The sequence below is a fragment of the Thalassophryne amazonica genome, chromosome 1 (genome assembly GCF_902500255.1).
Source record: "Thalassophryne amazonica chromosome 1, fThaAma1.1, whole genome shotgun sequence".
In the NCBI taxonomy this organism is placed as follows: domain Eukaryota; kingdom Metazoa; phylum Chordata; class Actinopteri; order Batrachoidiformes; family Batrachoididae; genus Thalassophryne; species Thalassophryne amazonica.
In genome coordinates, this window is record NC_047103.1 from 75747918 (window position 1) to 75820006 (window position 72089).

The window sequence follows — 72089 nt, forward strand, 5'->3', positions numbered from 1 at the left end:
TACCAGTATACTAGCCATATGAAAGGGAAAATAAGTGCATCTTAAGTCTGGACTTGAAAGTCTCCACAGAATCTGACTTTTATTGACGCAGGGAGATCATTCCACAGAGCAGGGGCATGATAAGAGAAAGCTCTGTGACCCGCATACTTCTTATTCACCTTAGGGACACAAAGTAGTCCTGCACCCTGAGAACGTAAAGCCCGGGCCGGTACGTAAGGTTTAATTAGGTCAGCTAGGCAGGGAGGTGCCAGTCCATGAATAATTTTATAGGTTAGTGGCAGAACCTTAAAATCTGATCTCACTGGGACAGGAAGCCAGTGAAGGGATGCCAAAATGGGTGTAATGTGGTCGAACTTTCTGCTTCATGTCAAAAGTCTGGCTGCAACATTTTGAACCAATTGGAGAGCCCTAATGCTAGACTGCTTTTAAAGACTGATGCAAGACTTGCTTGTTGTGCTCTCCTCTTATGGGAATTGAATGATGAGCACACATTTGTGCTATAGTTACAATCCCTGTATGGACATGCCACTGTTTCATGATTTTGTTTTTGTTTTTTTATGCTTCCTGAGATGAGTAAGATAATGGATTCAGAAAAGGGTGGCTGAAATGTTCATAAAGGACATTTAAATAATACAGGCACTTGACTCTGCTCTGCACTACTGCTAATTTGTGCAGTATGATATCTTGACAAATGTGTAGGAAGTGCATTAATGGTCTGAAATGTACACATGCAGTCAGTATAGAGGCATGGAAAATGTATAATTCTGGAAAAGTGGCTGTGGTGCAGTCTGTAGTGTTTAAATAACTGCGCTCTGAAAATGAAAGAAGCTGCACACAACTTACACTGCCAGATTATACTGGAACCAACAGCTTGAAAGAAAGAGATAAGATTTAGACCACCATCAAAAATATTCAAACCAGAATTCCTTATACTTACAATTCAATACAAGCTCATTACACACTTCTGTCTACATTTGTTATTTGTATTTATTAATACCATTATTGTAGGGTTTAACTACGCTATTATACTTTATACGCAGTTACCGGTTTTGTTTATCTTGTTAGCTAGCTAAGTACAGTTGGCTTATTAATGGCTAATTTAACGTTAGCGCCTCTAACTATAGTTAGCTTATTTTCGTTATTTACATTTTTTTTTTTTACATGGTGTAGATTTTTAATTATTTTTCAGGTTATGGGTTCTTTAATAGATATCAACATATATGAGGTCTGTTAGAAAAGTATGGAACCTTTTTATTTTTTGCAAAAACCTGATGGATTTGAATCACATGTGCTTGCATGAGCAAACCTTGAACCTTCGTGCGCATGCGTGAACTTTCTCACGCCTGTCGATTACATCATTTTCTGGTAAGCAGCCTTTGTGTAAGGACGTGTAGTGCGCTTGGCGGATTTTCATTTCAAGGAAAAAGACGGAACGACTGGAGCAGTGCCGCATCAAATTTTGCCAGAAACTGGGCGACAGCCAGATGGAAACCATTCGGATGATTCAGACGGCTTTTGGTGACGATGCTATGGGCATCACACAGATTAAGGAGCGATACAACCGGTTTAAAGATGTCCGCACAACGGTGGAGAGCGAGCCACGCTCTGGTGGCCATCAACATGCTGAAATGACCAGATCATTTCCAAAGTGAACGCTGTGGTGATGCGGGACCGTCGTGTGACTATCTGAGAAATTGCGCAAGAGGTGGACATCAGCACTTTTTCGGTACATTCCACTGTGACAGAAGATTTGGCCATGAAAAGAGTGGCGGTGAAATTCATGCTGCTGCTAACGGCGGAGCAAACGCAACTTCGTGTTGAAGTCTCACAGGACATGCTGTGACATGCCCACCTCCTCCACAATTTCTCGGATAGTCACACGACTGAAAAGCCACCAAAAGCCGTCTGAATCTTCCAAATGGTTTCCACCTGGCTGTCACCCAGTTTCTGGCAAAATTTGATGTGGCGCTGCTCCAGTCGTTCCTTCTTTTTCCTTGAAATGAAAATCCGCCGAGCGCACTACACGTCCTCACACAAAGGCTGCTTACCAGAAAATGATGCAATCGACAGGTGTGAAAAAGTTCACGCATGCGCACGAACATTCAAGGTTTGCTCATGCAAGCACACGTGATTCAAATCCATCAGGTTTTTGCAAAAAATAAGAAGGTCCGATACTTTTCTAACAGACCTCGTAGTACTCGGTTTTAGGTTTCCATTTTATAGCATATAGATTATGTATTTTGTCTTCCTATAGTAAGCTATCAGTTTTTACTTTAGACAGATACCTAACATATTACATCATATCTTCTGTTTCTATAATAATATAACCATATTTAAAGCTTAGCCTACTAGCTATAATTTAATTTTACTACTAGTCTACAAACTAAGTATACGTATACTACAATCTTCTCCTGTATTAATATTTTCGTATTAATATTTAGGTTTTAGAAGCTTACTCCTATAATATTATATAACAACCATATTTCTTGTATATGCTGTTTATTATCCTTATTATGTAAATATCACATATACATGAATTCTATTTTCTTATTATATGTCTTAAGATATATTATTATGATGTGTCCATTTTCTTGAGCCACTTGGGTGGGTAGGGAGAGTTCCCATGCGATAAAAAAGCTTTCCACCTACCATCTCTGGTTCTGAAGACCAGGCACCTAAGCGGCTCTACTTTTTTAGATATTTAGATATACCTTAATATACACTAGTAGAGTTCTACCTTAGAAATGGAATATATTCTAGAAGACTTACCTTACTGAATTTTCATGAGCATGGAATAAAGCTAACACCATTTCAAAATGTCAACATTTCTCCAACTTGTTTAACCCTCTGGGGTCCAAGGGCATTTTTTGGACAGTTCACTTGCCTGGCATAAATGTTTTATTATTGGTGTTAACAGCTCTCCCTGAATCCCATAATCAAGTTTTATTTCTTTTTTTTTTTCAGGACAACCCGTGCTTTCAGAATATATATGTTTTTGTTGTGTTTTCTAAGTGTAATAAAGGTTTACAATCAAAAATAGACAAGGAAAAAATAAAGCAAAAAATAATCATTCAAAACACACAGCAAACTATAATAAACAACTGTTTTGACAATTTATAAAGGTACTTTGAGGTCTTGTGTGAAAGACTGTACAACAAAAAGGTTCAAACAAACACAAATGCACATTTTGAACAATATACAGGGATGAGATTGGAAAATTCGATTTTCAGAGGAAAATAAGCCAGGGTCCAGGGGCCACAGGCCCCAGCGGGTCCAGGGCAGAGCCCTGGCCAGGGGGACAAAGTCCCCCTGAAGGCAAAGCATTTTTGCTGTTTTAAAACATGTAAATTGCACTAAAATGATATTAAAAACTACTATAAATGCCAGGTGTTCATATCTATAATTCAAACTGTAAACCCTTACTAAGACCATCTACTGTACATGTGTATTTTTGTGACCAAAAATAGACTTAATTGATTTTCAGAATTCTCCGCTTTCAACATGGCACACTTGTTAACAAACATACATGTAAGAGCGGGAGAAAGGAAAGGGCGGGAGAAACGCATATATAACCTTTGCGCTGATTGGTTATAAGCTTTGTAATAACCAATGAAAACGTGCGTAAGTAATAGCTTCGACTGCGCTTCGATACCGCCTCGGTTTTTATGATTTGTTGGAGGGAAAACTACCGAATATTGGAAGTTGAAAGACTACCCAGTTACCTCCCTTACACTACATGCTCATTGTGCACCTACTTCGTACTGGTCACTGATCAGCACAGTGTTACTTCTGCGTTCGGCTGACTGACGGACTGATCAAACTTGCTGCGTCGGCGATAACAAACAAAGACCACTCAGTGTTCTGAATAGACGACAGTTTGGCTCATTTCACAGCTTTGAAAAATGACCACATTGCATGCATTTGTCCTGAGATTGGCAATGTTTTCACCGCGTGAAATCGATCACCAGGGGGCGCTTCTGAACGACCGACTTCGACAATATTTAGTATATTTCTCAATAGGCTCATATTCGGAATATAATAGGAACATATTTGGTTCAATACTAACAATATCATACATGTTTACTTGATAAAATGGGTTTATCAGGGTTTTTACTGACACCAGTTATGATGTTGGCTCTTTCAGAAAAAGACAACCAATTGAGAAAATTTCGGACCCGCCATTTACCATATGCCGCCAAAATACCAATAAACATTACATTCTCCATGTTCGACCAGCTATTTTTACTTACCTGACAATAAATGATGTGGTGCTTCTGCTGCTCCCAAGTTTGAGCAGTTGCATTGCAGATAAAAGTACAACGTTCTGTTTTAACGTGTCTCCACAATAAGTTTGAATTGATGTAGTGCTCATTTTGCAGGGCTAAATGCAGCTAGGCTGAGGGCGCTAACACCTGTAGAGTTACAGGGCGGAGGCTTTAAAGTATGCATTCACCGTGCCCAACACATTATCACATGTCTAAAATCAGGATAAGTGAATAAATATCAACATCCAACACTTACAGTGTACCCAACGATTCCACCTTGCTGAAAATGATTTGTGGCGCTGTCCTGAGCGTGTGTCGCGCGTTCAAACTTCTCTTCTTCTCTGTTTTTTTTTTTCAAACAGCTGTATGCAACCAGTGCATTAGCGCCACCTTCTGCTTCGGAATGTGAATCAGATTTCAGAACAAGAGCATGAAAAAAGCGTGAGACTGGGCTGGTATTTTAACATGTGCTATTAAAAAAACCGTATATTGTCAAATATTACCCATTAATCCTTTTATCTAAACTAAATAAAAGCTCTGCAGCTCCACCCACTTGGCAGGCTCACCTAAGTTTTAATCTGAGCTCCTGAAATACTACGGTGGCCCGGAAGTGCAAAATACAGCAGCAAATCGCACAGTACAACAGCAAATCAAAAAAACACAACAGCAAATCGCACAGCACAACAGCAAATCACACAACACAACAGCAAATTGCACAACACAACAGCAAATTGCACAAAACGTATGTGCTCTTATTAAAGAATATTTTGATGCAGGACATGAATATGACGTTATATTGGATATGCTGTCGACAATTCATAACATAAACATTAGTCTTTGCATGCTGAAGACACGTTTAAAAGAAGCAGGGCTGAACAGAAGACTAAATTATTCCCCACTCCCGGAGGTGAGGCGTGCAATTCTGATTGAGCTGGAAGGATCGGGACAACTCTTTGGTTATCGGGCTATGTGGCAGGCTCTCCAACAAAAACACAGGATTCGCGTTAAACGTGATGGTTTCAGTTTATCATACCCATCTATATGCCATATGTAGTTTGGACCCATTGAGGCTTTTCAGGTTTCAAATCCCTCAAAACCTTGGAGAGGTCGCCGCGCTGCGAGATCTCAGTAACATTGAGAACTGCATTGATACGCTCTGATCACGCTAAACTTTAACCGCTGCACACGGACAACACAATTAACATCGCAACATAAAAATATTTTATATTGTGCCTAAAACTCTCGTGAATATATTCTCTGGATTTATAGATGTTGTTATTGCGTTTATTTTATGTAAACATGTGAGAATCACAGGCTGTCTCTCCTTTATTTTCAATGGGAGCTGCTGTGAGCTCCACTCACTTCCTGATCATGTCGTTCTGGGGAAAGTTAAGTTTGCTCTTTAGTTTGCTCTTTAATGTCTTGATTATTGTTCTTTACAACAATGTTTGTCCTCTTTGTTCCAGACTAATATACATAATATGTCTGAAATTCGGCTTGCGTTTATTAAATTCCATGCAGATTAAACGTAGCAGACATGGATTTTTTTGTTATAATTGTTTTAGCAAGTTTTCAGGATATCATGCAGCAGTCTCTTATTAACGTGATGAAAAGCATTTAAAAAATGACATTTTTGTAGTATACGAGGTCTGTTATAAAAGTATCTGACCTTATTATTTTTTTCAAAAACCATATGGATTTGAATCACGTGTGATTGCATCAGCCAAGCTTGAACCCTCGTGCGCATGTGTAAGTTTTTTCATGCCTGTCGGTTGCTTAATTCGCCTGTGAGCAGGCTTTGATTGAGGTGTGGTCTACCCCTCTCATCTATTTTTTATTGCGAATAAACGTCTGAACGATTTGGATCTTTGCTGCATCAATTTTTTTCCAGAAACTGTAAGAGACCTCCAGGTGGACACCGTTCGAAAAAATTAATATGGCTTTCAGGGACAATTTTATGGGGATTAAACAGATTAAGGGGTGTTACTGCCCCTTTAAGGACGGCCCACAACTGCTGAGAGCACAGCGCACTCCCAGCGCCGATGGACAGGCTGACACCCCGCACAAACAACCAGATCATTTCCAACGTGAAAGCTTTGTTGATCCGGGACCTCGTCTGACTTTCACAAAAAGGCAGAAGATGTGGACATCAGCACTTTTTCCGGCACATTCCACCATTACAGGAGTTTTTTTTCATGGAAAAAGAAGCCGAGGGACGCGCCACCGTGCCGCTCTTGATGCGGCACAAAACCACCTCGGTGTTGGTCTCTCAGGACGGCTTTCAGGTGGCTTTCAGACGGATTACTGTTGCTTTTCTGTCGTGTGAATATCCGAGAAATTGAGCTTGAGCTGGACAAGCCCCAACATGTCCTGTGAGGCTTCGCCACGGCATTTCTTTGCGCCGAGCGGGCTGCACCACGACGTGCCGAACTCCTCCGCACATCTGTCGTAATGTGCTGGAAAAAGTGCTGATGTCCACGTCTTTTCACAATTCCTGTGCTAGTCAGAGGACATACCGGATCAAGACAGCGTCCAGTTTAGAAATGAACGGCACATTTCACTGTTACAGGAGTTTTTGTCATGGAAAGAGGAACAAAGGTGGAGGAATTCCGCACATCGCGGCGGAGCTGCATGGCGAAAAGAAACGCCGTGATGAAGCCTCACAGGACATGCTCTGGCATGTTCAGCTCATGCACAATCACAATCGGATATTCACACGACTGGAAAGCAGCCGGAATCCGTCTGAAAACCACCTTTAAGCCGTCCTGTGAGACCAACACCGAGGTGGTTTTGTCCCGCGTAATGAACGGCTCCGTGGCGCGTCCCTCGGCTTCTTTTTCCATGAAAAAAAACCTTGTGTAACGGTGGAATGTGCCGGAAAAAGTGCTGATGTCCACATCTTCTGCCTTTTTGTGAAAGTCAGACGAGGTCCCGGATCAACAAAGCTTTCACGTTGGAAATGATCTGGTTGTTTGTGCGGGGTGTCAGCCTGTCCATCGGTGCTGGGAGTGCGCTGCGCTCTCAGTAGTTGTGGGCCGTCCTTAAAGGGGCAGTAACACCCCGTAATCTGTTTAATCCCCATAAAATCGTCCCTGAAAGCCATATTAAATTTTCGAACGGTGTCCACCTGGAGGTCTCTCACAGTTTCTGGAAAAAAATTGATGCAGCAAAGCTCCAAATCGTTCAGACATTTATTCGCAATAAAAAATAGACGAGAGGGGTGGACCACACCTCAATCAAAGCCTGCTCACAGGCGAATGAAGCAACCGACAGGCATGAAAAAACCCACGCATGCGCACAAGGGTTCAAGCTTGGCTGACGCAATCACACGTGATTCAAATCCATATGGTTTTTGAAAAAAATAATAAGGTTGGATACTTTTCTAACAGACCTCGTAATATTCATTTACAATTGTCATCATGTGGATTCTCTATGTTGTTTTGACTGCAGCGACTCTCTGGCATGCAAGGGATTATGGGATATGTGAAAACCCCGAATGGAGTGATAGGTACGTCTTGTAAACCTCCTACATGTTGTCAAAGCCGTCCCTCGTGGATTCAGTTATAATTTAGTCTTCTGTTCAGCTCTGCTTCTTTTAAACGTGTCTTCAGCGTACGAAGACTAATGTTTATGTTATGAATTGTCGACAGCATATCCAATATAACGTCATATTCATGTCCTACATCAAAATATTCTTTAATAAGAGCACATACATTTTCACTAGTGGTGCTCATATTTTGAAACTATGTAAACCTTCCAATTCACAGGACAGGACGGACCACCGTCCAATCAGTGACGATTCGTGTCGCCCAAAGGTACCTACCTTTTCCGTTTTGGTTAATGTTGTCATTTCTCTTTTGCTGTTGTGCTGTGCGATTTGCTGTTGTGTTGTGCGATTTCCTGTTGTGCTATGCGATTTGCTGTTGTGCTGTGCGATTTGCTGTTGTGTTGTGCGATTTGCTGTTGTGCTGTGCGATTTGCTGTTGTGCTGTGCGATTTGGTGTTGTGTTGTGCGATTTGCTGTTGTGTTTTGCACTTCAGGGCCACCGTTGTCCAATCTACTAAGTTCTTCCTTCATATATTGTTTTTCTTGAACATTCTTTGTACAATCTATGATTGCACAATCATCTCCTCATCCTGATAGTGCTCACAAAAACAGGTAGTGTGCTTTCATATCAGCCCCAACTACACCCGCCATATGTTGCTGACATCAGACACATTCTGTAATGCTGAAACAATATAAGACTGAAATTATGGTTCTTGGTCCGGCATAAATTTGATCAGCTAGCACTTAGCTTAGGTTCTTGTGTTATACATCATACGGATAAAATGAGGAATCCTGAGGTAATTTTTGATCCTGGGTGATTCTTTAACTACGGGCACTATTGGCCTTGTAAATGTAATTTCCACCACACCATTGCCTTACAACATAAAGCGCCTTGGGGCAACTGTTTGTTGTGATTTGGCGCTATATACATGTGCTCTGATGTCACTGTTTATCTCCATAGAAACTACCCAAACAATCTTTCATACAAACTGTTTAAAGGGACATTACAGTGTTGTGGTGGAAATTACGGCAATAGTGTGGGACAACTACATTTTGTTTAATAAAATCACAACAGTTGTATGACATTGAATACCCCAATTATGTTTTAATTATTTTACTGATATTTTATTCAGAGATATTTTAAAACATTAGAAAAAACGTTTCTTTACCATTCATTTTTATCATTGAAGATCAAAAGTCTGGGTGTGGGACAAGCACAAAACGGCAATATTTGCATATAATGATGCTGAAGTCATCATAGACTACTAGAACAAATTTCTTAACACACTTTCATTGTAAAGATAACTATAAAAGTGTGAAATTTCCCCTTTTTTCTTTTTTTCATACAATATGATCAAAGAACATAATAAGTGCCCGTAGTCTAAAAATCACCCTCCTATGTTGTCCTTTGATCTCCACATTAGAGATATTACGAGGACTGCTTTCTTCCACCTGCGAAATATAGTGAAGATTTGTCCCATCCTGTCTGTGGCTGATGCTGAGACTTTGATTCATGCATTTGTCTCTTCTAGATTGGACTACTGTAATGCTCTATTTTCTGGTTTACCACAGTCCAGCATTAGAGGTCTTCAACTGGTTCAAAATGTTGCTACCAGACTTCTGACACAAAGCAGAAAGTTTGAACACATTACGCCCGTTTTGGCGTCCCTACACTGGCTTCCAGTCGCTGCAAGGTCGGATTTTAAAGTACTGTTATTAGTTTATAACATTGTACATGGACTTGCACCTCCATATCTGGCTGACCTGGTAAGGCCCTATGTACCAGCTCGGGCCCTGCATTCTCAGGGTGCAGGACTTTTATGTGTTCCCAGGGTGAATAGGTGGAGGCGGTTCATCCAGGCGGAGGCATCGGTGGAGGCGGTTCATCCAGGCGGAGGCATCGGTGGAGGCGGTTCATCCAGGCCCGAGGCGTCGGCTACGTCCGAGGCTAGCAGTGGCTACATCCGAGGCTAGCAGCGGCTACATCCGAGGCTAGCAGCGGCTACATCCGTGGCTGGCGGCGGAGGCATCGGTGCGAGGCGGTTCATGCAGGCTGAGGCATCGGTGGCGGCGATACATCCAGGCCCGAGGCGTCGGCTACATCCGAGGCTAACAGCGGCTACGTCTGAGGCTAGCAGCGGAGGCATTGGTGGAGGCGGTTCATTCAGGCCCGAGGCATCGGTGGCGGCGATACATCCAGGCCCGAGGCGTCGGCTACATCCGAGGCTAACAGCGGCTACATCCGCGGCTAGCAGCGGCTACATCCGGGGCTGGCGGCGGCTACGACCGTGGCTGGGGCGGCTGTGAACGAGGTTAGCAACGGGGAGGGTTGGGGTGCGGCTACCGGACCTGTGGTGGTGGAGGCTACTGGTGAGAATTGTTTTTGTAATCAATAGTGGCCATACTGAGCCACGACAGTCGGCATGGCACCACCCAGGAAAACATAAACTCGAGGAAGATATAGAGGAGATAAAGACCTCATTAAACCATATATCAAAAGACATGTCTAATCTAGACAAACTGATGGTGGAAATTAAAGAACTCCAAAATCTGGTTAAAGAGAAGGACAAGATCATTAAGAAACTTGAGCAACGTGTAGATGAACTTGAACAATTTACTAGAAAAGATGATGTTATAATATCTGGACTAGAAACAAGGCATCGGACATATGCAAGGGTGGTGGATTCTGGTGTAGCCAGTGGGGAGGATGCACCACCTGAAGAAAGACAATCATTGGAACAACAAGTTACAAACTTTTTATATCAAAAAGGTGTTGTCATCCATCAAGACACAATATCAGACTGTTATACTATTCCAACTAAAGATAGAAAAAATAAACTAACATTGTTATACGATTTACAAGCAGAAAATATAAAAATGAGTTATTAAGACAGGCAAAGAATTTGAAAGGAACGAGTGTCTATATAAATGAGCATCTAACAAAAAAAAAATGCAGATATTGCTAGGGAAACAAGACTACTAAGAAAACAGAAACATATTGTTGCTACATGGGTCTGGAATTGTAGGGTGTGGATTAGAGTGAAAGAAGGAACAAACGGTATACAAATCAAAAACATGGAGGACCTTACGAAATACAGACCTGAATAGACAATCAAATATGACGTCTGTTGGTAATTGGACCAACAAAAAATCAGATCAAACATGGAAACAGAGGATAAAATATATGACATAGACACTAATATTGATGAAAGTATATTTGACTTAAAAACGATTGGTTGTGAGTATTATACAGTAGAACAGCTGAATAGTGAAAAAATTGCAGAAGATACCCTGTCACTCTTACATATAAACAGTCGAAGCTTGTATTGTAAAATGTTACAAATAAAAGATTATTTAAATCAGTTTAAAAATAGATTTAGTACTGTTGCAATCACTGAATCTTGGCTTAAAGATGATCTCATGGATGAAGTTCAAATGGAGGGATATGAGCTGTATTTTGTAAACAGAAGATATAAAAAAGGCGGTGGTATTGCTCTGTATATAAAAACAGATCTGATGTGTACAATTGTTGAAGAAATGACAATTATGAATGATGTCATAGAAATTGTAACAGTGGAACTTGTACATGAAACATCTAAGAATATTTAATCAGTTGTGTATACAGAGCACCAGATTCTTGTGTTGTGAAATTTACAGATAAAATAATTGAATTATTCCATCAAATTAAAAACAAAACGCTTTTTATGTGTGGGGACTTTAATATTAACATAGAAAGCTCCAGCTGCCAAAGATTAAGTGATTTTGTGAATTCAATGTATAGTTTGGGGTTATTCCCCTTGATAACAAAACCAACCAGAATTACATCGCAAAGTGCAACGGTAATTGATAATATATTTACAAACAGAACAGATGAAATTATCAAGAATGGGATCTTCATGACAGATATTAGCGACCATTTACCAATTTTTTCAATATTTAAATATAAAAATAGGTACAACAAAAAAACTGATATAAACTTTAAAAGAGATAAGTCAGTAAAAGCCTTAGAGGCATTAAAATATGACCTTAAAAATCAAAACTGGGAAGAAGTTTATGTCAGTGATGTTAATGTAGCATATAACTCATTTATGAAAATATTGATGAAATCATACAATAAAAATTGTAAATTAATTGAAATTAGTAAGAAAAGAGTGAATAAACCATGGCTGACAAAGGGAATAAAAAATGCTTGTGCAAAGAAAAACTATTTATACAGGTGCTTTTTAAAATTGCAAACAAAGGAATCAGAACATAAATACAAAAAATATAAAAATAAACTATTAACAATAATTAGGAAACAAAAAAAAAGATTATTACAGTGAAAAACTAAATAAGAGTAAAGATAATATGAGGGTAACATGGGGAATTATAAAAAGTGTGATTGATAGTGATGGAACGAAAGAAACTATTCCAAATTACTTTGTTAAGGAAAATAAAGAGATATATGATATACGAGGTCTGTCAATAAAGCAACGGTCCTTTTTATTTTTTTCAAAAACTATATGGATTTCATTCATATGTTTTTACGTCAGACATGCTTGAACCCTCGTGCGCATGCGTGAGTTTTTCCACGCCTGTCGGTGACGTCATTCGCCTGTGAGCACTCCTTGTGGGAGGAGTCGTCCAGCCCCTCGTCGGAATTCCTTTGTCTGAGAAGTTGCTGAGAGACTGGCGCTTTGTTTGATCAAAATTTTTTCTAAACCTGTGAGACACATCGAAGTGGACACGGTTCGAAAAATTAAGCTGGTTTTCAGTGAAAATTTTAACGGCTGATGAGAGATTTTGAGGTGATTCTGTCGCTTTAAGGACTTCCCATGGTGCGAGATGTCGCGCAGCGCTCTCAGCCACCGTCGTCAGCCTGTTCAAGCTGAAAACCTCCACATTTCAGGCTCTATTGATCCAGGACGTCGTGAGAGAACAGAGAAGTTTCAGAAGAAGTCGGTTTCAGCATTTTATCCGGATATTCCACTGTTAAAGGAGATTTTTTTGATGAAAGACGTGCGGACGGGTCCGCGCGTCGGGACGCAGCCGACGCGGTGCGGCGGCACAGGAAAAACACCTCCGTGTTGATAACCATTTGTAAAATCCAGGCGGCTTTTGATGGCTTTCAGTGGAGTGAGTATATGAGAAATTGTTTAACAGCAGGACATGTTCCAACTTGTCCTTAAGGCTTTCAACAGAGGTGTTTTTCCTGTGGCGGAGCGTCGCGTCGGCTGCGTCCGGACGCGCGGACTTGTTCTTCTTTCTGCTCCTTTTCATTCTGGTATTGTGGTGCTTTTGTTTTTTGCTTTTCTGTTTTTCTTTTAAAAACACTGTGGAGACTTTTAAATCACGTTTAAAGACTTATTTGTTTTCCTTGTTTTATTATTAGTTTTATTGTGTTATGATGCATTTTTATTCTTGTGTTCTTTTATGGTGTTGTCCTTTTATTGTGTTTTTAAGTTTTTAATTCAGTTTTCTGTTGTGTGGGCCGCTGAAGAGGAGGTACTGCTGGCCCACCATTCAGAGGGCGCCCTGCCTGGAGTGCGGGCTTCAGGCACGAGAGGGCACTGCCGCCTCACAGGACAGCCGAGAGTGACAGCTGTCACTCATTAACTCCTGACAGCTGTCACCAATCATCAACTCATCAACCACTCCATATAATCTGGAAGACATCTCCACCCCGCTGCCGAGATATCTTTTGCCTTTGGAGGTATATTCTCAGCCGTATTCAGTAGGTGCTACTGTACTCGTTATTGTGTTCCTGTTTTGGAGGTGGAGGTGTCTTACCCACCATTAAGGAACTGTCGCTGCTTGTATTTGCTGGGTGTACACACACCCACACATAACTGTTTCTGCTTCCTGCCACCAGTACCAGATCCGACAGTCGGAGACGGTGGTCACCTGGGGACTCGGAACTTGGCAGCTGCAGTATTCTCCGGGTTCGGTGGCAGTGGAAATCGTGTGGGATCCGGCTCTTCTCTGGACGGACGTCTTCTATCCTGGAGCCTGCCCACACGTCACCTTAGTACATTTGACTCTGTCCAAATTCTGTATTTGTCTGTATTTCGTTGTGCACGCTTCACAACAGTAAAGTGTTGTATTTTTGGCTCATCTATTGTCCGTTCATTTACGCCCCCTGTTGTGGGTCCGTGTCATTACACTTTCACAACATTTTCGATGTGAATTGGCACTATATAAATTAATAAATTTGAATTTGAAGTAAAATATAATCACTTAATTTGTTTAAGTTGAGCTTAAGCTATGCTTTGAAGTTTTGCTTACTTAATATATAATTAGTTCAAGTCAATCAAAAATTCTGAGTTTAATTAATTTACTCAAAAAGCAGAACCACATTATACAAACTTGAAATATTTAAGTAAGTAGAACTTTAAAAAAAATTTTAGTTTACAATACTTACTTTATTTAGTTTTTTTAACATTCAGATTTACAGTGCACCTGGAGGCATTCCAAAGGTGTTTTTTTATTTTTATTTCTGTTGTGGTGGCTTGGCCATGCCTTATATGCCATGATGGGTGTATCACAGCTGTCACATCCCTGTCATCTGTGTTGTGTGGCAGCACGCTGGGCCTGTGACATGCATCGACTCACCGTGGGCTAGCACCGCGCTGTGTGCACCTGCACTTCATGTTGCAGCTGTGATGATCATAATGTCTGACATGCATTATGTCACCCATGGGAGGGGATGACAATGTATCTGTTAAATTAGGTCCATCATGGACATAACAGCACTTCCAAATGTGCACGCTGTGCTGGACAGTGATCGCACTGCACACCCAATGCCGTTTGAGCGTTTGTTTCCTTGTCAGCACCTCGACTATGGTGTCATGTGCACTACATTTGGGCTGGCCATGCAAATGAGCCTGGCTGTTGTGAGTGCACTTTAACTGCTGTTGGAAGTCTTTGGATTGCAGCTCAACTTCAGCCAAGTGTGGGTCAAATAACCATTCGGTTGTCATTCGCCCTCATCCAACCTGTAGTGTGAAAGACGGCTCAGTTGGAATATGGCCAGGATTCGACGTGGCCGAACATTTCATACGGACTCAACTGACAGTCCAAATGGTCTGACTTGCCATACATCTTGCCATACAACTTGCCGTACGAATGTTGTGACTGCAGTCAGATCATGGTACGACTGCATCCCGACCACCATTCGATTGTGTTTTCCAATGTGAATGTGCTGTGCATGTGCTGTAGCCAAACTGATGTGCCAACTGCCATGAGACTGCTGTACGAGGCGTGTGAGTGCAGCTCGTATTTGCACTCTTCGTGTGCCAATTGGCCTCATTCATGCTATGTGTGAAAGGGCCTTAAGGAATGACTTTGAACCACTTTGAACTATGTAATTAGCTGCACACATGTATGTTGATAATGGAATCATCACAGGTACATTTTGCTTCTTGCACTTGCAATTTGTGAAAATCTTCAACTTTTCTACATGCAGGGCTGACCTGTCACTTAGGTGGCATAGGCAAATGTTGGGGGAGACAATGAGTCATAGGGAGATCCAAAGGGAGATTTCTTTTTTCACATAATATGAGTATATTGTCCTTAAAAAGACATTAAACAAATACAGTATCAATTTAAAATGACAGACTAAGCATTGATGTGTTACATTCATCCACAACACTGGTGGTGAAAATAAGTCCTTAATTTTTGTTCTCAACCATTCCTGATAACTAACACAAGAAGTGAAAGTCTGTGAGATACAATTTACACTCACTGAGCCAAATGTTGCTTCTTCATTTTTACATTCCAAACACATATCAACATAACTTTAGGGCCCTGTCCCACTGGCGTTTAGGAGGATTTGCGTATGGATTGCGCACAAAATTGGCCCATATTCGCCAAACATCCGCAATATCGGTGTAACATGCCTGTATGAGTCGCCCGTCATCCGAACACGTCCCTAATCATCCACAGATGCATGCATGTCCGCAGCCAGGATTTTTGAGCTGTTCAAAAATCTGGATGCAGATGACATCCGCCTTACATACTCCATATATACTCAATTCATCAATTCATACACTGTTTAGCCACAACTCACGCTGAAGTCTGTTTTCTGTGACACTCTCAAAAAAAAAAAAAAACACTGTCTCACACCCGAGCGGCTTACCCCCTCCCGCTCCCAAAACTCATGAACAGTTAACCCTCGCATGGCAAAATGAACATTAACTCTGTGATCAACTTGTCCAAGTCCAGCAAATGCTCCAGAGGCTGTATTGTTGGTGTCAATAGTGATGCTGATGGCCCGAGTGCGCTTCTTTTATGACTGCAATGTAGATACCGTGCACGCGCAACACATGCGCGATGCATTCATAATACACCCGTAATACTGCTGTGATAATCTCAATGTGTCGGATCAGTTTCCTCACTACATGCGTTATATAACCGTGATTGTTCATCATATATTTGCTATATATTATTAATATATCCGTAATTCATACTGCGACATTTGTCATTTTTGGCCATTTTTGTTGCGGACAACAACGCCCACAATTTGTGTACTCAATTCATGCGCAATTGATCCTCTCCCCAGTGGGACAGGGCCCTTAACAAGATCACCACAAGAACCAGAATAAAACATTCATAAATAACAGAATAATTTTAAAAAATCATTTGTAATTACAGTTCTCCCGGGATCTTTCTAAGTGTATCAACCTAGTATTTGGTGGTTAATTAGCTGTGATGTAGGCTGCACCAGATAAAAATCTTGCCTAGGGCACCACATTTGTCTGTCTACATGTGTGCCTTAATGCATCTTTCATATCTGGAATGAGAGCAGAGGAGGTGAGAATCATGTTAACTTTCAACTCCCCAACTTGATGTTTTATGTGTAATGCTGGTGGATGCCTCAAGTAGTTTTGGCACTTCGTTGTTATCCTGCAATTGTGTGCACATGTATGATCTCTGCAAAAAAGCCCTGTTGTTGATGAAATGCAATTTATTTATGCACATCTGCTTTCTGTGTTTTCACCTCATATTTTACTCTACTGTAGCCCCAATAAAAGCTTCCTGCTTACCATGACATCACTATGTGATGTTTTAATCCCTCCATACTTCTCTGGGTTTTCATCATCAGAGGTGGGCGATACGGGGAATTTTGGTATTGATCCGATACCAAGTAAATACAGGCCCAGTATCGCCGATCTTGATACCGATACCAAGACTCTTTCATATTTAAGCTTCATAGATCCAAAGGATCCAAAAGACCTAGGATAGAATTTTGCCAAACATTGTACATGACAACAAAATACTTTATTTATCGTAATCAACATTTTTGTTTAAAAAATATCACTCAACACAAGACAAAATCTCCTGAGGTAGAGGGCTGACTTGAGGAGAGTGCTGAGTGGGTGGGCCAGGCTGAGCCTACCTGCATGGCTGTTGGCTGGCGCCGCTGAGCCACGTGACAGCGCAACAACAAAACACCAGAGGGGGGAGGGTGCGCTACTCCATGTTGTGTGACACAGCGCAGCGCTGCTCTTACAGACAGAGAGTAACTTTGATGAATCTGCGTGCGCAGCAGTCAGTGTTTGGGGTTTCTTGGAACTCTTCTCATTTTAAAATGAAAGTTACATATTTGGGTTTGGTCGACACTGCCATTTCCCAACTTGATATTGATCTTGAAGGCCACAATGAAATCAAAGACATCACCTTTTTAACAGTTACATATTGCTATTATCCTCTGCCTCGCCTGAACAAAGAATCAGCAAAGGATACAGTTCAGAGCACTGCATGTACATCCATCCTTCCGGCAAAACATTTGCCACTATCTCTCCAAAGAGCTTGTGCCAAATTTGTTTAGTTTGGGTCCATCAGTAGTCCGAGCCAGTGAGCAAATGAGAGTGGGGACGTGGAGGAATAAATGTCATTATAACAATGTCATGATTTGAATATTAATCAAGTCTTGGGTCAGTGAATGAATACAAAATCATGATTTCATTCAAAGAGATTTTATTCCTATCGATTGATTTTTCAATCAGTCGATGAGGGAATGTGTTCTGTATGATCAATAAGGGATCCTGTCTGATGTCTGTGGCCTGTTTGAGAAAATGGCTTGATTAGGTGTCACTCAGCTTCAGGAGGAGAAAGCCGACAATCCTCTTGGACATCTTCACGACCCACAGTAGGTCTTTTTTGTCCGTGGCAGTGCAGCTGGAGTACCACACAGTACAGCACTAGGTCAGTGTGCTATCTGCTATGTAGTGGAAGAAACTGATCAGCAGTCTCTGGGGAAGTCTGTTGTGTTTCAGTGTCCATAGGAAGAATAGTTTTGATGGGATTTCTTGATGGATGCAGGTGGTGTTTTGGTTCCAGGTCAGGTCCTCAGTGATGTGCACGATCAGGAACTTAAAACTGAAGACCATCTCCACCTCCTCCCTGCTGATGCACAAATCATAGTGGTATGTTTTTTGTTCTTCCTGAAGTCTGCTATGATTTCTTTTGTTTTCTTTGTGTTGAGGATGAGGTCATTGTCCGTGCACCAGGCTGTCAGTGTCTAAACCTCCTCTCTGTAGGCAGTTTCATTATTGTTGGTTATGAGTCCCACTGTTGTTGTGTAGTCAGCAAATTTGATGAGAGTGTTGGAGTTGTGGGAGGGAGTGCAGTCATGTGTCAAGACTGGACTGAGAACACAACCGGGGCTGAGAGTGATGGTGGAGGAGTGGTGACCAATGTTGATGTGCTGGGGTCTGTTGATAAAGAAAATCTTTGATCCATGCATAAAATGGGTCCCAAATGCAGTATTTGCAATTTGTTAGATTGATGGAATTGAATGCAGAATGGTAGTCCACAAACAGCATGCTGACATAGCTTAACAATTCATTCTTAAACTTTCTGTTCGCAAACCGGATGATGATAACTGGTTTCGACTTTTTGTCTTTTCTTGAAACTGAATGGCAATCAGTAATATCAGTACTATTTATGTAGATATCCTTGGAGGAAAAAAATTGAACAACCTGTTGCTCCAGGGAGTGAGTTTCTTCTTGCGTGTCCTCTATATCACTGGCACCGCTGCCCACAGCAGTGGCCCGAGCGTATGTTCGATGATTAATGTTCAGTCCTGAAACAATTACTTCCTCCATCCTCATTTGTTGCTCAAGGTCATCAACAAGGTCATTCACGGCTGCCGCTCCTGGGAACCACGCCATCGGTGCTTGTCAGCCTATTGTCGAGGGCCGCCCACCCTGTGGCTGCTGCTGGAAACTCCGTGCACCATCGCTCGTCAGCCTGTTGTCGAGGCCCATCTGCTCCTTGGCTGCTGCTCCTGGAAACCCCGCCATTGGCGCCTGTCTGCCCGCCGTCGAGGCCCATCCGCTCCGCAGCTGCTGCTGCTGGAAACTCCACCATCAGCGCTCGTCAGCGCTCGTCAGCTCCGCCGCCGAAGCTCAATAATGCTGCTGGACTGTGTCACACACTCCGAACTGCGTCACACTGAACAGAACGAACTGCGTCACACTGAACAGAACGAACTGCGTCACCCACGTGTCACCCTCTTCTCATTCGCATTGGGATGAATTGACTGTGCAGCACGTTAATGTGTGAAATTTGTTTCTGTTTCCTTTCAAGTGGTCTTATTAGTGTGCAAGTGTAGTTAAAAAGCCTGTTAAGTTAGAATTTTGTTCTTAATTCTGCACTGTAATAGTGCACCTGGAAAGTATTCACAGTGCTTCATTTTTTCAACATTTTGTTATTAAATTCATTTTTACCTCAAAATTCTACTCACAATACCCCCCAAAGTTTTTTTTTTAATTTTTGCAAATTTATTAAAAATAAAAAACTAAGAAATCACATGTACATATGTATTAACACCCTTTGCTCAATCCTATGTTGATGCACTTTGGCAGCAATTACAGCCTCAAGTCTTCTTGAATATGATGCCACAAGCTTGGTGCACCTATCTGTGGGTAGTTTTGTCCATTCCTCTTTGCAGCATCTCTCAAGCTCCATCAGGTTGGATGGGGAGTGTCGGTGCACAGCCATTTTCAGACCTCTCCAGAGATGTTAAGGTCTAGGCTCTGGCTGGGTCACTCAAGGCCTCTGGTGCAGTTTTTCAGCCAGGATGCCTCTTGCTGCATTCATTTTTACCATCAATCCTGACTAGTCTCCCATTTCCTGCCATTGAAAAACATCCCTAGAGCATGATACTGCCACCACCATGCTTCACTGTAACAGTGGTGCCTGGTTTCCTCCAAACATGATGCCTGACATTCATGGCAAGGAATTCAAGAGATGTAAGACTATAACTACTTCTATTTATTATGTCCACTGTGAGTTTTCATGTCATATCTAAGCTTATGTATGTATGTATGTATGTGTTCTCTCTTCTAGTTGCACAACAAATTGACCCATTGGGGATCATGAAGACACCTTGATACCTTGATCTTTTTCTCGTCAGACAAGAGAATTTTGGTTCTCATGGTCTGAGCCTCCTTCAGGTGCCTTTTGGCAAACTCCATGTGCCTTTTACTAAGGAGTGGCTTCCATCTGGCCACTCTGCCATACAAGCCTAATTGGTGGCTTTATGAAGAGATGGTTGTCCTTCTGGAAGGTTCTCTTCTCTCCACAGAGGAATGCAGCAGCTCTGACAGAGTGACCATTGGGTTCTTGGTCATCTCCCTGACTAAGGCCCTTCTCCCTCAGTCACTCATTTTCGATGGTCGGCCAACTCTAGGTAGAGTCCTGTTGCACCCAAACTTCTACCATTTACGGATTATTGAGGCCACTGTGCTCATTGGGACCTTCAAAGCAGCAAAAATGTTTCTGTACCCTTCCTCAGATTTGTGCCTCGAGCCAATCCTGTCTCAGAGGTCTACAGATAATTCATTTGACTTCATGCTTAGTTTGCGCTGTGACATGCACTGTCAACTGTGAGACTTTATATGTAGACAGATGTGTGTCTTTCCAAATCACGTTCAATCAACTGAATTTACCCCAGGTGGACTCCAATTAAGCTGTAGAAACATCTCAAGGATGGTCAGTGAAAACAGGATGCACCTGAGCTCAATTGTGAGCTTCATGACAAAGACTATGCCATCATGGAACGTGGCGGCAGGACTCACTGATAAAGTAAAGTACCATCTGATTTCCGTGGAGTTGCCAGAGTATTTGAACTAACTCATTGCGCTCGCAATCAAGATTGACAAGTGGCTGTCTGACAGACATTGGGATGGGGCCGGTATCTGTGGCCACTGACTGCTGTCTTGCAGGAGCAACAGTGTTCTTCCTCGTCCTCTTCTCAGTCCTGCCATCTCCAGCAATACAGCATCTGGAGTTGGTTCGGAAGACCCCATGTGGCTGGGTTGTACTTGCCTCTCAGCAGAGGAGCGTCTTCAACATCAGCAGGAGGGACTATGCTTTTACTGCCGACAACTGGGCCACATGAACACCTGGGGTGGGGTCTTGGGGGGTCCTGCTGGCTTTGTTGGGGGAGTCTCAGGTGATGGGGGAGTCTCGTGTGCTTCCTGGCTCGGGGAGTTTTGGTCCCGCCCCTTGTCTGGGGGCCAGATCCCACCCTGGTAGGGTTCGTGGTCTCTGCCCAGGTTTTGGGTTCGGTCATGCTGGCTCCTTGGCCTCTTGTCCCTGCCGTCGCTCGCTTCTCCCTTTGGGGGCCATGGCCGGGGTGGTGTGGTTCTGGGGCGCCCCATTTTGTGGACCTACAATAGCACCCTGCACGCTTCGTCTGGTGTGTGGGGTTGCTCCCTGTGCCTCCGTGAGGGGGAAGCAGTGTGGGGTGCATTCTGGGCCACCTGCGACGTTCCCCTGGTGGTTTGTTGGGCTGCCCCAGTGGCTCTGGTGGGTTCCCTTCCTAGCCCCTATACCCTTCTACTGTTCCTTTTCTCCTTTCGTCTCCTGGGGCCCTGTGTCCTAGGCCCATTTCCATCTGTTGCATGAAATCAGCTGTATGGCTCCAGACATGCCAGAGTGGTCCGCGTCATATGGTAAGGTTCTGTACTTTTGTCTTGGCCCAACACACCAGCCACAGTAGTGATCAGATATTTAGCTGTGATCTGGGTCTCTGTGTGTAGATGGTTATGTGTTTGTGGCCATCACCACAATTTGGTTTTGGATGTTCTCAAGGGGATCAAGACTGTGGTGTCCCAGATTAGGGTATGGATGCACATGAACTAGACAACATACTATTGCTGTTATTGCTTGTTCATTTGTGGTTGTTTGTCCTGGTATGGTGTATGGTTGGGATCCCGTCTCCTTGGTGTCTCACTATTCATCACTTCACAGTTATTAGTGGAAGTAATTAAGTGGGTAGATGATTGCAAGGTGTCCTGTCACCCAGGTATTAAGAAAGCATCTTTTGAAGTTCAACAGTGGTTTTGGTGGCCTAAGATGAATGAGGATATTAATGGATATGTTAACGCCTGTCATGTTTGCGCCACCCACAAGCCCTCCAACCGGAGCCCCCAGGGGGAATTACTGCCACTACCAGTTTCTAAGCATCAATGGTCTCACATTACTATGGATTTTGTTACGGGTCTTCTGGCCTCTCAGGGCAAGACTGTTTTGTTGTCGGTCATAGATTGTCTAAAATGGTTCATATTATTCCACTGTCCAACCTTTCCTCTGCCCAAGAAATGGCTGAGGTTATGTTGTCTAATGTCTTCAGCTCCAACTCCACTGAGCAGCTTCTTAGCTCAGTGGAGTTAGATGTTACGGGCACTCCAGATGAGGTTAGTGTTGGGCCGGCTAGTGAGGCCATTAGCATCAGCTTAGAAACGCCGGCTGTGGAAGACGGCTTTCGGACTGTGGCTAGGCGGAGGAAGCCCCGTAGGGCTTGGTGCCTGGTTGTGGCACCCCGATCACACTCGCCAGTGCAAACTGTGAATCAGTTCTCCCCCTTGGATTTGCCTGATGTGAATTCTCTGAGCCCACAAGTGACTTCCACTCCTGTCTCCAGGCCGAAACACCAGCCTTTAGTGATAGGGGATTCTATCACCCGCAAAGTCAGGTTACAGATGCTGGCTGACGTTAAATGTATTCCTGGGGCCAGAGCTCCCGACATTGCATCTCATCTTAGGGTGCTGACACTGCAGAAGGGAAGACAGATGAAGGAACATGACATGAGATATAGTCACATAGTTATTCACATTGGCAGCAATGATATCAGGATGAAGCACTCACAGGTCACAAAAATGGACATAGAGAGGACTTGTGACCTTGCCAGAAAGATGTGTCAGCATCGATTAATAGTCTCTGGTCCCCTCCCCTTCCGGGGTACTGATGAGACGTTTAGCAGGCTGACATCGTTAAATAGGTGGCTGGCGCAGTTTTGTAGACAGCAAGGCTTTAGCTTTATTGATAACTGGCCTTCGTTCTGGGGCCGCCATGGCCTGCTGATGCTGGACAGCCTCCACCCTACTGGGGAAGGCGCTGCCATCTTGTCTGCGAACATAGATAGAGCTCTACAGGGAGGGTAACATTAGGAATCTACAGCAGGCCACAGAGCAGGTGATTAGAGACTCTGCAAGGCTTATGACAAATGTGGTGTTGTGTGGGCCGCTGAAGAGGAGGTACTGCTGGCCCACCACCACTAGAGGGCGCCCTGCCTGGAGTGCGGGCTCCAGGCACCGGAGGGCGCTGCCGCCTTACGGGAGCAGCCAGGATGACAGCTGTCACCCATCACTGGAGACAGCTGATCCCAATCAATAAGGAGGTATATCAGCAGGACGGCATCTCCACCTCATTTGCCGAGATATCGCCTTACCAAAGAGGTGACAAACTCAGCCTACACATACGTGTGACTTTTATTGTGTTCTTGTGATTATCTGTAGGACAGCTGACTACCAGACAGCGTTTGGATAAGTACTCACCTTCCTACATTTCTTGATTGTTGTTGACGAGAGGTGGAGGTGGACTCTCCACCCTCCGTGTTGCTGGGTGCAGCCGCATCCACACCTGACTGTTTCTGTTTCCTGCCAGCAGTACCGGATCCGACGAGCGGAGGCAGTGGCCACCTGGGAATTCGGGACTTGGCGGCTCCAGTATTCCCGGGGTTCGGTGGCAGAGGAAATCGGGTTGGTTCCGGTTCGACTTGGACAGACGTCTCCTATCGTCGAGCCTGCCCACACGACACCGTTGTAATTAGACTCGATCTCCATATTGTAATCGGTTGTATTTGTTGTGCCTTTTTCACAACAGTAAAAACAGTGTTATTTGACTCCTCCATTGTCCGTTCATTTGCGCCCCCTGTTGTGGGTCCGTGTTCCTACACTTTCACAACATGTGGGTGTGGAATCCATTAGCTTAGCGGGGAATTTAGTGCAGAAAATCCACTATGGTGATAATACAGTTTATTTGCCAGGGAGGGAATTTCAACAAGTTGAGACTGTGGCCTGCTTCCGTAGTCGTGTCCATAAAAATCATAGAGGGATATGCTTTCCAAACTTAATACCCACTACTATATTGGATGATGTTGAAATTGAGGATGGCCCAGTGGTTGTTCCAGCAATAGCAAAGATTTTGTGTCTGCTACCTACAACGCACGTGGAATGTCTCAAACCTAAACCTACTTCTAGGCATCTAATATATGCTACTCTGGAACCACCCCTAAACCCAAACAGTTCAACTGTCAACCCCACTGAGGTCCTTAGACTGGGTCTCATTAACATAAGATCACTGTCCTCAAAATCATTGTTGATCAATGATCTAATTATTGATCATCACTTAGATATGATTGGGCTATGTGAAACCTGGCTTAAACCTACAGCTGTCCTCCCATTAAATGAGGCCTGCCCACCAGCATATACATTTAGTCACGTCCCTCGTGATGCGAAGCAAGGAGGGGGGGGTTGCTCTTATTTATAAATCTAGGTTTAGCTTATTAGCTGTTGGGGGTTACAAATATCACTCGTTTGAGCATCTGATTCTCCGCTCTGCTCAGGATATTACACATTGCCAAGGTCAGAAGAATAAAAATCAGTCGTATTATTTTGTCACTGTATATAGGCCTCCTGGCCCATATTCTGAATTCTTAGATGAATTTGGTGCATTCATCTCTAACTTGTCAACTAGTGTCGATAACATTCTGATCATTGATGACTTTAACATTCATATAAATAAGCCTTCGGATCCCCTCTGCAAATCATTTATGGAAATTGTGGATGCATTAGGATTTCGGCAATGCATTCGGGATTCGACGCACATTAGTGGAAATACCCTGGATCTGGTTCTCGCATGTGGTATTGCTGTCACGAATATTGACATCATGCCTCTTACATCGGTGGTGTCTGATCACTCACTTATTAAGTTTACAGTTTCGCTGCAATGTTTAGTGGAACAACAACCTTATATATCATTACGGCGATGCATCAACTTCTCAACTAAGACTGAACTTGAAGCTAGACTGCCTGATGTCTTAGCTTCACATTTGACAAATACCCAGTCAGTAGACAGACTTGTGGATAGTTTAAACTCAGTGCTCAAAACTACACTCGACATGATTGCACCACCTGTTTTAAAACCGTGCTCCCTAAAATATCAGTCACCTTGGTTCAATGATTATCTGCGTGACCTCAAGCATAAAGCAAGAGGTCTAGAATGGAAATGGCGTCGTTCAAAATTAGAAGTATTCCACCTTGCGTGGTGTGATGCTATCTTAGACTATAAGCATGCATTATTGGCTACAAAGCGGACTAACTACACTGATTTGATCAACAAAAACAAGCATAACTCAAAGTTCTTGTTCGACACGGTGGCAACACTTATTCATGGACAACCATCTGTAGTTCGCTCTCCTTTTACAGCACAAGATTTCCTGGATTACTTTGGGAAGAAAATAGAAGACATCAGGTTAAACATATCCTGGCATGCCTTAACCCAGCCACTACACCCTGCTATTGAGGTGGGCGCCACTACTGAGGTATTAGGGGAGGTGATGGTCTAGCAGTTAAGGTGTTGGGCTTGAGTCCAGAAGATCATGGGTTCAAATCCCCGCCTGACTGGAAAATCACTCAGGGCCCTTGGGCAAGGCCTTTAATCCCCTATTGCTCCCGGTGTGGCAGCACCCTGACATCGGGGTGAATGTGAGGCATAATTGTAAAGCGCTTTGAGCGTCTGATGCAGATGGAAAAGCGCTATATAAATGCAGTCCATTTACCATTTACTTAGAGTTACAGTATTTGATAGTATCTCACTAGGCATGCTGACAAAACTGGTAATGTCAACAAAAAGCACAACCTGTTTATTTGATCCTATACCAACAAAACTGTTTAAGGACCTGTGGCCCACTCTTGGGCTGACTGTGCTGGAAATGATTAATCTGTCTTTAACTTCTGGATCTGTTCCTAAATGTTTCAAATCTGCAGTGATTAAACCATTACTTAAGAAACCTAATCTTGACTCTAGTGTATTGAAAAACTATCGTCCGATATCAAATCTATCATTTTTCTCTAAAAGTCTGGAAAAAGTGGTGTCACGGCAGCTCGTAGACTACGAGCTGCTGTGTATCTTATCTCGTATCTTACTGAGAATAATCTCTGTGAGCCATTGAAGTCTGCTTTTAGAAAATATCATTCCGCAGAGACGGCTCTCACTAAAGTGGTGAATGATCTTCTGCTTACAATGGATTCGGACACCACTACAGTTCTGTTGCTGTTAGATCTCAGTGCTGCATTTGATACAGTGGATCATCATATTCTACTTGATAGGCTGGAAAATCATTTTGGGATTACTGGGAGTGCCCTTGCATGGCTGACGTCATACTTGACCAGTCGTTCTTACTGTGTTTTGTACAGTAACACTACCTCTAACCTTAGTGACATGAAATTTGGGGTTCCACAGGGGTGTGTCTTAGGCCCCCTGCTTTACTCCCTTTATATAGCACACCTTGGGCGCATATTGCAGCATTTTGGGATTACCTTTCACTGCTATGCAGATGACACTCAGTTATACATGCCAATAACTGCTGGTAATCTCGTTCACATAAAATCCTTAGAAGATTGCCTTGCAGCAGTGAGAAGTTGGATGTCTAGAAACTTCCTACTTTTAAACTCTGATAAGACTGAAATGGTGGTTCTTGGTCCAATGAGACATTGGCATCAATTTGACCAGTTAACACTCAGCCTCGGCTCGTGTGTCATACATCACACTGATAAAGTGAGGAACTTTGGGGTAATTTTTTATCCTTCATTGTCCTTTGGCCTCCACATTAAAAATATTACTAGGACTGCTTTCTTCGACCTGCGAAATATAGCGAAGATTCGTCCCATCCTGTCTATGGCTGATGCTGAGACCCTGATCCATGCATTTATCTCTTCTAGATTGGACTACTGCAATGTTCTATTTTCTGGTTTACCGCAGTCTAGCATTAGGGGTCTCCAATTGGTTCAAAATGCTACAGCCAGACTTTTGACACGAAGCAGAAAGTACAACCACATTACACCCATTTTGGCATCCCTTCACTGGCTTCCTGTCCCAGTGAGATCAGATTTTAAGGTTCTGCCACTAACCTATAAAATTATTCATGGACTGGCACCTCCCTACCTAGCTGACCTAATTAAACCTTACGTACCGGCCCGGGCTTTATGTTCTCAGGGTACAGGACTACTTTGTGTCACTAAGGTGAATAAGAAGTCTGTGGGTCACAGAGCTGTCTCTTATCGTGCCCCTGTTCTGTGGAATGATCTCCCTGCGTCAATAAAACAATCACATTCTGTGCAGATTTTCAAGTCCAGACTTAAGATGCACTTATTTTCCCCTTCATATGGCTAGCAAACTGGTACAGTTTTGTTTTACACTTTTTACTCTTTTAATTCATTTATTAGTAATTGGAACGGGTTGCGGCCTCAACTTTACCTAAATTCTGGGTCTTTTAGTGAAGTTTAGGGCTAGTGGCTGCTGATCACCTTAGTATTTCTCTGTTTTTCTTGTTGTTTAATGCTAGCAAATTATATAGTATTTTTTGTCTTTCTGATGCCTGATTCTGTTTTTTCTCTCTGTTTAAGGTGCAGCTCCATCCAGAGATGGGAGTTGTATTCGTGTTGGTGATCCTCCTGTCCTGTGTGCCAATAGCATTTCTTGTATATTTGTCCGAGAAATGTTCTGTAAATTATGTTTGTAGCATGGCCCAAGCAGACGGTCACCCCTTTGAGTCTGGTTTGCTTGAGGTTTCTTCCTCAGAGGGAGTTTTTTCTTACCACTGTTGCTCTGGGGGTTGGTAAGGTTAGAACTTGCCTGTGTGAAGCGCTTTGAGGCAACTCTGTTGTGATTTGGCACTATATAACTGAAAATAAATTGAAATTGAAAAAATTCAGACTGCACGGCTTTCCACAGGATATCATCTTGGACTGGGGACCTCAGTTCATTTTGTATTTTTGGAAGGAGTTCTGCAGGCTTTTACTTCTGGCCAAGCCCCCTGAGCCCACCCAGTTCATCTGAGGCTGACCTGTGTTCACTGTGTGGATGCTCCTGTCTTTTCATCATCAGGTTCAGGGGTTTCAGTAACCCATGGCCTTGAAGGGCTACAGGGCAGAAGAGCGGTTCTAGGTGTGTCTCAGTTAATCTTGGACCCTGGGCTCATCCTGGACTTTCACACTTTGCATCCTGATTCTCGTGGGCTGTCAAGGGTCAGCTCTTAGGGGAGGGGTGATGTCATGGTTGAACTTGATGGTATTTTGTTCTGGGTTTTATTTTTGACTTTTGATATTATGGTTGGTTTTTTATTTTCCCTGTATTCTCTTGTCTTTTGCCTGGGGCTTTGGTGTTGGGGTGTGTCTTTTCCTGTTTGTCCTTCTGTTGCCATGCCCTGTTCCACATATTTCCTCCACATCTGTCTTTCATTTCCCCTGATCACCTCCTGTATTTCAGCCTCACGTTTCACTCTTGTCCTCGCTAGATCATTGTGCTTTTCCCTCGCCTTTCCAGCCCTGTTTCTCTGTGTCATATTCCTAGTTTATGCCTTGTCATGTACTTACTTGCTGCCTGTTTTTGACCTCACATGCTGTCTGATGTTTTGGATACCGTTACTGGATTTTGTCTGCTGCCTTGTGTACCGAATCTTGCCTGGCAACCACGTAAAGCCTTTTGTACTTCCACACCTCTGTGTGAGCCTTGCAATTGTGTCCAGTCATTTTGTGTCTCAGAACTTAACACAAAGGCTGTGAATACTTATGTACATGTGTGCCATGTAGGACTGTGTTCATGTTTGGGTTTTGAATTGCTTTGTGTTCATGTTTACTGTATGCTCTTGTCTTGTGTCTTGGGTTGGGCCTGGGTGTGTTTTTTTTATCTGTTTGCCATGCGCCATTTCTGAATGTTCCCTCATATCCTCCTTTCACCACCTGCACTATATTTAAACCCTCTTTATTCATCATGTCTCTGCCAATTATTTCCTTTGTGTCATTGCTACCAGTCTTTCACAGTCCTTGTTTGCCATTTTGCCATGCCATGTTCTTGAACCTATTGCCTGTTTTTGACCTTGATTATTGTCTTATGATTTGGATACTACTGTCTTTTGCCTGCTTTTCTGTGTACGGTGTCGCAGACCGAACAGTCCGCCCCTAAAAAATCAGTCTGCCTTTTGCATCTGCGCATGCATCATTTCGGACCACAGCAGCATGTCTCAGATGGAGTCTCTTCACCCAAAGCAATCAAATGGATTAATGGGATTATTAACCATCCGATGATAAAGGTAAACCCTCTTAAATCATTCTAAAGTCAGTTTTAAGCAGAAACAAGGCAAAATTCCGTGATGCTTTGAAATGTCCCACATGCAGTGAACACATCAGCTAGCAGCTTGTTCAGCCGCGGTGCTCTGATTGCTTCCGCCACATTTTATGATGAAATAAAGCTGAATTTATGTGGAAATGATTGTTGTACTAACGCTTCAGATATCTGTCACTGAGATAGATGATGATTGGTGTGCAGTTTGAAGTGTTAATCCGTGAACCGCGCCATCAGGGGGGACTGATTTTTAGGGGGACCATTCAGTCAGCAACACCGGCCTCCACCTGTTTTTAAATTAAACCCTTTCTCACACTACGCCTTTTTGTGCCCAAGTTCATGAAACATGTGATTTCTTAGGGTTTTTTCTCAAATAAGGTGTTGTGGGTAGCATTTTGAGGAAAAAAATGAACTTCATCCATTTTGGAATAAGGCTGTAACAACAAAACGTGGAAAAAGTGAAGTGCTGTGAATACGTTCCAGATGCACTGTATATCTTTACCTTTGGAAAATTTAAAAGTCTTGAATTGATATTGTAAAGCAGTTTCTAACAATTGTTCAGCTATACAAACACAGTTATTATTAGTGTTGTTGTTGTTGTTGTTGTGTGTTTTTACTGATGTTCAACATTTCTTACTGCAGCACTGGCAGTTCATGGAGTTTGGAGGAGAGCAGTTTGAACTCTTGTTGACCATAACAATGTAACCGGTCTGACATTAGATTTATCCCATCAAAGTGAACTCTAGCGGTCAGCAAAGCTCAAAGGGATCTGGGTGCAGTGGACAATAGGATCACTTTTAATGAGGCTCATCTCTATTCCCACTAACCAGGCAGTTCTACCTGGAGACACGCTCCCTGTCCACTTTTATCTCAGTGGACCCTTCACCCATGTTTGAACTGATGGGAGGAACAGAAGCAGATGAAATTCATTCTAACAACTCCAACTTCCTTCAGCACCTGGCTGTATCAATTTCTTTCAATTAATCAGTGGATCTTATCACATATAGTTATTCTGTACTTATGTAGTGAATATGTACTGTATATCCATGACCACAGATAAAAAGAACTATACCAGCTCCACATCAAGAGAAAATTGCCTGTTTTTAGTGAAGTAGGTTCACTGGCTGTTTTTCCAGTGGTTCTGTGTGTTCACACACAGCTGTCATAACTCCTCTGTTTGGTCTTTTACAATCACATGGTTTGTTTGATTAGTTTAGTTAATTTGGATAGACGATAGATGTCAGCATACATTCAAACAACAAATGGAACAGGGTCCACTGACAAAGATGGGACCTCCAACTCGACTGTGGTACTGTCCATTTGTGTTGAGAACAAAATGAAATGAACAGATCAAATATCTAAATCAAATGTTATGTCTGATTGTTACATACGAGGTCTGTTAGAAAAGTATCCGTCCTTTGGCCAGGGAAAAAAACTGGCATACCTGGAGCATTGGAAACCTAATCACCCTCAAAGTAGTGTCCTTGGGACTCCACACACTTCTCCCAGCGGTGTCCCCACTGTTGGAAGCATTCCAAGAAAGCCTCCTTTGAAATGGAGTTTAGCTCCGCTGTCGTTGTAGCCATAATGTCCTCTCTCGTCTCAAATCGCATTCCTTTCAATGGCCTCTTGAGTTTGGGGAACAACCAGAAGTCACAAGGGGCCATATCAGGAGAGTAAGGAGCCTGTTGAACCACAGGAGTGTGTTTTTTTTTTTTTGTCAAAAAAGTCTGAATTAAGTTCGAGGAATGTGCTGGAGCATTGTCATGAAGGAGGTGCCAATTTCCTGTGGCCCACAACTCCGGTCTCTTGCCCGCACAGCATCACATAGGCGATGGAGGACATCCCTGTAGTACTCCTCCGTGATTGTTTGACCCTGTGGTGCGTACTCGTGGTGTACCACACCGCGGAAGTCAAAGAAAACAGTCAGCATCACTTTGACGTTGCTGCGCACTTGCCGAGCCTTGTTTGGTCTTGGTGACGTGGAAAGCTTCGACTGTGACAACTGGAATTTGGTTTCTGGGTCATACCCGTACACCCAGGACTCATCACCAGTGATTATGGTGTTCATGAAGTCGGCGTCACTTTTTGTGGAGTCCAGCATGTCCTGTGAGACTTCAACATGGAGGTGTTTTTGCTCTGCCGTCAGCAGCTTCGAGATGAATTTCGCCGCCAGTCTCTTCATGCCCAAATCTTCGGTCACAATGGAATGTGCCGAAAAAGTGCTGATGTCCACCTCTTCCGCAATTTCCGTCATTTTCCTTGCAATAAAAATCCGCTGAGAGAACTACACACCTCCTCACACAAATGCTGCTTGCCAGTAAATGACGCAATCTACAGGCGGGAAAAAATTCATGCATGCGCACAAAGGTTCAAGGTTGGCTCATGCAAGTGTGCTTGATTAAAATCCATCAGGGTTTTGAAAAAAAAAAAGGTCGGATACTTTTCTAACAGACCTCGTATTTTGATTTGCTATGAAAAGTTACTGCAGAACTCTTTAGGCTCCTGGTGCTTCCTGTATGGTTGTGAGACTTGGACACTGACCAGTGACCTAAGGTGGCACTGGGTACCGCTGGAGTGACTATAAAATAAGTTATTTCGGGAGATAAAGGTGAGCATAAAGGTGAGCATCATCTGCATTGTGAGGGAATGTGAACTATGACTCTTTGCTATATTTGTGTTTTATTGGACATGATCCAGCATGCAGCTACCTCAGTGTTGAGGAGCCCAGTGGCTGGAGAAGGCCAAAGGGACGCCTGTGTTTTACCTGGTTACGGCAGGTACAATGACCCGCAGCTGCCTTGGACTCTGGAGGAAGAAGTAGAGAAGTGTGCTAACCCTCAATTGCCTCAGACTCAGAAGCAGCAATTGTAGAAGCACACTGGGTCGCCAGCCACTTCATACTCTGAAAGAGTGACTGGATAGACATGCTAGCCCTTGGAGGCCTTGGAGACAGCAGGAGGAACTTGTAAGATTTAGAGACAGGGTTAGGAATCAGAGAGGCGCACTGACCTCTGGCCACCTCAGAGACCAGAGCTGACTTTTGCAACCATATGCAAATATTCTTACCATTGCAATCATAAACATTCATATTTGTTGTGCTGCCTTTATCTGACTCTATCTGCTGTTGTCTGCCTCACTCCACCTCCCTTCTTCTGCCGTCTGGAGCCTGCAGTTGGAGCTGATTGGATTCACCTGTTCACAGTCATCACCACCTGCATAAATACCATGCCTCTTCACTCTGTCATATGCCAGAAACTCAGATTAACCTGCAGGGTATCCTGGCCTCATTTATGTTGATGAACTCTTTATCGTCTTCATTTTTGGCTTGTACTAACTCTGTGCTCTCCGTGTCCTCAGCATTCCTGGTTCCGTCAGCTCCTCTGCAGCCACCTGGTTCTGTCTGGTCTGGATTTCACTTTGCCGCCATATGGTTTGAGAACTTTCTGCACCAGCTTTTGTTCCAGCCACCTCTCCCTTCTTTAGTGCCTGGCTTCTCAGCTTTGTACATTTCTTGCTGTGTGGGCCGCTGAAGAGGAGGTACTGCTGGCCCACCACCAGATGGCGTCCTGCCATGTTTGCAGTGTTTGGGCCTCTAGAGGGGGCACTGGCCTTTTTGGTACCACCAGGTGTGCTCTGTTAGGCCATCATCAGCTGTCATTCATCACCACATCCATAAAAGCCTGGGCGAGACACCATAACTCTGCCTAGTTATCAGACTACCTAACAGGTAAACCTTCTCAGCCTTTTTGTGCCGTCTGCACATTCATTGCTACTGAAGTCTTTGCAGTTGTGATTTATATACTTGCAGCTTGTAGCTGGGTTTGTTGGAAGTTTGGAGGAGTTGGCGTCTACACTCCTCACTTCTTACTTGCTAAGTATAACAATTGACACTGCATGTTTTCCAGTTTTCCTCTGCACTCTGGGAGTTATTTGGAGTTTTCCCTCAGGATTACTGTGGTTTTGCTGACTGTTTGCTGGGTGTACACACACCCACCTCATCTGTTTTTGCTCCTGCCAGCAGTACCGGTCCGACAACCTTGAGTGGTGGCCACCTGGGGTACCAGGACTTGGCGGCTCTGGTGTATTGCAGGCCTCCGGCTGGCAGTGGAACTTCCTGGGTTCCGGCTCTTCTCTGGATAGGCATTATTGGCATATCTATTGACCGCTCATTTACGCCCCCTAACGTGGGTCCGTGCATTCACTTCCTCAGCATTTCTTATCCATTGTGCTACCATGTTAAATTGTTAATTTTTTCATTCCGGTCTGTTCTCAGCTATTTGGGTCCTAATTCTTGTCTTTGGTTTTTTTTTTTTACCGTAACAATTATTTGTATACTTACTCACTCAATCACTCATCTTCAACTGCTTATCCAAGATTGGGTTGTGGGGGCAACAGCTCTAGAAGGGGACCCAAGACTTCCCTTTCCCGTGCCACATTGACCACCTCTGACTGGGGGATCCCGAGGCATTTCCAGGCCAGTGTGGAGATATAATCTCTTCACCTAGTCCTGGGTCTTCCCCTGGGTCTCCTCCCAGGTGGATGTGCCTGGAACACCTCCCTAGGAAGGTGCCCAGGGGGCATCCTTACCAGATGCCCAAACCACCTCAGCTGGCTCCTTTCAATGCGAAGGAGCAGCGGCTCTGCTCTGAGCTCCCCACGGATGACCAAACTTCTCACCCTATCTCTAAGGGAGACACCAGCCACCCTCCTAAGGAAGCCCATTTCGGCCACTTGTACCCGCAATCTAGTTCTTTTGGTCATGATCGAACCTTCATGACCATAGGTGAGAGTAGGAATGAAGATTGACCAGTAGATCGAAAGCTTCACCTTTTGGCTCAGCTCCCTTTTCGTCACAACAGTACTGTAGAGCGAATGCAACACTGCCCCTGCTGCGTCGATTCTCCGGCCAATTTCATACTCCATTGTCCCCTCACTCATGAACAAGACCCTGAGGTACTTGAACTCCTTTACTTGGGGCAAAGCCGTGTTCCCTACCTGGAGGAAGCAATCCATCGGTTTCCTGCTGAGAACCATGGCCTCAGATTTTAGAGGTGCTGATCCTCATCCCAGCCGTTTCACACTCAGCTGTGAACCAATTCATTGAGTGTTGGAGGTCACCAGCTGATGAAGCCAACAGGACCACATCACCTGCAAAAAGCAATGATGAGACCCTGAGCCTACCAAACTGGAAATCCTCCTCCCCCCCGACTACACCTCGATATCCTGCCCATGAATATCACAAACAGGATTGGTGACAAGGTGCAGCCCTGGCGGAGGCCAACCCCCACGAGAAACGAGTTCGACTTACTGCAGAGCACCCGAACACAGCTCTCGCTTTGTGAATACAGAGACTGGATGGCCCTGAGAAGGGATCCCCTCTCTCCATACTCACGCAGCACCTCCCACAGTATCTCCCAGGGTACCTGATCATACACCTTTCCAAGTCCACAAAACACATGTAGACTGGATGGGCATACTCCCAGGCACCCTCCAGATTCCTTGTGAGATTGAAGAGCTGGTCGGTTGTTCCATGATCAGGATGGAACCAGCATTGTTCTTCTTCAATCACAGGTTTGACTATCAGCCGAACCCTCCTTTCCAGTACCCTGGAGTAGACTTTACCAGGGAGGCTGAGTAGTGTGACACCCCTGTAAATTATTGGTTGAAATAAAAGGATTAATAAATATTATAGTTTTGACAGTGTTGAATGCTTGGTCTCTAAAGTAAAGGTCAAACAAGGTCAACGTCCATTGATCCCTGTACAAACTGAAACTGAACTTTGTCACCTTTTTTGCTGTTTTACCCCATAACTCCATGGAATTCAGTCATAGATAGTCCAAACCATACCTTTTTGGAATCACTATGATCAGGCAAATAATGTGGTATATTTTCAACATGACTGGAGCATTTTAAAATTTTGACCCCGGCGTAATTCTTTATTGACCCCTGTAGCTCATTAGAGGTCAGCTTCAGGATAGCTCCATATCGGAAAATAAACAATAGTTAATTTAGAAGTGGGCAGCATGGTGGCTTAGTGGTTAGCACTGTTGCCTCACAGCAAGAAGGTCGTGGGTTCAATTCCCTTAGCCTTTCTGTGTGGAGTTTGCATGTTCTCCCCATGTTTGCGTGGGTTTCCTCCGGGTGCTCCGGTTTCCTCCCACATCCAAAGACATGCAGTTTAGGTGAATTGGAATCTTTAAATTGTCCGTAGGTGTGTGTGTGTGGGTGTGTCTGTGTTTGTTTGTCTGTTTGTGGCCCTGTGACAGACTGGCGTCCTGTCCTGGGTGTACCCGGCCTCGCGCTCTATGACTGCTGGGATAGGCTCCAGCTCCCCGTGACCCTTGAATGGACTAAGCGGTAGAAGATGAATGAATGAATAATTTAAAAGTGTGTTGTAATTTCGGCTGCTCCCATCTCCCATGCTTTGTCTAGGCAGGATTCTGACTTAGAGGCGTTCAGTCATAATCCCACAGATGGTAGCTTCGCACCATTGGCCCCTCAGCCAAGCACATACACCAAATGTCTGAATCTGCGGTTCCTCTCGTACTGAGCAGGATTACTATTGAAACAACACATCATCAGTAGGGTAAAACGCGGTCACCACAGTGGATACAGCCAGATCTGCACTGGTAACTGGCACAAGTTTTACGCCAGATGCCCTTCCTAACGCAACTCCAGTTTCACCAGGAGAAACACACACAAAGCCGCTGGTGTTCCGAAGAGGTTTCCCATCCAAGTACTAACCAGATGCTGCACTGCTTAGCTTCTGAGATCTGACGGGTTCAGGCTTGCACAGAGCAGACTGGCTGCAATAATTAATTTAGAATATGTGTGCCAAATTTCATGCTTTTATCACAATTTTTATGAACATTTTAGCTAAGGTGCACCACTATACAGCTGACATGGACATCTGCTGCTTTCTTGACAATATACTGGATTTTGAGTAGTTTGCCATCATATTTCTCCACTGTTTGTGCACACTCAAAGAGAGAGAGAGGGACAGAGTAGACAAAATGAAATCAATATTAAATGGTTAATTTTTCACGCTTGTCAGTTTGGATTTGTCTTGTGTGCATGCATGCGTGTGTGTGTGTGCAAGTGTTTGTCATTCACAGGTGCCGTCAGCTAAATCTTCAGACAAATGACATCACTGGATAAATTAACCTTTCACTGGACTTTTTATGGCAGGAAAACAACTTACCCATGAAAAATAAAAACAGATTTTTAAAAAGGAGGAGAGTGTTTCCAGAGGCGAGTCTGTACGTGGACGCGAGGTAAATGGACTGCATTTATATAGCACTTTTCCATCTGTATCAGACGCTCAAAGCGCTTTACAATTATGCCTCACATTCACCCCAATGTCAGGGTGCTGCCATACAAGGGGCTCACTACACACTGGGAGCAATAGGGGATTAAAGGCCTTGCCCAAGGGCCCTTAGTGATTTTCCAGTCAAGCGGGGATTTGAACCCATGATCTTCTGGACTCAAGCCCAACACCTTAACCACTAGACCATCACCTCCCCCGTTAGGTCTACCAGATCTAACTGTTAGCGCTCCACATAAGGCATAAGCTCTGGCTCCTTGTGCATATGCACCAAACAGCAGTTCGGTGTATTTGGCCTTCTTGGAATCCCTGGCTGGATTCCTGCATGGTGCTCCTGTGGGGGAATCCATCGTTCTGCTGGGGAACTTCAACGCACATGTGGAGAATCACAGAGACACCTGAAGAGGTTTAATTGGATGGAACGGCCTCCCTGATCTAAACCTGTGCAGTTGTTTGCTATTGGACTTCTGTACTTGTCACAGACTGGACATAAAAGCCACCATGTTCAAACATAAGAATGTTCATAAGTGTACATAGTACCAGAGCACTCAAGGCTGAAAGTCGATAATAAATTTTGTGATTGTATCATCTGATGTGAGGCCATATGTTCTGGACAATCAGGTAATGAGAGGGGCAGAGCTGTTAACTGATCACCATCTGTGGTGAGTTGGATCAGAGGACTGGGTGAGGACTTTGGACAGACCTGGTAAGGCCAAACAGATAGTGCGGATGAACTGGGAATGTCTGGAGGAGCCCACTGTCCGAGAGATCTTTAAGGCACACCTCCAGCAGAGCTTTTCTGGCGTCCCTGTGGAGGTTGGGGATATTGAACCAGAATAGACAATGTTCAAAGCTTCCATTGCTGAAGCTGCAGCAGGGAGTTGTGGAATTAAGGTCTTAGGTACCTCAAAGGGCGGTAGCACTCAAACACCGTGGTGGACAATGGTGGTCAGGGAGCCGTCCGACTGAAGAAGGAGTCTTTCCAGGATATGTTATCGCGGAGGACAGAGGCAGTTGCAAGGAACCGACAGGCCCGAAAGGCAGCAGACTCTGTTGTGGGGGAGGCAAAGCAATGGGTGTGGGAGCAACCATAGAGAAGGATTTTCTGTTTGTTTGTTCCATGTTTGCGTGAGTTCCCTCTGGGTGCTCCGGCTTCCTCCTACATCCAAAGACAAAGAAAATGAGTTTGCGTATATGTGGCCCTGCGACAGACTGGCGTCCAGTTCAGGGTGCACCCAGCCTCACAGCCTATGACTGCTCGGATAGGCTCCAGTTCCCCACGACCCTTAATTGGACTAAGCAGCTGAAGATGAGTGAGTGAGTGGTTTTTCCATGGTGACATGTTTTTAGTTAGTTAATGCTACAGGTTGTCATCATAACAGTAATCAGGGCACAAATTACTCATCTGTCATGTCTGATATGTCTGATGTGATGCGTGCTTTCCGTCACAGTCAATCTCCATGTCTGCTTGTGCTGAATTGACACTGGAGCTTTTAGAAGCCCAGAATGAACCATCAGCTGCAGGAAAAGTATAACACAAATCTCTCCGCCTGATCTCCAGACAGATTTGAACACGCACCAAACTTTCTGATGAATTCTGTGGACATCAGCTAACAAGTAACTACTTATTTACATATTAAACCATTCCACGTGAGGTGTTTTCATACAGGTGCTATCAGGTGCACGGCAGTGGAAAAAAAATCCTGCACATGCACAAAAAAAATCCAAACTAAATGAGCATTGCACTGTACAGAAATGGGGAAAAGGATTCATTTAATATTTAGTTCTGTTATTTTCCCTGGGTCTTTCTGTATCATTGCCCCAGACAAAGTACAGACTCAAACTATTCTGCTCTTTTAAACTTATTTAAATTCACGATGAAAATCAGGCCTGGTTTCTGAAGGACGTCTCTCACAGACGAGATCCGCCCTTTCAGAACCAAGAACAATGGACACAAGCAGTTTTATAAAACTCTCCATGGGTGTAACAAAGGCGGACCTTATTTTGCCAAATGCTCCCCTTATTGGTCCCTGTGGGCATTCAAGGGAGGTCCCACCCCCTGCCACTGACCTGCGCAATAACGGGACATGTATAATTTAGAACGTAATCTGAATCTCTTTGTTCTAAGTGGTAAAACTGTTTAAATCCAGTTCGACATGCCCATTCCAGCAAATGCACATTCCAACAGAGAATAGAGAAAAGGATATGAACTTAAGGATACAATCCTAAGTAAAGTAAATACTTTAATACCAAAACAAATAAAGAAAACAAATATAGAAATCAATAATTAAACACACAAATATTGTTGTGTGTTGGGGGGTGTGGCTGGATGTTTTGGTGTTCTTTTCTTTTCTTTGCTCTTCAGGTGGCATGGAAGCTGATTTGTCTGTGGAGAAGGTGCTGGCTGGGGAGTCCTCACCCTCATCAACATCATGTGTAGCACCTGTGACTGGTGCTCACATGCAACCTTAAAGACTTTCAGCTGAAGCAGATAATTGGATGGCGTTCTGCATTTAAGGCATGTGTGATTCAAGCAGAACTGCCGGGAACTCGACCTTGTGATGTTCGTTTGTGAGACGCTGAGGACCGCACCTGGGGTTGACACATCGAGCCCGTGAGGCAAGGAAGGGTGAGGACACATGCTGTCAGCACACATTAAAGGTAATTAAGTGTTTGACTAATTGTTGATAGTAACTTGGTGTTTTGTTACACAGTATACTTGAATTGTGATAAGAATTGTGCAGCTTGCTTCTCACTGCGGTGGCGTGCGGATAAGTGATCCTCCACCTGTTGTGAGAAGCTGCTCATTTGCATAAAGTTAAAAAGATACAGACCTGAATGTGTTGCTGATAGCGTGTGTCTTTTGAAAGATATTGTTGTAACTGCTGACTTACCTCACCTCTTCTTTGCTTCACAGAGAGTCAGTTTGTCGTGTCCACCTGGGGGGTGTTTGGCGGTGGTAGTGGGTCCAGGAGCGCCGGGCTTTGATCCTTACGGGCGCTGGAGAGCGTGCCAACAGTCACTCCACCAGAAAGACGCTGTTTAGTTTGTACACATTGTTATGCACCAAAGAGGGTAAAAAAATAAATTGTTTTGTTTTGGAACCGCTTTCTGGTTATTTTTAGCACTGGGTTCTGTCACACGCAGGTCCGCTCCTCAACCCGCGTCGACACATAACAAATATATCTAAAAACTCCCCCTCTTGACATGACACTGTAATGTCAATCCAACTAGTAAACCTCTTAAGGTCCTCTGGATGAGGACCATGGGCACCTGCAGCACCCTGGATCCTAGGGAAGCAATATCCACTCCACTAAACAATTCACACAACCTAATTCTATGTCAGGGTCCTCATGCCTCTCCTGGATGGCATGGGTGTCTACTGATATAGCTCCACTGGGGATGACTAACGGGTCCCCTGGACGTACCTCATGCCACGGCCAGACTACATATTTTTCATAAAAAAATCATTAATACTAGAAAGAAGGAAAGGATAGAAAGAATAAAACTACCTGATAAATTAGAGTCTTCTACTTCCTACAACTAAACATTCCGCCTAGACAGTCTAAACGCATGTATCTAACGACTCATCATTTTCTTCCTCCATCAGTCTTGAGTCTTCATCTTCCAGTCCTGCTGCCTCAGGAAAGCAGACCAATAGTTATCATTTTGTTAAGAGTGCTGTAACATTTGATAGTGGGACAGTACCCCTAATTTGGTGTCTAAGGCAGTGGTGATGCATTTGAAAGACAAATGTCTAATACAGGACCAAAACAGGTACTGCTAAGGTCAAGTCAATTTGTATGAAATAAAATCAAGGTACCAGCCCAGCCACTTGCCAAAATGTTCTACCAACTCACTCAACTATTAGGTTATTGATACCAAATTCATGGCCAATCCCTCAGCACGTCTTTAGTCTCGTCAAGGCTCTGGTTACTGGGCCGTCAAATACAATGTTGTTTAGAAGAAATTTACAACACTCTTAACCGGCAGCTCCATGGGATGAGGTGCACCACATCGCGCCACTGATGTGGAGGAAAATAAAATAAAATCCAGCTGTATAATCAGTGAATATCACTGGGTTGATATAAATAATACATAAAAGGGGACACAATACAGAACCCCGCAGTTAAATAACACTGGTTAAATTAAAAAAAAAATGCAGCTGATGGGATTTGAACCTGCATGCTCTAATTACCAGATGGAAACTTTACTACTGTACTACAATCATTATCTTGTAACAGAAATGTGAAATGGCTAAAATCTCACACACTCACCTTCAACTGCTTAGTCTAATCAAGGGTCACGGGGGCTGGAGCCTATCCCAGCAGTCATAGAGCATGAGGTGGGGTACACCCAGGACAGGACACCAGTCTGTCGCAGGGCCACAAACAGACAAACAAACACATTCGCACCCACTCGCACACCTACGGATAATTTAAAGATTCCAATCCACCTAATCCATGTCTTTGGATGTGGGAGGAAATCGGAGCACCTGGAGGAAACCCACGCAAACACAGGGAGAACATGCAAACTGTTATGTGGGCCGCCAGAAGAGGAGGTACTGTTGGCCCAACACCAGAGGGCGCAGCCGCCTTCCTGGAACCCCTACGGACAGCTGTCATTCATCACACCTCATCAACTGTCATTCATCACCAATCATTCATCACCTTCTCCATAAAAGCCTGGCAGTGACACCACATCCCTGCCGAGAAATCGTCTTACCCGACAGGTAAACTTCTCAGCTGTTACTGTGCCGTTCGCACACATTCTCTTGTTACTAAGTTGGCAGTGTTAACCCTGTATACTCGTAGCTTGGAGCTGGGTGGTGGAAGTTGGAAGGAGTCGGCGTTTCCTACTCCAAACTTATCACTTAAGTATACTATTGGTGCTGCAAGTACTTAGCGTTCCTGTTTCCTGGGAGTGGTGGATTATTCCCTCATGAAGGGACTGTGACTGTTTTGTGCTGAACTGTTTGCTGGGTGTGCACACACCCACTTGATCTGTCTGTGCTTCCTGCCAGCAGTACCCGATCCGACAGCCGGAGGCGGTGGCCACCTGGGGACTCAGGACTTGGTGGCTCCGGTGTATTGCAGGTCTCCGCTGGCAGTGGAAATCGTGTGGGGCCCGACTCTTCTCTGGACAGGCGTCTCCTATCCTCGAGCCTGCCCACACGTCACCAACTGTTTAATTGACTGTTGTCTAAAGTCGTATCTGTATACCGTTGTGCACATTTCACAACATTAAATTGTTATCTTTTGCATTTCCATTGTCCGTTCATTTACGCCGCCTGTTGTGGGTCTGTGTCACTACATTTTCCCAACACAAACTCCACACAGAAAGGCCACAGGCAGGAATTGAACCCATGACCTTCTCACTGTGAGGCAACAGTGCTAACCACTAAGACACAGTGCCACCCTGGCTAAAATCAACAAGCAGATGAACATATTTTCTAAAAAAAAGAAAAAAGCGCTGTGATAACTGACCAAATGGCATTTCGTATGGTGTATTTCTGCTGATATGTGACTTAAAGTGACGCATTTGTCACACTGTTGGGTTGTCCTGGTCCTGCGGCACGCCGCTCACAGCCCTCATGGGCCGACACACATGTCCTGTCAGATGTTACATTCAGATCTCCTGCTGTGTGTCCAAATGGACTGATGGTCCATTTTTATGTTTTATGTATTTCCACACAAGCACACACACGGGTGTCCTTCAAAATATGGGACGTGTGCTGCAGCTGTGATTTCCAGGACCAGAGATGTCTCAACAGCAGCCATGCCCCCTGTCCAAGATGTCACTCTGTGATCAGATGAGCGATGTCTGCAGGGGGGCACAGCCACACATACACATGTTTTGGGGGAAGCGTGCAAAACATACGCATATGTTTTGTGGGGGGAGCCGACACTCTGGTATGCCACGTGCACTCGGCAACCTCACAGTCGTGGGGCACTTAGACAAATTTCACTGCCAGCTTGACAATGATTGTCTGCTGACTGTTGTCCTGTTAATAGTGTGCATGGCCACACATTTTCTAAGTGCCAAATGAGCAGTGTTAGATGTTCGTGTGTGTCACCTGGAATTTGGCAAATAAAGAAAACAATAATTAAACACACAAATATATCTAACAGTTCTGTTTGTCTTCCATGGTGCTACAAGTTATCATAACAGTAATCAGGGTGCAGATTATTTGTGTGATATGGCTGGCATGAAAGTAAGTACATCCAAGTATGAGGAACATGTCTCATGAGTATGAGGATGATTTTCCACTGGAGGCATTTTAGCGTATTTTGCACGTGTAGTGGTATCTGGTCTGCAGTGATGCAGTGTGGATTTTTTGGGTGAAAAACATTACACTCTTTCATTTTGTTCTTGTCAAAATGTAACTTAATCTTATCATTTTTTTGTCATTATTTCACGAATTTGCATTTAAAACCTACTAATCCACCAGTCATCATATAAAATCACACATCCAAACCTTCTGAAGTGTGTACTTATAAAATATTATCACTGTTTACTGCAGCCAGGTAAAAATCATTTGGCAAGGTGACTGATCAGATTTTAAATGGCTTCCTCTTTTTTTATTACATTATGCAAAAAATGTGTGTAATTCCTGACACTGAAATGCCTCCCAAAAGCCCGAGTTTTCAACAGCAAATTAAACTCCATTGTAGGCGTTCCTTTGCTCATTAAATATTCATTAAAAATTGTTTTTGAAAATAGTGTTGAAAATAAATTTGCAAGTCCTCGTTACTGGTGGTAACATTACTTGTGTCTTCCATCAGTGAACAAGAGGTGAACTGGGTACCAGTGTTTCGTTTTTGTTTCTTTTTTTCTCAAGCACATATTTTTTTTTATTTCATCCAAACATTGAGAAGACATTTGTACCAGCTTGTGATTCATGTCATTACAGCAGGCTGAACTTGTCATAACATTAAGGATAACTACGACCACTCATTTGAAAGAAAGATATGATCGCTCAGACCCTCTTTAATTTTATAGCTGTAGCGTTTAGAGTTTATGCATGATAAAAATGCTATTTTGTTGAGTTTGTTCACATTTTGTTATATATACATATATCTTACAAGGCATTGTGTAAGGGCCCCATCACACACAGTGCGACTACATACTACTCAGGACGACTCACGGCAGTATAGCTCGTATGAGCGCACCACGAAACGTCGCGCCGACGGGCAGGCGTGCACGATGCCGGTGTGACGGTTCATACACGCGACGCTGTATTTCGAGCAGGAACACAGTGCGAGCTGCTGCAGCTGCTCGCACATTGTTCCATGTGACAAGTGGCACCACATCGCACCGCTGATGTAGAGGAAAATAAAATAAAAACCAGCTGTATAATTAGTAAATATGATTGGGTTGATTAAAAATAATACATAAAAGGAGATGCAATTCCCTGGTTAAATAAAAAGAAAAAAATGCCATAGGATTTGAACCCGCATGCTCTGATTACCAGAGGGAAATTTTACCACTGCACTACAATCACTGTCTTGTAACAGAAAATGGCTAAAATCAACAAACAAATAAACGTATTTTCTAAAAAAGCAATAAAGCACTGTGATAACTGACCAAACGGCTTTTGGTACGTCGTATTTCTGCTGATGTGTGACTGAAAGTGACGTATTTGTCACACTGTTGACTTGTCCTGGTCATGCGGCGCCCCGCATGCACACACAGCCCTCATGGCCCGCTGTGTGTCCAAACAGACTGACGGTCCATTTCTCCTCCCATCGCAAAAGTGATGTGTTTCCATGTATTTCCACACAAGCACACACACATGCGTGTCCGTCAAAACAAGGGACGTGTACTGCAACTGTGATGTGCAGGACTGGAGATCTCTCAACAGCAGCCAACCATGCCCCCTGTCCTGTCAGTGCACAGACCAAGATGTCACTCTGTGATCAGATGAGAGATGCCTCGCCTCCGAGGAGGGGGAACCACATGCACAGCATCTGTGCATGTGGTTCCCCCATACACACACGTATCCGTCAAAACACGGTGCATGTTCTGCAGCTCTGATGCATGTCTGTCAAAAGACGGTGGGAGTTGTCAACAGCTGTCACGCCCCAGTCCGTGCAGTGCACAGACCAAGGTGTCACTCTGTGATCAGATGAGAGGTGCGGAGGCACGCAAAACCTCATGCATGCACGTGCTTGGGGGGGGGGGGGGAGCAAGGGGGAGCGCGTGACACACGCACATGTATTGTGGGGGGAGCCGACACTTTGGCACACCCACATGTGCACTCGGCAATTTCATAGTCGTTGGGGCACTTAGACAAATTTCACATCCACCTTGACAGTGATCGTAGACCGTTTTCGTGATGAGAGTACGAATGGCCACACACTTTCTAAGTGCCAAACAAGCGGTGTTAGATGTTCATGCGTGTCAGTTGTAATTTGGTCAACACCTGCCAAGAGAGAGTTCGATGGGCTCTCACAGCGCACACTCTGTCTTTCAGCCGCTGGTGCGCGCAAATAGATGTAGCAACAGGTGTACGAAGTGTTAGAAGCAGCTACGATTCTAAATGTTTTGCATACGATTCCTGCTTCATGTTCACTTTATGCACAAATCGACCAAATGTGCACTATGTGTGAAGGGGCCTCCACTCAGTGCAGATGTCAGTGGTTAATGCAGTTAGGATACTTCACATGTACAGAGGCCAGGTGTCTGTAAATTGTGCTGAAAATGGGTTAGATGAAAAAATGATGAATTGTTAAATGAACACACAATCATATTTGACTTCTCAATCAGTCCTTTATGTTTTAGATGTATCACTGCAGTCCTTTTATACCTCTATAGATTTTAACGTGACTGCAAAAGGATTTGCATATTTTTCTTTCTCTCATATACAGTATATGTTACTCAACAGCTCCTTCTACCAAATGGTTTGTGTCAAGTTTCTGGGATGAAGTATTCCTTAAAAAGATTGTGCCCTGGTTTATTCCTATTTCTGCTCTCCCACTAAGAACCTTACAGAGAATGTATGCTGTCAGCATGCTCCATATCTTTGAGTCTTTTGCCTTTTCTGTAATGCTTACACGGGAGGAAAATAAACAAGTGGACAGACTGTGACAGCACACAAGTTTATACATTACTGAGACAACATTTCATCCATTTAAAACTTGCACATTGAAAAACTTTCTAATTGTGGATTTTGAACATCACAAAATCACCACTGAATTTCACTTGTTTCACAGTTACCCTTTATACGCCACTAACATGCCACAAGCATGCAGACACACACACGCGCACACACACACGCGCGCGCGCGCACACACACACACACGCACAGTCTGTGTGACATGCTGGAACGCACCAGGTTGTTCAGAATTTCCAAATCCATCATAAAATGGGAAATAGAAGAAAACAATAGAAACAGAGTTGATAAAATATTGTTCAGGGAGAAGCAGATGACATGCTACATTAAATGCCACTGAACGCTGTGCTGACACAGTAGTAACACAACGCGTACATGTTAGCAGTCATCGATGCTGGAGGTGAGCACAAGTGAGTATTGCACACCAATGGTTGCCTCAAACACTGCCCTGACATTGATATTGTTTTCCACTCATGCATAGGAGTGAGCAAATGGTTTCAGAACAAAATTCTTGACAGATATAATATTTCAGGCAAAAAACATACATACATACATCTTCAACTGCTTATCTGGGATTGGGTCACGGGGGAACAGCTCCAGCAGAGGACCCCAAACTTCCCTTTCCCGGGTGACATTAAATGCATCTGACAAGGGGATACTGAGGCATAACTAGGCCAGTGTGGAGATATAATCTCTCCACCTAGTCCTGGGTCTTCCCCGGGGTCTCCTCCCAGATGGACGTGCCTAGAACACCTCCCTAGGGAGGAACCCTGTGGGCATCCTTACCAGAACCACCTCAGCTGGCTCCTTTCAACATGAAGGAGCAGTGGCTCTACTCCAAGCCCCTCACAAAATCATCTTCTTAAATGGGCTGAGCAACTATTAAATCCAGGGATATACTGTGCATGGTTTTTAAACATTGCTTTAATTAGTGCTTCAGCTTGTGCCTGTCCCATCTCTGAGCAGCCTGATATGTAATGTGTGCACAAAACTTCAAATGGCAGTAATATCAAACTTATAAGAAAGCACCACAATGATGTTTTGCTTCAGTAGTTAGAATAACTGTAGAACAAATAACCATGCATTTCCATTTTAAGGAACAATATGCCTACTCAAAAAGTAGATCAAAGCTAAAGGATAGAGTTGTTTGCGTGTATTCTTTAAGTTGGGGTGACTTTGCAACATGTTTAGATGGGTTTCATTCTCCATCTAATATCATAAGTAAGCCATTGTGTGCCCAGGGAGCTCTTGGGCAGATGATGATGGTGATGCTGGATCTGCCCCCTTGTTTCATGTTGGATAATGCCCAGCAATTTGGTACTTCACTCCTCGTGTTTTCTCCTTTTCTTTCTGTCTGCAAAGTCTTTGATGCTCGTCAAATCTCTCCCTCTTCAAAGTGTTGACAGATATGGTGCAGGCTACCAAATTGGTTGTTTCCATGCACCACAGGCTGGTTATAAAGCTGTCAAAAATGTATGACATTGTGACAGAGGAGCATGCTGATTCGAGGTATGTTTTATCAGCTCTTCAAACACTGTGCATGTCTTCATTTCCACTCTGATGTGTTGCCGCTGTTTATAAATGCACAATATATTTTAACTTCAAATGGCATTTCTTAAGAGTTCAAAAACTGCCAGATGAGACTTTATCACGGCAGAATACATTTAATCTTTTCATGAAGCTATCTCGTTTCCTCTTATTGATTCGGACCATCATAAGCAGTGCTGTAGATTCTGATCAGTGTCTAATCAGCTGCGTTATCAAGATGCTTTTCCCTCTGCCAACACCTGAGGCTCTCCAAAAGCTGCTCTGATACAGTAGTGTTCAGAATAATAGTAGTGCTATGTGACTAAAAAGATTAATCCACGTTTTGAGTATTTTTCTTATTGTTACATGGGAAACAAGGCACCAGTAGATTCAGTAGATTCTCACAAATCCAACAACACCAAGCATTCATGATATGCACACACTCTTAAGGCTATGAAATTGGGCTATTAGTTTAAAAAAGTAGAAAAGGGGGTGTTCACAATAATAGTAGTGTGGCATTCAGTCAGTGAGTTTGTCAGTTTTGTGGAACAAACAGGTGTGAATCAGGTGTCCCCTATTTAAGGATGAAGCCAGCACCTGTTGAACATGCTTTTCTCTTTGAAAGCCTGAGGAAAATGGGGAATGGCAAAGGCTCACCCATTGATCAGCTCCAGGATGACCAAAGACAGTCTGGAGTTACCTGTAAGTGCTGTGACAGTTAGAAGACACATGTGTGAAGCTAATTTATTTGCAAGAATCCCCCGCAAAGGCCCTCTGTTAAATAAAAGACATGTGCAGAAGAGGTTACAATTTACCAAAGAACACATCAACTGGCCTAAAGAGAAATGGAGGAATATTTTGTGGACTGATGAGAGTAAAATTGTTATTTTTGGGTCCAAGGGCCGCAGACAGTTTGTGAGACAACCCCCAAACTCTGAATTCAAGCCACAGTTCACAGTGAAGACAGTGAAGCATGGTGATGCAAGCATCATGATATGGGCATGTTTCTCCTACTATGGTGCTGGGCCTATATATCGCATACCAGGTATCATGGATCAGTCTGGATATGTCAAAATACTTGAAGAGGTCATGTTGCCTTATACTGAAGAGGACATGCCCTTGAAATGGGTGTTTCAACAAGACAATGACCCCAAGCACACTAGTAAATGATTAAAATCTTGGTTCCAAACCAACAAAATTAATGCCTCGCAGATGTGAAGAAATCATGAAAAACTGTGGTTATACAACTAAATACTAGTTTAGTGATTCACAGGATTGCTAAAAAAGCAGTTTGAACATAATAGTTTTGAGTTTGGAGCATCAACATCAGATGCTACTATTATTGTGAACACCCCCTTTTCTACTTTTTTTTTTTTTTTTTACTAGCCCAATTTCATAGCCTTAAGAGTGTGTATATCATGAATGCTTGGTCTTGTTGGATTTGTGAGAATCTACTGAATCTACTGGTACCTTGTTTCCCATGTAACAATAAGAAATATACTCAAAACCTGGATTAATCTTTTTAGTCACATAGCACTGCTATTATTCTGAACACTACTGTACTTGACTGAATGCAGGAGGAACAACCTTGCCATGATGTGCCAAACAGCCCTGCCTACCATATTTTCCGGACTATAAGTCGCACTTTTTTACATGTTTTGGCCGGGGGTGCGACCTATACTCCGGTGCGACTTGTAAATGAAAAATATACCGGTAGGATCTCAATTAATTTACTGTAACAAAACAATTTTACGTGACAGAGTCGATCTATGTTTTAAAATGGCCACCAGAAAAGGAAATGCAATGCATCATGGACACTGTAGTATGGCGGCCGTCCTATAAGTCACGCTGGTCGCGATAACCAATCAGAGAACAGAACGTTGGACGCGTATTCCTCACCCCACCCACAGCGTGTGAAGCTGACGAATACGGTGCTTGCTGTTATTCCGGCATGGCGAACAAAACAGCTTCAACCCTTGGATATCAGTGTGAGCAGAGTGTTTAAGTTGACGCTGAGAGCTGCGTGGGAGCACCGGGTGAGCGACGGCGGAGGATTAGTGTGTGCACTTGGAAGGAGCTGGCGTCGAAGATTGTGAATAGCGTTTGAAGCAGACGAACATGGTGTTTATTCCGGGACGGCTAACAAAACAGCTTCAACCCTTGGATATCAGTGTGAGCAGAGTTGACGCTGAGAGCTGCATGGGAGCACTGAGCGACGGCGGAGGATTAGCGTCTGCACTTGGAAGGAGCTGGATCGACAACGCTGGGTGGTCATGAGCTGCGCAGGTAGGTGCTGCATGGTTTGGCTCGCAATGTGGTCCGCAAAATACAAACATATCTGTAGGTAAAATGCAGCTCACGAGAGGGCACTCAAGGCTTGTGTGACTGTTCCTGCGACTTCTGACTACCATAGAAAAATAAAAATTTCAACGTTACTGATAACTTAACAAGACAACGGAGAAGGCCCGAAAAAATGCCACCAAAAAGAAAATCATACTCTGCAGATTGTAAGTTACGACTGGTGAAATATGCATCTGAAAACGGTAGCCGTCACAATATTATCATCTGAACTTTTCATGTTAAGTTAACATACCTGTATGTCCATGGGACTTATAGTCCAGTGCAACTTATTTATGGTTTATTTTTCTTTATAATGGATAAAGTGGCTGGTGCGACTTATACTCCGGTGCGACTTATAGTCCAGAAAAAACGGTAATTGTCCTTTCTTTGTGTGCAAAGCAGTTTTCCTTCCTCATGTTAGTCTGCAAGTTTCAGTTGAGAGCATTAAAAAAAGTATTGATGAATGACAGGGGAAAAAAAAATCCTGAACTTTGTGGTTAAGGAGGTGAGACTGCAGTAGCCTTGTGTGACTGGTGAAAAACCAAAATCACAAAGAGGCATTTTTTTTTTTATTCTACAAGCTCTGAAGTGCATTCTGGTGATTATGAGTGTCATATCGTGTCACATTTCATATCAATGAAAAATGAAAGTCATCTGACGACTGTTACATACACTGCACATTCTGGAAAATGACACACATGTTTATATGATAAATTATGGATACTTACTGTCAGCTATACATGCAGGGATCTTTGAGTGACACACATAGTTGAGTGTTTTGTTAAATCATTATTTACAGTACACCGCAACTACTGCAAAATATCGGAGCTCAAAATATTTGTGAAATCATAGCCTGAGGTACACATTCTAAAATGAAACAAAATACAACCCCTGGCAAAAATGATGGAATCACCAGCCTCAGAGGATGTTCATTAATTTGTTTAATTTTGTAGAAAAAAAGCAGATCACAGACATGACACAAAACTAAAGTCATTTCAAATGGCAACTTTCTGGCTTTAAGAAACACTATAAGAAATCAGGAAAAAAATTGTGGCAGTCAGTAACGGTTACTTTTTAGACCAAGCAGAGGGAAAAAATATGGAATCACTCAATTCTGAGGAAAAAATTATGGAATCATGAAAAACAAAAGAACGCTCCAACACATCACTAGTATTTTGTTGCACCACCTCTGGCTTTTATAACAGCTTGCAGTCTCTGAGGCATGGACTTAATGAGTGACAAACAGTACTCTTCATCAATCTGGCTCCAACTTTCTCTGATTGCTGTTGCCAGATCAGCTTTGCAGGTTGGAGCCTTGTCATGGACCATTTTCTTCAACTTCCACCAAAGATTTTCAATTGGATTAAGATCCGGACTATTTGCAGGCCATGACATTGACCCTGTGTGTATTTTTGCAAGGAATGTTTTCACAGTTTTTGCTCTATGGCAAGATGCATTATCATCTTGAAAAATGATTTCATCATCCCCAAACATTCTTTCAATTGATGGGATAAGAAAAGTGTCCAAAATATCAACGTAAACTTGTGCATTTATTGATGATGTAATTTACATGTTCTCTTCAGGCAGTCATCTTTATAAATCTCATTGGAACGGCACCAAACAAAAGTTCCAGCATTATCACCTTGCCCAATGCAGATTCGAGATTCATCACTGAATATGACTTTCATCCAGTCATCCACAGTCCACGAATGCTTTTCCTTAGCCCATTCTAACTTTGTTTTTTTCTGTTTAGGTGTTAATGATGGTTTTCGTTTAGCTTTTGTGTATGTAAATCCCATTTCCTTTAGGCGGTTTCTTACAGTTCGGTCACAGACGTTGACTCCAGTTTCCTCCCATTCATTCCTCATTTGTTTTGTTGTGCATTTTTGATTTTTGAGACATATTGCTTTAAGTTTTCTGTCTTGATGCTTCCTTGGTCTACCAGTATGTTTGCCTTTAACAACTTTCCCATGTTGTTTGTATTTGGTCCAGAGTTTAGACACAGCTGACTGTGAACAACCAACATCTTTTGCAACATTGCGTGATGATTTACCCTCTTTTAAGAGTTTGATAATCCTCTCCTTTGTTTCAATTGACATCTCTCGTGTTGGAGGCATGATTCATGTCAGTCCACTTGGTGCAACAGCTCTCCAAGGTGTGATCACTCCTTTTTAGATGCAGACTAACGAGTAGATCTGATTTGATGCAGGTGTTAGTTTTGGGAATGAAAATTTACAGGGTGATTCCATAATTTATTCCTCAGAATTGAGTGAGTCCATATTTTTTTCCCTCTGCTTGGTCCAAAAAAGTAACCTTTACTGACTGCCACAATTTTTTTTCTTGATTTCTTATAGTGTTTCTTAAAGCCAGAAAGTTGCCATTTGAAATGACTTTAGTTTTGTGTCATGTCTGTGATCTGCTTTTTTTCTACAAAATTAAACAACTGAATGAACATCCTCCGGGGCCGGTGATTCCATAATTTTTGCCAGGGGTTGTATTAAAGTAAGGCCATAGTTATTGGGTTTATTGATTTATAGAGCCGTAAACTGCTCTAAATATCACAGACTCAGTGAAAAAAGTTGCTCCTGGACACTACTCTCCCCCGCTGACTGCTTGGTGTGCTACCCAAAAATTTCAACACTCAGGAGTAACTTCAAGAGTGGTGCTATGTCCTGGGTTTGTAAGCTTTAACTGACACCCTACATTATGGATTAAACTGAATTTTTATCGGAGCGCTTTCAAAAGATCACAGTGCCCATGCGTCCTGTCCAGCCACAGAGTAGCTCCACCATCTAATGGAATTAAGTTTAAACCTGCGCATTGCCCGTGGGGAACCACAGGTTCTAGATTGGGTAGTGTTTATAAAATAGGAGGCTGACATTTTTTCAAGTATGGTAATAAATTGTGTAAAGTTTCTATAATGAGTTGGAATGGTGTGTGATTCCAGAATGTTTTTAGAACCTGTTAATTATGTATTTTTTTATGTCAATTTACTGTCTTATTACATTGTTTAGGTTTTTGTTATCATATACACACTATTATTATTATTATTATTATTATTATCATTGTTATTTAATATGAATAATAATAATTTATTTTTTACTTTGTCATTTGATTTTTAAATGGACCACAATGGAAATGTCTTTTCACTTTCTTGTGTCATCCATGTATTTTTAACATATTTACAATTATATTTTCACCCGCCTGGCACCTCACATCCTGGAGAACCCCAGAGAAGAATAAGGTCCAACCCCTATCAAAGGGAGTGGTTCCGGAGCTGAGGCTGTGCGTGAAGGCAAGGCCCACCAGATCTAACTGGTATCGCTCCACCTCAAGCTCCGGCTCCTTCCCCCACAGTGAGGTGATGTTCCACACCCCCAGAACTAGCCCCTGACGCCCGGGTCTGATTCGCAGAGGCCCTCGATTTTCACTGCCATCCATGGGACAGCGCACCCAACACCAGCGGTTCCCCCTGCCTGGGGTGGGCCCATAGCGTGGAGATGGAAGGTCCATGTTGCCTTTTTGGGCTGTGGCCAACTGGGCTCCATGGCAAGCCCAGCCACCAGGCACTCGCTGACTGGCCCTCCATCCAGGCCTGGCTCCAGACTGGGGCCCGGGCTTCCTCTGGCCTGGGTCACATTTCCTCTTCCTTGTTTTGTCATGGTGTCTTGTGAACCATTGTTTGGGCCCCTTCACACATAACACAAAGTTGTGTGAAAGAAGCAGAAACTGGCTGAAAAAGGGTGGAAAAAATGAATTGGTGAACCGAGAAAAATTCCAGCCACATGGTCGGACAGATGTGAACAATCCCACAGTTTCATGCACACTCACATGCGCACGCATGAACACAGTTCAAGCACATGAGAGGTGTAATACCACATCACGCTCACACAGCAGTGGAAGAAATCATGTTGGACAGAAAAAAGTCTCACCCTGTGTCCCTTTTTTCTATGATTATTTATTTTATGTATTTGTTGTGTAAATATTTATTTATTGTAATATTTTATTTATTTGTCCTCCCTCTCTCTGTTGTCTGTGTTTTAATGTGTAGCCCGTGGGAAAAACCGGAGTGAGGAAGGAAGAAAATGTGTGTATCTTTTCCTGTTTGATGTCAGTTGTATTTTTGCATTAAGGTAAGATGTACTGGGTTAATGGTGTTTCTGCTATCAGCAATAATGTCTGAATGGAAGATTGAGATCAGGAGAGTCACTGTGAAATGAGTTGGACTTGTACCAGCTGGTGGTTTTTGACTGGCTGGTTTGAGGGTGTGTGGCATGGAGTGATTGGTGGAGTGTATGAGTGAGGCGGGTTTTGGTGCTTGGCACCGACTGAAGCGCGGGATGCAGTGGAGATGTGGAGACGACGCGTTTTCGAAGGGGGAGGATTGCCTTTACGCTCTCAGACTGAGCTGACTGAAAGTACGCTTACCCCGGACACGAACTCTGCAGTGGTCGCCACACTGTTGGTGGACGAACAGATGGAGGAGATGCTGAGTCACCGCAGCTGAGAGTGGGTAGTAAGTAAGTAAGTAAGTAAGTAAGCTTTATTTATATAGCACTTTTCACAGACCAAGGTCACAAAGTGCTTCACACGATATAAATAGACAATAAAAACAACACATACAAATATAGAACAATAAAATAAATTGACACTAAAATGCCAGTTTAAAAAAATGTGTCTTTAGTTGCTGTCTAAAAACATCTACAGAATCTAGTGAGCGAAGAGAACAGGGAAGCTCATTCCAGAGGCGAGGTGCCACAGCTTTAAAAGATCTGTCCCCTCGAGTTTTAAAACAAGTTCAGGGAACCATCAGCAGGTTCTGATTGGAAGACCTCAAACTCCTGCTGGAAACATAAGGCTGGATCAGGTCCTTAATGTATTCCGGTGCCTGCCCATGTAGAGCTCTAAAGGTCAGCACAAGGATTTTGTAATTTATCCTGTAAAAAACAGGGAGCCAATGTAAAGACTTGAGGACAGGAGTAATATGCATTCTCCTGTGGGCGCGGGTAAGAAGTCGTGAAGCAGAATTTTGCACTACCTGCAGGCGGGCCAGCTCTTTCTTACTGAGGCATGTAAAGAGACTGTTACAATAATCAAGTCGTGAAGAAACAAATGCATGCACAATCATCTCTAGCTCATTAAAAGCCACTATTTTGCGTAATTTGGAAATGTTTCGAATTTGGAAAAAACAGTTCTTAACGAGCTGCCTGGTGTGATGTTCCAAAGACATCCCTCCATCCAAAATGACACCCAGGTTACGCAGGCTGCCTTTAAGAGAGCTGCTCAGATTACCAAGGTGATTCTTAATGACAGACATAGCACTATCTGGAGCTACAATCAATGTCTCAGTCTTATTAGAATTCAGCTGCAGGCTGTTTTCAGTAAGCCATTCTGTAATTTTAGTGAGACAACTAATGACAGAACAAATTTTCTGTGCTTCAGTTGTGTTAAAAGAACAGTACAGCTGCAAGTCATCGGCATACAAATGGTAGGACACATCGCAGAACTGCTGGATCAGCTTACCAAGAGGAAGGATATACAGCAGGAACAAAATCGGACCCGGGACTGAGCCCTGCGGGACACCCCACAAAAGATCAGCAGATTCAGACATCACATTGTTCACAGAAACACTAAAAGTTCTACCAACCAAGTAAGAGCTAAACCACTCTAATACAGGACCTGACATGCCAACCGTATCCCGCAATCTATTAATCAAAATGCCATGGTCAACGGTATCGAATGCAGATGACAGATCCAATAAAACCAGCACAGAACATTTACCACTATCAGCGGCCATCATAATGTCACTAGCCACCTTCAACAGGGCAGTTTCAGTGGAATGAAACTCACGGTACCCGGACTGAAATGTGTCATAGATGTTGTTAGTCTGCAAAAATGATTTAAGTTGGACACAGACCACCTTTTCCAAGACTTTAGCCAAAAAGGGGGTCTTTGATATTGGCCTAAAGTTCTTCAGTTCCATAGAGTCCAATCCTGCTTTCTTTAGCCGTGGTTCCACAACAGCATGTTTAAAAGAACAAGGAAACACACCAGTCGACAAAGACATATTGAAAATTTTAACAATACAAGGCCCAATAGAGTCAAAAACATTCATAAACAATCTAAAAGGAACTACATCCAAAATACCAGAGGTTGGTTTCATTATGTTGATGACAGATAGAATGTCCTCAATTGTAACAAGCTTAAAAGAGGTCCAGCATTGAGTGGGAGGTCCCAAATACCGGGAATCACAACAAGAGGGCAATGAGAGCGGCAAACTATCTTTTATGACTCTGACTTTGTCAATGAAGAAATTAAGGAACTCATCACTACTTGTTTTAGGAAGAACAGGAGTTACAGCAGCAGCAGGTGACACAATAGAGCTGATTGTGTCAAAGAGCACTCAGCCGATAAAAATAGCTTTCCCTGGCCTCCTCTAACATCTTATTTAAGGAGGATATTAGATCTCTTAAATGTAGCCTGTGGACCTCCAATTTTGTTGATTTCCATAAACGTTCAATCTGGCGACATAATCTCCTTTGATTCATAATCACATCATTGATCCAAGGACAGAATCGGCCATGGGAAACCTTATTAGCTTTAAGTGGTGCTATCTGATCCAAAATAATAGCACAATGGCTGTTAAAACAGTGCATAAAGCCATCAATTTCAGTAAATTCACTAAAAAGTAAAGGGTCAAATTTATCACAGAACTGCATAGCGACTGCGTCTGTGATAATCCTCCTCTCCACCCTAGTAAGTACTGATCTAGGCTCAGGTGGGGCCATCAGATCAAAGAAAACACAGCAATGGTCACTCAGAAAAACATCCTCCACACACATTGGCAATATGCAAGCCCAATGCAAAAACTAAATCCAAGGTGTGACCTTTAGTGTGGGTGGGGCCTGACACGTACTGCTTAAAATTAAAAGCCTCAACCATTGATATAAGTTCCCTAGCTGGGCTGGAAGTGTCATCATCAATGTGTAACTTAAAATCACCAATAATCAAAACCTTTTCCAGGCAAATTATAGATGTTAAAAAATCACTAAAATCCTTAAGAAAAGTCCCAGCATGACCTGGAGGGCGATAAATCAATATGCAATAAAATTTATTCGAGGAACCAACTTCCATCATAAGCGCCTCAAAAGAGGGGGCGTGTTCTGCGCTCGTGAGTCTGCATGTGTACCTGTCCCAGTACACCGCAGCCAGTCCTCCACCACCGCGGCAGGGGCGGGGCTTCCCAACAGCCAAGCAACCCACAGGGAGGAACACCGGACTGAGACGGGAGAGCCCGACGACCTTGAGTGGTGAGATGGACCCATTCAGAGTGGCTGGAGGGGCCCCAGAGATGGGAGTAGGAGAGATATGGCAGATTCCAAGACCTCAACTGGGTAGCCTGTTTCCACGCGCTGGCCATGGCCGTTTTTTTACAATCTACACATTGTTTGTGTGTTCTGTGCCGAGGTTTGCTGTAACAGAGAGGTTTGTAGCGATGTGTCCACACATCGCCTGGTGGCAGGAGATGTTTCAACTCACTCCGACCACTGTTCGAGCTTTCGCCACCTCAGCCACACCTCGACAATGTTGGATCATGGTGTGTGTTTGTGGGGGGGGGGGACTGCACACCCACATGGCATTTGTGTTGCGGGGGAGGGGGGGTAACCACACACTTGCATGCCAGTTGTTTTGCAGGGGGGTGGGTGACTGCACAGTAGCTTAAAATTGGTCTGTCTGCTCTCTACTTTCGTGCTGGCTGTGTGAATAGCCCCACCTTTTCTAAGTGTGCTGTGATTGGTGTTGGATGTTTGTGGGTGGCACCTGGACTCCGACTGACTCCAGCCCAGAGTGGGTCAAATGGCCACTCGCTCATTCGGCGCTGGTGTGAAGGGTGCCTCGATCACACCAAATCATTGGCCACGTTGAACCGTGGCCGATGATTTTGTGCAGCCCCTTGGCCGCGGCATGATATGTCCGACATTCATTCGACGTGCCGTGCGAATGTTGCAAGCATGATCAGATGGCAGTGCGACCTCATCTTGCCCACTGCTTGAATGGGTTTCCAGCGTGAGCGACGTGAATGCAGAGTGCATGTGCTGTGGCCAAATGGATGTGGCAACTGCTGTATGAGGCAGCGGAGAAATTTCACAAGTGCCATTTGACGCGTTCCCCCTCTGGCTGCCACCTTATCATGGTGGGGGAGTTTGCATACCCAGATGATCCTAGGAGCTATGTTGTCGGGGACTTTGTGCCCCTTGTAGGGTCTCCCAAGGCAAACAGGTCCTAGGTGATGGGTCAGATTAAGGGAGTTCAGAAGCCCCATGATCAGTAAAAAAAAATCAAGGACCAAGATGTCGCCCAGCATCGTGGAGCCGGGGCCCCACCCTGGAGCCAAGCCCAGGGTTGGGGCTCGCGTGCGAGCACCTGGTGGTCAGGCCTTAGCCCATGGGGCCCGGCTGGGCTCAGTCCAAAAGAGCGACGTGGGCCCGCCCTCCTGTGGGTTCACCACCTGCAGATGGGGCCATGGGGGGTCGGGTGCAGAGAGGATTGGGTGGCGGTTGAGGGCGGGTGGCCCGGTGGCCCGGTCCGCACTCACAGCCTCTGGCTGTTGGGACGTGGAATTTCACCTCACTGGGGGGGGGGGGGGAGCCTAAGCTTGTGTGGGAGGTTGAGATATACCGCTAGAGATAGTCGGGCTCACCTCCACCCACAGCTTGTGCTCTGGTACCCAACTCCTGGAGAGGGGCTGGATGCTCCACTTTTCTGGCGTTGCCCACGGGGAGAAGCGGAGAGCTGGGGTCGCATTGCTTATTGCTCCCCAGCTCAGTTGCCATGTGTTGGAGTTCACTCCGGTGAACGAGAGGGTCGTGCCTTCAGGTCGGGGACAGGTCTCTCACTGTTGTCTCGGCCTACGGGCCGAGCAGCAGTGCAGAGTACCCGACCTTCTTGGAGTCCCTGGGAGGGGTACTAGATAGCGCTCCGACTGGGGACTCCATTGTTCTCCTGGTGTATTTCAATGCCCACGTGGGCGGCGACAGTGAGACCTGGAGGGAGGTGATCGGGAAGCACGGCCTCCCTGATCTGAACTCGAGTGGTGTTCAGTTGTTGGACTTCTCTGCTAGTCACAGTTTGTCCATCATGAACACCATGTTCGAGCACAAGGGTGTCCATAAGTGCATGTGGCACCAGGACACCCTGAGCCGGAGGTCGATGATTGACTTTGTAGTCGTATCATCTGACCTTCGGCCACGTGTCTCGGACACTTGAGTGAAGAGAGGGGCTGAGCTGTCGACCGATCACCACCTGGTGGTAAGTTGGATCCGCTGGGAGGGGAGGAAGCCGGTCAGACCTGGCAGGCCCAAACATATTGTGAGGGTCTGCTGGGAACGACTGGCGGAACCCTCTGTCAGCGAGGTCTTCATCTCCCACCTCCGGGAGAGCTTCTCCCAGATCCCGGGGTAGGTTGGAGACATGGAGTCCGAGTGGACCATGTTCTCCACCTCCATTGTCGATGTGGCTGCTCGTAGCTGTGGTCACAAGGTCTCTGGTGCCTGTTGCAGCAGAAATCCCCGAATCCAGTGGTGGACACCAGAAGTAAGGGATGCCGTCAAGCTGAAGAAGGAGTCCTACTTGTCTTTGTTGGTAGGTGTGACCCCAGAGGCAGCTGACAGGTACCGGCAGGCCAAGCATGCCGCACTCCGTGCGGTCGCAGAGGCAAAAACTCGGGTCTGGGAGGAGTTGAGGGAGGCCATGGAGGAGGACTATCGGTCGGCTTCGAAGAAATTCTGGCAAACCATCCAGCACCTCAGGAGGCAGAAGCAGCTCTCCACCAGCACTGTCTACGGTGCGGGTGGGGAGCTGTTGACCCTGACTGGGGATGTTGTCGGGTGGTGGAAGGAATACTTCGAGGATCTCCTCAATCCGATCAGCATGCCTTCCGAAGAGGAAGCAGAGACTGGGGACTCAGAGGCAGACTGATCCATTACCCAGGTTGAAGTCACCGAGGTGGTTAGAAGGCTCCTCGGTGGCAAGGCTCCTGGGGTGGATGAAATCCGTCCTGAGTACCTTAAGTCTCTGGATGTTGTGTGAGTGTCTTGGCTGACATGCCTCTGCAACATCGTGTGGCGGTCAGGGACAGTGCCTCTGGATTGGCAGACCGGGGTGGTGGTCCCTCTGTTTAAGAAGGGGGGCTGAGGGTGTGTTCCAACTCCAGGGGGATCACACTCCTCAGCCTCTCTGGTAAGGTCTATTCCAGAGTACTGGAGAGGAGAATTCGACCAATAGTCGAACCTCGGATTCAGGAGGAGCAGTGTGGTTTTCATCCTGGTCGCGGCACACTGGACCAGCTCTACACCCTCCATCGGGTGCTCGAGGGTTCATGGGAGTTCGCCCAACCAGTCCACATGTGCTTTGTGGATCTGGAGAAGGCGTTTGACCGTGTCCCTCGGGGCACACTTTGGGGGGTGCTCCGGGAGTACGGGGTCCTTTGCTAAGGGCTATCCGGTCCCTGTACGACCGCAGCAGGAGCTTGGTTCGCATTGCCGGTAGTAAGTCAAACCTGTTTCCAGTGCACGTTGGCCTCCGCCAGGGCTGCCCTTTTTCACTGGTTCTGTTCATTATCTTTATAGACAGAAATTCTAGGCGCAGCCAGGGTGTAGAAGGGGTCTGGTTTGGGAACCACAGAATCTTATCTCTGCTGTTTGCGGACAATGTGGTTCTGTTGGCTTCGTCAAATCAGGACCTTCAGTGTGCACTGGGGTGGTTTGCAGCCGAGTGTGAAGCATCCGGGATGAGAATCAGCACCTCCAAATCCGAGGCCATGGTTCTCGACCGGAAAAAGGTGCTTTGCCCTCTTCAGGTCGGTGGAGTGTCCTTGCCTCAAGTGGAGGAGTTTAAGTATCTCTGGGTCTTGTTCATGAGTGAGGGACGGATGGAGCGTGAGATCGATAGATGGATCTGTGCAGCATCTGCAGTGATGTGGTCGCTGTATCGGACCATCGTGGTGAAGAGAGAGCTGAGTAGGGGGGCAAAGCTTGCGATTTACGGATCGATCTACATTCCAATCCTCACCTATGGTCATGAGATTTGGCTCATGACCGAAAGAACGAGATTGCGAGTACAAGCGGCCGAGATGAGTTTCCTCCACAGGGTGGCTGGGCGCTCCCTTAAAGATAGGGTGAGGAGCTCGGGCACTCGGGAGGAGCTCGGAGTCGAGCCGCTGCTCCCCCACATCGAACAGAGCCAGTTGAGGTGGCTCGGGCATCTTTTCCGGATGCCCCCTGGACGCCTCGCTGGAGAGGTGTTCCAGGCACGTCCCATCGGGAGGAGGCCCCGGGGAAGACCCAGGACATGCTGGAGGGACTACGTCTCTCGGGAGGCTTGGGAACGCCTTGGGGTTCCCCTGGATGAGCTGTGCGAGCTATGTATGGATCAGGAGGTCTGGGCGACTTTGCTTGAGCTGCTGCCCCCGCGACCTGACTCCGGATAAAGCGGAAGAAAATGGATGGATGGATGGATGCCATTTGACTCCTCCTTCGTGCACCATTTGGCCTCAATCGTGTGAAGAGTCAAGGGGCCCTTTGTCTGGCCCCTCACTAAGAGCAATTTGCCATGGGAGACCCTATAAGGAGCACAAAGGCTCCAGACAACACAGTTTCTACACAGCTCAACACAGGTTCATAGTGGCACACAAACCTCTCTACCACGATAAGGTGATGGTTCCCGGAGAGGACATCATCCATATTGTCCTTTTTAATGTTAGTATCAGTAAAATATTCAGGATAATTTTATTGTTTGGAGCCACTTTAAGAATACTCTTGAGTATGTCCCACATTGCTTTAATAATATTTTTGTTATTTAAAATTCTGCTATAGTATTCTTTCCTGCGTACCCTTATAATATTAATTAACTTGTTTTTCTTTTGTATATTTGTGTTCAGCCTCTTTAATTCTTTGCTTTATGAATTCTTCATTCATTTTTTTTATAGGCATTTTGCAGTCCCTTTGTGATCTACAGTCGATCAGAGCATTTTTGTTTTTACAGCATTGTTTTAATAGACAGTTTTTAATCATACAATTATGTCACACTCACTCTCACTCATCTTCAACTGCTTTCCGGGTTCGGGTCGCGGGGGCAACAGCTCTAGCAGGGGACCCCAGACCTCCCTTTCCAGTACCATATTGACCATCTCTGACTGGGGGATCCTGAGGCGTTCCCAGGACAGCATGGAGATATAATCTCTCCACCTATTCCTGCGTCTTCCCCCAGGTCTCCTCCCAGATGGACATGCCTGAAACACCTCCCTAGGGAGGTGCCCAGGAGGCAGCCTTACCAGATGCCCAAACCACCTCAGCTTGCTCCTTTCAATGCGAAGAAACAGTGACTCTACTCCGAGCTCCCCACAGATGACCAAACCTTTCACCCTATCTCTAAGGGAGACACCAGCCATCCTCCTGAGGAAGCCCATTTCGTCCACTTGTACCCACAATCTAGTTCTTTTGGTCATGACCCAACCCTCATGACCATAGGTGAGAGTAGGAACAAGACTGACCAGTAGATCGAGAGCTTCACCTTTTGGCTCAGGTCCCTTTTCGTCACAACAGTACTGTAAAGTGAATGCAATACCACCCCTGCTGCACCAATTCTTCGGCCGATCTCACACTCCACTGTCCCCCCACTCATGAACAAGACCCCAAGGTACTTGAACACCTTCACTTGGGGCAAGGCCGTATTCCGTACCTGTAGTAGACAATTCATTGGTTTCCTGCTGAGAACCATGGCCTCAGATTTCGAGGTGCCGATCCTCATCCCAGTCGCTTCACACTTGGCTGCACACCGATCCAGTGAGTGTTGGAGGTCACCGGCCGATGAAGCCAACAGGACAACATCATCTGCAAAAAGCAGTGATGAGACCCTGAGCCCACCAAACCGGAAACCCTCCTCCCCCCGACTACGCCTTGATATCCTGTCCATGAATATCACAAACAGGATTGGCACTGGTGGAGGCCAACCTCCACCGGAAACGAGTCCGACTTACTGCTGAGCACCCAAACCCCCTCACTCCATACTCTCGCAGCACCTCCCACAGTATCTCCCAGAGTAACCGATCACACGCCTTCTCCAAGTCCACAAATACATGTAGACTGGGTGGGCATACTCACAGGCACCCTCAAGGATCCTTGTGAGAGTGAAGAGCTGGAAGGTTGTTCCACGACCAGGACAGAACTCGCATTGTTCCTCTTCAATCAGAGATTCGACTATCAGCCGAACCCTCCTTTCCAGCACCCTGGAGTAGACTTTACCAGGGAGGCTGAGTAGTGTGATGCCCCTGTAGTTGGCACACACTCTCTGGTCCCCTTTTTAAATACGGGGACCACCACCCCCCAGTTTGCCACTTCTTATGCACTGTCCCACACCTCAACGCAATGTTGAAGAGACGTCTCAAATAAAGACAATCCCTCTCATCAACCCCCGGGGCCTTGCCACTGCGGAGTTGTTTGACTACCTCAGTGACTTCCACCAGGGAATTTGATGAAATTCCCCATCAGCTTCCAGCTCAACCCCTATTATGGAGGGCGCTCCGGTCTGATGCAGGAGTTCCTCAAAGTGTTCCTTCCAGCACCAGATTACATTCTCAGTTGAGGTCAACAGAGTCCCATCCTTAATGTAGACAGCTTGAAACAGTTCCCCGTTTTTCCCTCCTGAGGTGCCTCATGGTCCGCCAGAAGCACCTTGGTGCCGATGTCCAAAAGTCCTTCTCCATGGTTGCTCCGAACCCCTCCCACACCCACTGCTTTGCCTCCCCCACAGCAGAGGCTGCTGCCCTTCAGGCCTGTCGGTACCTTGCAACTGCCTCTGGAGTCCTCCGAGATTACATATCCCGGAAGGACTCCTTCAGTTGTACAGCTTCTCTGACCACCGGTGTCCACCACGGTGTTCGAGGGTTGCCACCCTTGAGGCATCTAAGACCTTCAGGCCACAGCTCCCCACTGCAGCTTCAGCAATGGAAGCTTTGAACATTGCCCATTCTGGTTCAATGCCTCCAACCTCCACAGGGATGCCAGAGAAGCTGTTGTGTGGGCCGCCGAAGAGGAGGTACTGCTGGCCCACCACCAGAGAGTGCCCTGCCTGTTGGCAGGTTTCAGGCTCCAGAGGGCGCACTGGCCAGGAAGGATCCACCAGGTGCACCGTGGGGCTGTCATCAGCTGTCATCCATCACCTCATCACATCACCCATAAAAGCCTGGGAGAGACACCATAACTCTGCCGAGTTATCAGCTTACCATACAGGTAAACCTACTCAGCCATTTTGTGCCGTACGCACATTCATTGTTACTGAAGTCTTTGCAGTTGTGACTTTTACTTGCTGCTTGTAGCCGAGTTTGTGGAAGTTGGAAGAGTTGGCATCTCCACTCCTCACTTCTGACTTACTGAGTATAACCATTGACACTGCACGTTGTCCAGTTTTCCTCTGCACTCTGGGAGTATCTGGATTTATTCCTTCAGGAGGATTTCTGTGAGCTGTTGACTGTTTGCTGGGTGTACACACACCCACCTTAACCTGTTTTTGCTCCTGCCAGCAGTACCGGGTCTGACAGCCTCGAGCGGTGGCCACCTGGGGAATCAGGACTTGGTGGCTCTGGTGTATTGCAGGCCTCCGTTGGCGGTGGAACTTCGTGGGTCCCGGCTCTTCTCTGGATAGGCGTCTCCTACCCTCAGGCCTGCCCACGCATCACCATTTTGTTGCTAATTGGACTCAGCATATCTGGTTTTGTGTTGCACTTTTGCATAATAAATTGTCATTTATTTGTAATCCTACTGACCGTTCATTTACGTCCCCTAGCGTGCATCCGAGCATTCACTTTCCCAACAGAAGCTCTGCCAGAGGTGTCAGTTGAAGACCCACACTATCTGTTTGGGCTTACTAGGTCTGTCCAAAGTCCAAAGTTATATGCACGATCAACACTAGCTTCTTTGTATACACACCTAAGTCTCATGGCAAGTCATAATTCAGCAGCTTGAAATATACATTAACCTATCTGTGTTGTGAGGGCCACCGAAGAGGAGGTACTGCTTGCCCACCACCACAAGATGGCGCCCTGCTTGAAGTGCGGGCTTCAAGCACGAGAGGGCGTCGGAGCAACCAGGAGTGACAGCTGTCACACATCATCCGTACCAGCTGTCACTCATCCACTACTCATCACCACCACCATAAAGGCCGGACTGCAACTCCACCTCCCCGCCGAGAAATCAGCTACCATTCAGGTAATGTTCTCTGCTGACTCAAAACATTGAGTACTAATCTGAACTTCTTTGCAGCCGTTTTCCTGTGGTGTGTCCTTATCTGTGGGATTGGTGTTTGGTGTGATCAGCGACGGCTTCGCCTCACACCCCAAACCAGATAAGTGGTTAAACAGGAGCTGCACGAGTGTGTGATTGGAGGTGGAGGTGCTCCCTCCTAACTAAACACTGACTGTGGGATTACTGAGTGTGTGAACTCACACTCATCAGGACTGTCTCTGTTCTCTGCCAGCAGTACTGGGTCTGACTGCTGAAGACAGCGGCCACCTGGGGTGCAGGGCTTGGCGGCTCCGGTGTTCTTCAGCTCCGTTGGTGGTGGAAGCTGTGTGTGGGGATCCGGCTCTTCTCTCGCCAGGCGTCTTCTATCGTCGAGCCTGCCCACACGTCACCTGGTGTATGATTGACAGTCCACCATATTGTTATTGTCTGTACGTCGTTGTGCGATTCACAACATTAAATTGTTACTTTTGGCTTATCCATTGTCCGTTCATTAACGCCCCCTGTTGTGGGTCCGTGTCACGACACTTTCACAACAGGATTTCTCGGCCAGCGTCATGGATCCCGAGGGGCGTCAACCATCGCTTGAACAGCCAATGGAAGAGCGAGGTGCACAGGTGCCAGCAGGAGGCGTGTTGGGTGAGCTGCAGCACATCTTAACCGCCTTTACCGCTCGGTTGGACTTAGTTACCGAGCAGAGCAGTGTTCTCAATCGTAGGATGGAGGCTCTCACCGCCCAGGTGGAAGCGCATGCTCAGGGCGCTGCTGCAGCACCTCCTCCTGCTGACCGTGTGCCAGAAACAGACATTCCGCTGGTTGTTCAACGAACCCCCCCACCTTCCCCTGAAGCATACATAAGCCCTCCGGAGCCGTACGGTGGCTGTGTGGAGACGTGCGCGGACTTCTTTATGCAGTGCTCGCTCGTCTTTTCACAGCGTCCCGTCATGTACGTGTCAGACACTAGCCGGGTGGCTTACATTATAAATCTGCTTCGAGGAGAGGCACGCGCCTGGGCTACGGCGCTCTGCGAGCAGAATTCACGGCTCCTAACGGTTTATACTGAGTTTGTGAGGGAGTTCCGACAGGTGTTCGACCACCCTCATAGAGGCGAGACCGCTTCAAGTGTGCTGCTGTCGATACGGCAGGGGTGTCGGAGCGCAGCGAAGTATGCAGTCGACTTCCGCATCGCGGCAGTGCGAGCCGGCTGGAATGCTGTTGCGCTCCGCGCCGCCTTTGTAAACGGACTGTCTCTGGTCCTTAAGGAGCACCTAGTGGCGAAGGACGAGCCGCGGGATTTAGATGGGCTTATCGACCTGGTTATACGGTTAGACAACCGATTAACAGAACACCGACGGTAGCGAGACGAGGGGCGTGGTCAGGCACAAGCCGTCCCTCTTCCTCCCGGGTCCGAAAGGGAGCCGACTTCCCCACGCTCCGCTGCCAGGGCTCTCCACGTGACGACAGCGCCCCCTGCTGACGTTGCTAGGGAAACGAGCAGGGCCAAAAAGCGATCAGATCAGAGACAAAGGAGGCTGATCCGTGGAGAGTGTTTTCTCTGCAGCTCTACCGAGCACACACAGAGAGAATGCCCCAAACGGTCAAAACAGCAGCACTCGTCCTTAGAGACTGGGCTAAGGGTGGGTCACAACACCCACGTTGGGAGACCCCGACGATCTGCACGTATCCCAGTCACGATCCTAAGTGGGGCTCTAACCCTTCACACCCCAGCACTGGTGGACACGGGGTCGGAGGGGAATCTGCTGGATAGCAGATGGGCAAAGGAGGTTGGGCTCCCTCTAGTGGCCTTACCGTCACCATTGTCGGTGCGGGCACTAGATGGCACCCTTCTTCCAATAATCACCCACCAGACACAGCCAGTGACATTGGTGGTGTCTGGGAATCACAGGGAAGAGATTGTGTTTTATGTAACACCTTCTACCTCCCGAGTGATTTTGGGTTTTCCATGGGTGTTAAAACACAATCCCCGGATTCATTGGTCGTCTGGGGTTGTGGTTCAGTGGAGCAAACCTGCCACCGGGAGTGTTTAGGATCCTCGGTTCCACCCGGTGTGACAGCTAAGGAGGAGGTTTTAGTCCCCCCCAATCTGGCGGCGGTGCCAGCCGAGTACCACGACCTTGCTGACGTCTTCAGCAAGGATCTAGCACTCACACTGCCCCCGCACTGTCCGTACAATTGTGCCATTGATTTGATACCGGGCGCCGAGTACCCGTCCAGCAGGCTGTACAACCTCTCACGTCCGGAACGCGAATCAATGGAGACCTACATCCGGGACTCGTTAGCTGCCGGGTTGATCCGGAACTCCACCTCCCCGATGGGTGCTGGTTTCTTTTTTGTGGGTAAGAAGGACGGCGGACTCCGTCCATGCATTGATTACAGAGGGCTGAACGAGATCACGGTTTGCAACCGATACTCGTTACCTCTGTTGGATTCAGTGTTCATGCCCATGCATGGAGCCCAAATTTTCACGAAATTGGATCTTAGGAATGGTTATCACCTGGTTCGGATCCGGGAAGGAGATGAGTGGAAGACGGCATTTAACACCCGGTTAGGTCACTTTGAGTACCTGGTCATGCCGTTCGGCCTCACCAATGCGCCCGCGACGTTCCAAGCATTGGTTAATGACGTCTTGCGGGACTTCCTGCATCGGTTTGTCTTCGTATATCTAGATGATATACTCATCTTTTCTCCGGATCCTGAGACCCATGTCAAGCATGTACGTCAGGTCCTACAGCGGTTGTTGGAGACCCGGCTGTTTGTGAGGGCGAGAAGTGTGAGTTCCACCGCACTTCTTTGTCTTTCCTGGGGTTCATAATCTCCTCCAACTCCGTCGCCCCTGATCCGGCCAAGGTTGCGGCAGTGAGAGATTGGCCCCAACCAACGAACCGTAGGAAACTACAACAGTTCCTCGGTTTTGCAAATTTCTACTGGAGGTTCATCAAGGGCTACAGTCAGGTAGTTAGCCCCCTGACAGCCCTGACCTCCACAAAAGTCCCCTTCACCTGGTCGGATCGGTGCGAAGCCGCGTTTAGGGAGTTGAAACGCCGGTTCTCGACTGCACCAGTTCTGGTGCAGCCCGATCCCAAGCGCCAGTTCGTAGTTGAAGTGGACGCCTCTGACTCAGGGATAGGAGCCGTGCTATCCCAGAGCGGGGAGTCCGACAAGGTTCTCCATCCATGTGCCTACTTTTCCCGCAGGTTGACCCCAGCTGAACGGAACTATGACGTCGGCAATCGGGAACTTCTTGCGGTGAAGGAGGCTCTTGAGGAGTGGAGACACCTGTTGGAGGGAGCATCGGTACCATTTACGGTTTTCACGGACCATCGGAACCTGGAGTACATCCAGACCGCAAAGCGTCTGAACCCCAGGCAAGCCCGCTGGTCGCTGTTCTTCGGGCGTTTTGACTTCCGGATCACCTACCGCCCCGGGACAAAAAACCAACGATCTGACGCCCTGTCCCGGGTGCATGAAGAGGAGGTCAGGACCAAGCCGTAAGACCCCCCTGACACCATCATCCTCGAGTCCACTGTCGTGGCCACCCTTACCTGGGACGTGGAGAAGACCGTCCGGGAGGCCCTGACACGGAGCCCGGACCCAGGGACAGGTCCGAAGGACAAGTTGTACGTCCCACCAGAGGCCAGGGCTGCGGTCCTTGACTTCTGTCACGGTTCCAAGCTCTCCTGTCATCCAGGGGTGCGAAGGACCGTGGCAGTGGTCCGGCAGCGCTTCTGGTGGGCGTCTATGGAAGCCGACGTCCGGGAGTATGTCCAGGCCTGCACCACCTGTGCCAGGGGCAAAGCCGACCACCACAAGGCCCAAGGCCTCCTCCAGCCTCTGCTCGTGCCTCGTCGCCCCGGTCTCATATTGGCCTGGACTTTGTCACGGGCCTCCCGCCGTCCCAGGGCAACACCACCATCTTAACGATAGTGGACCGGTTCTCCAAGGCGGCCCACTTCGTGGCCCTCCCGAAGCTCCCGACGGCCCAGGAGACTGCAGACCTCCTGGTCCACCACGTCGTGCGTCTGCATGGGATTCCATCGGACATTGTCTCGGATCGTGGTCCTCAGTTCTCCTCCCAGGTCTGGAGGAGTTTCTGCAGGGAACTGGGGGCCACCGTCAGTCTCTCGTCTGGGTACCACCCCCAGACGAACGGGCAGGCAGAGCGGACGAACCAGGAACTGGAGCAGGCCCTCCGCTGCGTGACCTCCATGCACCCGACGGCCTGGAGTGACCACCTGGCCTGGATCGAGTACGCTCATAATAGCCAAGTCTCATCTGCCACCGGCCTCTCCCCGTTTGAGGTGTGTTTGGGGTACCAGCCCCCATTGTTTCCACTGGTGGAGGGAGAGGTCGGGGTGCCCTCGGTCCAGGCCCATCTGAGGAAGTGCCATCGGGTGTGGCGTACTGCCCGCTCTGCCCTGTTCAGAGCCCGGACGAGGGCTAAGGCCCATGCAGATCGCCGGCGTTCCCCGGCCCCTGCATATCAGCCCGGGCAGGAGGTCTGGCTATCCACGAAGGACATCCCCCTGCAGGTGGAATCCCACAAACTCAAAGACAGGTACATCAGACTTTTCCCATCCTCAAAGTCCTCAGTCCGGCCGCAGTGAAGCTGAAGCTGCCAGCTTCACTGCGGATACACCCCGTGTTTCATGTGTCAAGACTCAAGCCCTGCCATACCTCACCACTGTGTGGCCCGGGACCAGCGCCGCCTCCTGCCCGGATCATTGACGGGGAGCCCGCGTGGACGGTACGCCGGCTCCTGGACGTCCGTCGAAAGGGCCAGGGGTTCCAGTATCTGGTGGACTGGGAGGGTTATGGCCCCGAAGAGCGCTCCTGGGTGAAGAGGAGCTTCATCCTGGACCCGGCCCTCCTGGCCGACTTCTACACCCGTCACCCGGACAAGCCTGGTCGGGTGCCAGGAGGCGCCCGTTGAGGGGGGGGGTCCTGTTGTGTGGGCCGCCGAAGAGGAGGTACTGCTGGCCCACCACCACAAGATGGTGCCCTGCTTGAAGTGCGGGCTTCAAGCACGAGAGGGCGTCGGAGCAACCAGGAGTGACAGCTGTCACACATCAGCCGTACCAGCTGTCACTCATCCACTACTCATCACCACCACCATAAAGGCCGGACTGCAACTCCACCTCCCCGCCGAGAAATCAGCTACCATTCAGGTAATTTTCTCTGCTGACTCAAAACATTGAGTACTAATCTGAACTTTTTTGCAGCCGTTTTCCTGTGGTGTGTCCTTATCTGTGGGATTGGCGTTTGGTGTGATCAGCGACGGCTTCGCCTCACACTCCAAACCAGATAAGTGGTTAAACAGGAGCTGCACGAGTGTGTGATTGGAGGTGGAGGTGCTCCCTCCTAACTAAACACTGACTGTGGGATTACTGAGTGTGCGAACTCACACTCATCAGGACTGTCTCTGTTCTCTGCCAGCAGTACCGGGTCTGACTGCTGAAGACAGCGGCCACCTGGGGCGCAGGGCTTGGCGGCTCCGGTGTTCTTCAGCTCCGTTGGTGGTGGAAGCTGTGTGGGGATCCGGCTCTTCTCTCGCCAGGCGTCTTCTATCGTCGAGCCTGCCCACACGTCACCTGGTGTATGATTGACAGTCCACCATATGGTTATTGTCTGTACGTCATTGTGCGATTCACAACATTAAATTGTTACTTTTGGCTTATCCATTGTCCGTTCATTAACGCCCCCTGTTGTGGGTCCGTGTCACGACACTTTCACAACAATCTGTTTGTGATATTGTGACAAAAAGCGCTTCATTTTTGTCACGGCAGCACAAATTCATTCTTATTCATTCTGTGATGGCTGCACAAAATTAAAAGTGAAGCGAGAGGGTGGTTATGGTTAAGGTGGGGGGATGGAGTAGGATTATGTTATGGTTAAGGTTAGGGTCAGGGGTAGGAGTAGGGTTAGTAATAGTGAGTTAAAAAACCCGTCACAAAAATTTGACTCATTTCATCAAGGGAGCATGAAAAAAGTGAGACTGGGCTGTGTATACAATATCCCAGTTTTGTACTAGCAAGTCATTCCTCAGTGCACTCATTATTTCTTCTGTCCTCACTCGATGGTATTTAAGTTTGTCATTTGGTTGTTTCCTGTTGTACAACCCCTGGCAAAAATTATGGAATCACCGGCCTCGGAGGATGTTCATTCAGTTGTTTAATTTTGTAGAAAAAAAGCAGATCACAGACATGACACAAAACTAAAGTCATTTCAAATGGCAACTTTCTGGCTTTAAGAAACACTATAAGAAATCAGGAAAAAAAATTGTGGCAGTCAGTAACGGTTACTTTTTAGACCAAGCAGAGGGAAAAAATATGGAATCACTCAATTCTGAGGAAAAAAATTATGGAATCATGAAAAACAAAAGAACGCTCCAACACATCACTAGTATTTTGTTGCACCACCTCTGGCTTTTATAACAGCTTGCAGTCTCTGAGGCATGGACTTAATGAGTGACAAACAGTACTCTTCATCAATCTGGCTCCAACTTTCTCTGATTGCTGTTGCCAGATCAGCTTTGCTGGTTGGAGCCTTGTCATGGACCATTTTCTTCAACTTCCATCAAAGATTTTCAATTGGATTAAGATCCGGACTATTTGAAGGCCATGACATTGACCCTATGTGTCTTTTTGCAAGGAATGTTTTCACAGTTTTTGCTCTATGGCAAGCTGCATTATCATCTTGAAAAATGATTTCATCATCCCCAAACATCCTTTCAATTGATGGGATAAGAAAAGTGTCCAAAATATCAACGTAAACTTGTGCATTTATTGATGATGTAATGACAGCCATCTCCCCAGTGCATTTACCTGACATGCAGCCCCATATCATCAATGACTGTGGAAATTTACATGTTCTCTTCAGACAGTCATCTTTATAAATCTCATTGGAATGGCACCAAACAAAAGTTACAGCATCATCACCTTGCCCAATGCAGATTTGAGATTCATCATTGAATATGACT